The sequence below is a fragment of the Leuresthes tenuis genome, unplaced genomic scaffold (genome assembly GCF_036924035.1).
Source record: "Leuresthes tenuis unplaced genomic scaffold, fLeuTen1.0.hap1 SCAF_12, whole genome shotgun sequence".
Taxonomy (NCBI): domain Eukaryota; kingdom Metazoa; phylum Chordata; class Actinopteri; order Atheriniformes; family Atherinopsidae; genus Leuresthes; species Leuresthes tenuis.
The window spans coordinates 12,277,860-12,349,047 of NW_027325366.1; the positions used below are offsets into that span (position 1 = coordinate 12,277,860).

Sequence of the window (71,188 nt, forward strand, 5' to 3'; positions counted from 1 at the left end):
CCCACATTTGATAGTGTAAGTCGGGCATTCTCACCCTTTCTCATCAGCTTTTTGCAAATTATGAACTGATATTCACACCTACTTGCAGTCGAACAGCTCTGCTCCCGCTTTTGATTATGTTTGGTTGGATATTCGAACATTTTCTTAATGCTTTTTACAAACTTTGGTCGGACATTCACACCGTCTTGCAGCCGAACACCTCCGCTTCCGCTTTTGATGGTGTATAGTCGGGCATTCGAGCCTTTTCTTACCCACCTATTACTTACTATGGTTGGACATTCAAACCTTCTTGTAGCCGAACACATCCGCTCCTGCTTTTGATGATGTATGATTTGGCATTCGCACCTTTTCTTACCCATTTTTCAGTAATTTTTGGTCGGACATTCAGACCTTCTTGCACCTGAACACCTCTGCTCCCGCTTTTGATGGTGTATAGTCGGGCTTTCGAGCCTTTTCTTCCCCGATTTTTACAAATTGTGGTTGGACATTCAGACCTTGCAGCCGAAAACCTCCGCTCCCTCTTTTGATCATACATTGTCGGGCATTCGCCCCTTGTCTTACACGGTTTTTACAAACTTTAGTCAGACATTCACACCTTGCAGCTGAACCACCTCCATTCCCTGTTTTGATCATGTGTGGTCTGGAAATACTACCTTTTCTTCCCCCGTTTGTGAGTAATTATGGGTGGACATTCACACCTACTTGCAGCCGAAAAACCACCTCTCCCGCTTTTGATGATGTATTGTCCGGCATTCTAGTCTTTTCTATCACATTTTTCAGCAATTATGATCTGACATTCACACCTACTTGCAGTCGAACAGCTCTGCTCCCGCTTTTGATTATGTTCGGTTGGATATTCAAACCTTTTCTTAACTGCTTTTTACAAACTTTGGTCGGACGTTCACACCTTCTTGCAGCCGAACACCTCCGCTTCCGCTTTTGATGGTATATATTCGGGTATTCGAACCTTCTCTTACCCGCTTTTTACAAACCATGGTTGGACTTTCATACCTTCTTGTAGCTGAACAACTCCACTCCTGCTTTTGATGATTTATGGTTGGACATTCGCATCTTTTCCTACCCATTTTTCAGTAATTATGGGTGGATATTGACACCTACTTGCAGCCGAACACCACCTCTCCCGCTTTTGATGATGTATGGACCGGCATTTTTACCTTTTCTAACACATTTTTCAGCAATTATGGTTGGAGAATCACACCTACTCACAGCCGAACAACTCCGCTACCGCATTTGATGGTGTATAGTCGGGATTTCTCACCCTTTCTCATCAGCTTTTTGCAAATTATTCTCTGACATTCACACCTACTTGCAGTCGAACAGCTCCGCTCCCGCTTTTGATTATGTTTGGTTAGATATTCGAACCTTTTCTTAACTGCTTTTTCACAAACTTTGGTCGGACGTTCACACCTTCTTGCAGCCGAACACCTACGCTTCCGGTTTTGATAGTGTATATTCAGGCATACGAACCTTTTCTTACCCGCTTTTTACAAACCATGGTCGGACTTTCACACCTTCTCTTAGCTGAACAACTCCGCTCCCTCTTTTGATTGTGTACAGTCGGGTATTTTAACCTTTTCTTTCCCGCTTTTTACCAACTATGATCGGAAATTCACACCGTCTTACAGCGGAACACCTCCGCTACCTCTTTTGATGGTGTATGTTCGGGCATTCGAACCTTTTCTTACCCACTTTTTAAAACCAGGGTCGGACTTTCACACCTTTTAGTAGCCGAACAACTCCGCTCCCGCTATTGATTGTGTACAGTCGGGTATTTTAACCTTTTCTTACCCGCTTTTTACCAACTATGGTCGGACATTCACACCTTCTTACAGCGGAACACCTCCGCTCCCTCTTTTGATGGTGTATGTTTGGGCATTCGAACCTTTTCTTACCCGCTTTTTACAAACTATGGTTGGACATTCAAACCTTCTTGTAGCCGAACACATCCACTCGTGCATTTGATGATGTATGGTTGGGAATTCGCACCTTTTCTTACCCATTTTTCAGTAATTATGGGTGGACATTCACACCTTCTTGCAGCTGAACACCTCCTCTCCCGCTTATTATCATGTGCGGTTTGATATTTGAAAATTCTCTTTCATGTTTTCTAGCAATTACTGATGTACATTCAGACCTTCTTGCAGCTGAACACCTCCGCTCCAGCTTTTGATGGTGTATAGTCGGGCTTTCGAGCCTTTTCTTCCCCGGTTTTTACAAATTATGGTTGGACATTCAGACCTTCTTTCAGCCGAAAACCTCCGCTCCCTCTTTTGATCAAACATTGTCGGGCATTCGCACCTTTTCTTACCCGCTTTTTACAAACTTTAGTCGGACATTAACACCTTCTTGCAGCTTAACCACCTCCGCTCCCTGTTTTGATCATGTATGGTCTGGCAATACTACCTTTTCTTACCCATTTGTGAGTAATTATGGCTGGACATTCACACCTACTTGCAGCCGAACACCACCTCTCCCGCTTTTGATGATGTATGGACCGGCATTCTTACCTTTTCTAACACATTTTTCAGCAATTATGGTTGGAGATTCACACCTACTCACAGCCGAACACCTCCTCTCCCGCATTTGATGGTGTATATTCGGGCATACGAACGTGTTCTTACCCGCTTTTTACAAACCATGGTCGGACTTTCACACCTTCTTGTAGCTGAACAACTCCGCTCCCTCTTTTGATTGTGTACAGTCGGGCATACAAACCTGTTCTTACCCGCTTTTTACAAACTATGGTCGGACATTCAAACCTTCTTGTAGCCGAACACATCCACTCCTGCTTTTGATGATGTATGGTTGGGCATTCGCACCTTTTCTTACCCATTTTTCAGTAATTATGGGTGGATATTCACACCTTCTTGCAGCGGAACACCTCCTCTCCCGCTTATGATTATGTGCGGTTTGATATTCGAAAATTTTCTTTCATGTTTTATAGCAATTATTGATGGACATTCATACCTTCTTGAAGCCGAACACATCCACTCCTGCTTTTGATGATGTATGGTTGGGCATTCGAACCTACTTGTTGCCCGTTTTTCATTAATTATGGGTGGACATTCACACCTTGTCGCAGCCAAACACCTCCGCTCCCTGTTTTGATCATGTATGTTTTGACAATCACACCTTTTCTCACACAAAACCGCTCTCTCTTTTTTTTTTTGATTGTGTGCCAGGGCGTTGTCTCACGTATTAGATTATGCTTAAGATACGAATGGATTTATCAGTCACATCAGAATCCATACATACTGATCCTCCCGTAATAAAATGGTCGGATCTTATCAAACACACTTTGTTTCTTGTGACAATCAAGTCAGCGAAACAGCGTATACACGTCAAGACACTGAATCAAGTTTGCCACAAGAACTCATAAGTTTGGCAGTATTGCTCTGCCGTCAGCAATCATACACCCATTTTATTTTCGTGAGACGTGCAGGCACCTGTTCATCTACTGTTCTATCACTATGAATTAGTTTATCTATTATCAATAAGGATACTTCTACAACTACTATCAAAGTATGTCCAGACTTCTTATGTTGTCAGTTGCTATATATGAATAAGTGGGTAGCTACTGACAAGCATTAAGCATGTCACACAGCCCAAACATATAACATTTCAGGACACACCACACAGTTAACAACCACAGTGAAGTGTCAAAGCCCAAACATTCAACAGGACACTTACATAACACATTCAAATCAAACAGTCAGACAACATACAAGAACATATACCCCAGCCGGCATTGCTCCCTGCCTATTTTCCTACAGCTCACTATGTGTGCGCACACCTTTATTCACAAACTCTTCAACTTATACTCTTTTACCGAAGCTGCTACAGCTCGATTGGCCGAATACCGAATAATCCTAATTCGGTGAATTTGACATCTGCCTTACATGTAACAGATTAGCGGTTTAGCAGTTTTAATTTAGTTTGAGTGAAGGAATTCATTTTATAGCAAAATCCGAAATCGTGAAGAACTCATGAAAGTAAGCTTATTCTCGGATTCCTGAAACTTTAGATTTGCTCTTTCTTTTACTGCAAAGTACAACGTTGTTTTTTTTGTTTAAATCTTTCTAGACATGGTAAATATGAACGACAAAGCAGTTTTAACATAGTTTGAGTGAAGGAATTCATTTTATAGATAAAATCCCAAGAGTCTGCAGAGAAAAGAGAGTGAATGCGAAGTGGACTTTAACACGGCTATGGGAGCGAGCCGAGTGTCGGCTAACCGGGAGAATTGCTTGAAAGAAACGCGACACCGAATGAGCGGTCAGAACAAAGCCTCAATACGGGATTCTCGTGGTGTTTGTGGCTGCCTTGTCTTTTGCACAGAGTAAAAGACAAGGCAGCCATCGAATAGATTGTTTCTACTTGGTCAGCCGAGGAGCAGGGGGGGGGGGGGGGGCAAGCGTCTCAACCAAGCAAAGCTCACCAAGTAGGAACAATCGGGCCCTTTTCGGTGGCTTCAACACCTGAAAGAGATATTGATGCGAGACCCGATCAAATGCTTTTTCAAAGTCTAAATTTAAGATGACAAGCCGGGTGTTTCTGTCTCTAGCGTAATCAATGATGTCTCGAATCAGTACGAGGCTGTCGGTGAGTTGTCTCCCTGAGATGGCACAAGCTTGGTCTGGGTGAATTACCTCCTCTAAAACAGAGGACATCCGTGTCGCTAAAACCTTGCTAAAAAGTTTACAGTCAAAGTTTAAAAGTGTGATGGGCCTCCAATTCTTTAGGTCAGTCTTATCATTTTTTTTATAAAGTAGAGTCACTATTCCCACTCTAAAACTGTCAGGCAGTCGGTCGAGTTTTTCAAAATCTTTAAAAACATCTAAAATGTCTGATGATAAAAGGTCCCAATAGGTCAGATAGAATTCTGCAGGAAGCCCGTCTAAACCCGGAGCACGACTTCTCTTAAAACCTGTTAGGCATTTTTTTAACTCTAAAGCAGTAAAATTCTGTGTCAAGTGTGCATTCTCTTTTACGGTTTTGTCAACGAATTTTAAGATTTCTGCCGATGTTTCCAAGTGCACTGGTTTCTCTTTGTACATGTTACTATAAAAGGTATGTACAGTTTCAATCATCTCTTGTGTGGATTTTGTTAAAAACCCATCTTCTCTTTTTAGATTTTGAATACACTCCTTTTTATTTATAACTTTCTTTCTTTTTCACCTTCCTCAATTTCCTGCTCCCTGCTTCTTACAAAAATTCCTTTACTCTTTATTTCTGCTAAAACTGACATTTCCTTTTTGACATCTTTGATTTCTTCTTTAAAGTCTATGCCACACTGATTTAGTTTAAAGTAGCGCTGTAAGCGTTTATGTAGTCCCATCATACATCTATTCTCTTTCCTTTTTTTACGTTTACCTTGCTGTTTAAAAAAAGTCTGGGTCGTTTCCTTCACCATTTCCCACCATTGTGCATGTGTTTCGTAGAGGTCTTGAAGGGTCTGCCACTCTTTATAACATTCCCTGTACTGACTGACTATGATTTCATCCTCCAACAGGGAACAGTTGAGTTTCCACAGACCACTTCCTACCGTCACACCAGAATGGGGTGAAAGGGTGCAGTAGAGCATAAGGTGGTCTGAAAAGAAAACAGGGGTTAATCTAACATCAGTGGGTGGGCAATCTCTAGTAAAGAAATAATCAATGCGAGAGGCTCTGGTGCCATCATGACTAAACCAGGTGAAGCCCTCCTCTCTGGGATGCATGGTTTTAAAACAGTCAGTAAGCTTAAAATCCCTGCATATGCCCTGAAGTAAAATCGAAGTCTTATCCACTTTAAAATCTACCCCTGCTCTTTTTCTATCTTTCCTGCTCAAGATACAGTTAAAATCCCCTCCTACAACTAAAGGTACTTGCCCTAGCATGTAAAGCTGTATATCTTCTAAAAGGTCATACCTTTCATTTTTTCCATTGAAACCATAAATATTTAAGAGGTTAAAGTCTTGCCCCATAAAATTCAAGTGTGCTAAAAGTGCCCGTCCGTCTCTCACCGCTGTGCTACCTTTCACCAGAACATGCGGATTTTTAATTAGAATGGCCACACCATCATTTTTATTTTGATTTGAGCCACTCCATATCGATAAATGGGGCCACAATTCCTCCCACTGTCTATGGTTTTTTAAAAAAGGTAGTCCACATTCTTGTATTAAAAACACATCTGATTTTATGGAGTCTAAGAAGGATAAAATACTCTGGGCTCTTGTCTTTGATTTCACACTTCTCACATTTAGTGTTGAGAAGGTGAGAACCATTAAAAGCATAAAGGAAAGTAGGTATGTCATTTTCGTTTTTCTAAGTTATCAAAACAAATTACACACAGGTTATTTCTTGGGAAACTAGCTCTTCCTTCATTTCTTTAGGTGAAAAGTGAGTAGGGTGATCTATATTTCCTTTTCGGACTCTCGGTGTTGGCCTCTGACGCAATGTTGCATTTAACTTTGAGTCCCTGGGGGTTGATTGCAGAGCTTAAGTTAAAAAGGAGACCTCATTTGGTGAGTCGGAGGGGAAGACTCTTGGTTCTTCCACTGAAGAACTGTCTGAAAGGGACCTAACCCTTCCCCTCTTCTCTGATACCACTGGGGAATCAGAGGCTCAGATGCCGTCCTCTTCGGCTGTTGACCTTCGGGGAGGTGAGTATCTTCACTAGACTCACCTGTCTGCTCTTCCTCCTCATTTAGCGTAGCTCCACCCTCTGCCTGTGAATTCTCACAGACTTCAACACTGAGTGGTGAGGCCTCTACAGGCCCCTCCCCTTTTTGCTCCTCACTTCCAATCCAAGCTTTTGGCGGGAAGTTTGAATTTATTGGGTCAACCTCTTCACTTTGTTCACCAACTGCCACCTTTGGTCCTTCTCTTTGTTGGCTTGACTGTGGCTTTACCGTCTTTAATTTGTTGGCAAAAGATTTAGGGCAATCTCTGAAGAGGTGATTTAATTCTCCACAGAGATTACATTTCCTGCCATTTGGACACTCTCCAAAAGTTTGCCCAATTTCTCTGCTCTTCCCACATAACACCTTGGTACAAGCCTCAACCAGGTGCCCATGCTCACCACACTTGCGGCAGAACTTGGGCTGCCCCTGGTAGTGGATGTAACCTCGGTTTTCAAGGTGGCCAGAGTGTCGCCCACCCGCTGCACTGAGCACTCTTCAGCCCTTTTAAATGGTATAACTTTGCACTCCCGCACGCTCCAGCAAGCACCATTCAAGCAACAACTTTGCACTCCAGCTTCGAACATCGGCACAGTCGCAACAAGTAAGGCGACTCTACTCAGAGAAGTCACTCTGCACAGTAAGAAGATTTCTTTTGCACAGACAGAAAGGGCTTCACCCGCAAAGGTAAAGCCTGCCAAAAATAGAAACAACTCATTAGTGCTGCTCTCCACAGAAATCTTTAGTAAAAGGCGAAAGACTTGTACGTTATGAAGAGAAACCAGAGTACGATTATCCGTCACTGCGGGAGCAGGGCATCAGGCTAGTTGGCATAGCCACCTTCCCCATGGTGAGCTTTGCTTGGTTGAGACGCTTGCTCCCCCCCCCCCCTTGCTCCTCGGCTGACCAACTAGGAACAATCGGGCCCTATTCGATGGCTGCCTTGTCTTTTACTCTGTGCAAAAGACAAGGCAGCAACAAAAACACCACGAGAATCCCGTATTGAGGCTTTGTTCTGACCGCTCATTCGGTGTCGCGTTTCTTTCAAGCAATTCTCCCGGTTAGCAAACACTCGGCTCGCTCCCATAGCCGTGTTAAAGTCTACTTCGCATTCACTCTCTTTTCTCAGCAGACTCTTGGGATTTTATCTATAAAATGAATTCCTTCACTCAAACTATGGGAAAACTGCTTTGTCCTTAATATTTACCATGTCTAGAAAGATTTAAACAAAAAAAACAACGTTGTACTTTGCAGTAAAAGAAAGAGCAAATCTAAAGTTTCAGGAATCCGAGAATAAGCTTACTTTCATGAGTTCTTCACGATTTCGGATTTTGCTATAAAATGAATTCCTTCACTCAAACTAAATTAAAACTGCTAAACCGCTAATCTGTTATATGTAAGGCAGATGTCAAATTCACCGAAATAGGATCAAAGGGTATTCGGCCAATCGAGCTGTAGCAGCTTCGGTAAAAGAGTATAAGTTGAAGAGTTTGTGAATAAAGGTGTGCGCACACATAGTGTGCTGTACGAAAATAGGCAGGGAGCAATGCCGGCTGGGGTATATGTTCTTGTATGTTGTCTGACTGTTTGATTTGAATGTGTTGTGTAAGTGTCCTGTTGAATGTTACATGTTTGGGCTTTGACACGCTTCACTGTGGTTGTTAACTGTGTGGTGTGTCCTGAAATGTTATATGTTTGGGCTGTGTGACATGCTTAATGCTTGTCAGTAGCTACCCACTTATTCATATATAGCAACTGACAACATAAGAAGTCCGGACATACTTTGATAGTAGTTGTAGAAGTATCCTTATTGATAATAGATCACTAATTCATAGTGATAGAACAGTAGATGAACAGGTGCTTGCACATGTCTCACGAAAATAAAATGGGTGTATGATTGCTGACGGCAGAGCAATACTGCCAAACTTATGAGTTCTTGTGGCAAACTTGATTCAGTGTCTTGAAGTGTATACGCTGTTTCGCTGACTTGATTGTCACAAGAAACAAAGTGTGTTTGATAAGATCCGACCATTTTATTACGGGAGGATCAGTATGTATGGATTCTGATGTGACTGATAAACCCATTCGTATCTTAAGCATAATCTAATACGTGAGACAACGCCCTGGCACACGATAAAAAAAAAAAAGAGAGAGAGTGGTTTTGTGTCCCCACAGTCCATAATGTAGAAAAGAGAGAAAAAAGCCTTTCTGATTTGGTGTGTGTGCTCATAGTGCAGAGTGTAGAGAAAAGAAAGCCGTTTTGGTGTCACGGGTGTTGTGACTTACACACACACATTTCTAAATTGAGAAAGGAAATTATTTTAGAGGAAGCACTAGAGTTTAGATCCCACATTTGTTGATAGGCATTCATTTATTTCTTCACTTCTGATGAAGTTTCAACAATAAACAACAAACTTTGTATTATGAGAAAAAACCTGACTCATTCTTCAGGAATCCGAAAATAAGCTCTATTTTATGAGTTATGCACAAATTCGGATTCTCCTATAAAACGACTTCATTAACTCAAACCAAGTTAAGACTGCTTTGTCCTTCATATTTATTCATGTCTAATCAAGTTTCAACGATAAACAACGTTGTACTTTGTAGAATGAGAAAGAACTTCTTCAGCAATAAGCATCTCTCGACATATGACGAAATACAGATTTTGCTATAAAATTAATTCCTTCTATCAGCCTGACTTAAAACTGTTTGTCCTCCTTATTTATCCACTTCAAATCAAGTTTCAACAATTAAAAAAAATTTGTAGTTTGAGAAAAAACAACTTAATCTTAAGCAATCAGTAGGGTAAGAAAGGGTAAGAAAAGGTGCAAATGCCAACCATACATCACTAAAAGGTGGAGCGGAAGTATTCGGCTGCAAGTAGGTGCGAATGCCTGACAATGTATGATCAAAAGAGGGAGCGGAGGTTTTCGGCTGCAAGGTCTGAATGTCCAACCATAATTTGTAAAAACCGGGGAAGAAAAGGCTCGAAAGCCCGACTATACACCATCAAAAGCGGGAGCGGAGGTGTTCGGCTGCAAGTAGGTGTGAATGTTCGACCATAATTTGTAAAAAGCGGGTAAGAAAAGGTTCGAATGCCCGACTATATATTAACCAAAGCAGGAGGAGAGGTCTTCGGATAAGAGTGGGTGAGAATTTACAACCATAATCTATAAAATGCGTTGAAAAAAAAGGTGTGAATACCCCATAGAACACTAAAAGGTAGAGCGGAAGTGTTCGGCTGCAAGAAGGTGTGAATGTCTGACCATAGTTTGTAAAAAGCTGGTAAGAAAAGGTTCGAATGCCCGAATATACACCATCAAAGGAGGGAGCGGAGGTGTTCCGCTGTAAGAAGGTGTGAATGTCCGACCATAGTTGGCAAAAAGCAGGTAAGAAAAGGTTAAAATACCCGATTGTACACAATCAATAGCGGGAGCAGAGTTGTTCCGCTACTAAAAGGTGTGAAAGTCCGACCATGGTTTGTAAAAAGCGGGTAAGAAAAGGTGCGAATGCCCGACAATGTATGATCAAAAGAGGGAGTGGAGGTTTTCGGCTGCAAGAAGGTCTGAATGTCCAACCATAATTTGTAAAAACCGGGGAAGAAAAGGCTCGAAAGCCCGACTATACACCATCAAAAGTGGGAGCGGAGGTGTTCAGCTGCAAGACGGTCTGAATGTCCATCAATAATTGCTAGAAAAAATGAAAGAAAATTTTCGAATATCAAACTGCACATGATCATAAGCGGGAGAGGAGGTGTTCAGCTGCAAGAAGGTGTGAATGTCTACCCATAATTGCTGAAAAATGGGTAAGAAAAGGTGCGAATGCCTAACCATACATCATCAAAAGAGGGAGCGGAGGTGTTCCGCTGTAAGACGGTTTGAATGTCCGACCATAGATGGTAAAAAGCGGGTAAGAAAAGGTTAAATTACCCGACTGTACACAATCAAAAGAAGGAGCGGAGTTGTTCAGCTAAGAGAAGGTGTGAAAGTCCGACCTTGGTTTGTAAAAAGCGGGTAAGAAAAGGTTCGTATGCCCGAATATACACCATCAAAAGCGGAAGCGGAGGTGTTCGGCTGCAAGATATTGTGAACGTCCGACCAAAGTTTGTAAAAAGCAGTTAAGAAAAGGTTCGAATATCCAACCAAACATAATCAAAAGCGGGAGCAGAGCTGTTCGACTGCAAGTAGGTGTGAATGTCAGATCATAATTTGCAAAAAGCTGATGAGAAAGGGTGAGAATGCCCGACTATACATCATCAAATGCGGGAGCGGAGTTGTTCGGCTGTGAGTAGGTGTGAATCTCCGACCATAATTGCTGAAAAATGTGTTGGAAAAGGTAAAAATGCCGGTCCATACATCATCAAAAGCGAGAGAGGTTGTGTTCGGCTGCAAGTAGGTGTGAATGTCCAAGCCATAATTACTCACAAACGGGTAAGAAAAGGTAGTATTGCCAGACCATATATGATCAAAACAGGGAGCGGAGGTGGTTCAGCTGCAAGAAGGTTTGAATGTCCGACTAAAGTTCAAATATATTAACAAAAGCGGGAGGAGAAGTCTTCGGATGAAAGTGGTTGAAAATTTCCAACCATAATGTATAAAATGCAGTGAAAAAAAAGGTGTGATAGAACACTAAAAGGTGGAGCGGAAGTGTTCGGCTGCAAGAAGGTGTGAATGTCCCACTATATTTGGTGAAAAGCAGGTGAAGCAAGGTCTGAATGCCCAACCTTACATCATCAAAAGCAAGATCAGAGTTGTTTGGCTGCAAGAAGGCCATAGTTTGCCAAAAGCGGGTAAGGTGCGAATGTCCGACTAAATATCAACAAAATCTGGGGCGGAGGTTTTCGGATGCAAGTGGGTGTGAATATCCCACCATACAAGTATGGTGGAGAGGAAGCTGTGAATAGCCGACCATAGTTTGGAAAAAGTGGGTAAGAAAAGGTTTGAATGCCCGAACATACACCATCAAAAGAGGGAGCGGAGGTGTTCCGCTGTACGAAGGTGTGAATGTCCGACCATACTTGGTAAAAAGCGGGTAAGAAAAGGTTAAAATACCCGACTGTACACAATCAATAGCGGGAGCGGATGTGTTCGGCTACAAGAAGGTGTGACAGTCCGACCATGGTTTGTAAAAAGCGGGTAAGAAAAGGTGCGAATGTCCGACAATGTATGATCAAAAGAGAGAGCGGAGGTTTTCGGATACACGAAGGTTTGAATGTCCTACCATAGTTTGTAAATAGCGGGTAAGAAAAGGTTCAAATGCCCGACTATACACCATAAAAAGCGGGAGCGGAGGTGTTCCGCTGTAAGACGGTGTGAATGTCCGACCATAGTTGGTAAAAAGCGGGTAAGAAAAGGTTAAAATACCCGACTGTACACAATCAATAGCGGGAGCGGATGTGTTCGGCTACAAGAAGGTGTGACAGTCCGACCATGGTTTGTAAAAAGCGGGTAAGAAAAGGTGCGAATGTCCGACAATGTATGATCAAAAGAGAGAGCGGAGGTTTTCGGATACACGAAGGTTTGAATGTCCTACCATAGTTTGTAAATAGCGGGTAAGAAAAGGTTCAAATGCCCGACTATACACCATAAAAAGCGGGAGCGGAGGTGTTCCGCTGTAAGACGGTGTGAATGTCCGACCATAGTTGGTAAAAAGCGGGTAAGAAAAGGTTAAAATACCCGACTGTACACAATCAATAGCGGGAGCGGAGTTGTTCGGCTACAAGAAGGTGTGAAAGACCGACCATGGTTTGTAAAAAGCAGTTAAGAAAAGGTTCGAATATCCAACCAAACATAATCAAAAGCGGGAGCAGAGCTGTTCGACTGCAAGTAGGTGTGAATGTCCAGCCATAATTACTCACAAACGGGGGAAGAAAAGGTAGTATTGCCAGACCATACATGATCAAAACAGGGAGCGGAGGTTCAGCTGCAAGGTGTGAATGTCTGACTATAGTTTGTAAAAAGTGGGCAAGACAAGGTGCGAATGCCCAACAATGTATGATCAAAAGAGAGAGCGGAGGTGTTCGGCTGCAAGGTCTGAATGTCCAATCATAATTTGTAAAAACCGGGTAAGAAAAGGCTTGAAAGCCCGACTATACATCATCAAAAGCGGGAGCGGAGGTGTTCAGCTGCAAGAAGGTGTGAATGTTCGACTAAAGTTTGTAAAAAGCTGGTAAGACAAGGAGTGATGTCCCGACATTGTATGATCAAAAGCGGGAGCGGAGGTGTCCAGCTGTGAGTAGGTGTGAATGTCCGACCATAATTGCTGAAAAATGTGTTAGAAAAGGTAAGAATACTGGACCATACATCATCAAAAGCGGGAGAGGTGGTGTTCGGCTGCAAGAAGGTGTGAAAGTCCGACAATGGTTTGTAAAAAGCGGGTAAAAAAAGGTTCGAATGCCCGAATATACATCATCAAAAGCGGAAGCGGAGGTGTTCGGATGCAAGAAGGTGTGAACGTCCGACCAAAGTTTGTAAAAAGCAGTGAAAAGCGAGAAAAAGCATTTCGTGAGTTCTGCATGATTTGGGATTTTGCTTATAAAATGCATTACTTCACTCAAACTATGTTAAAACTGATTTGTCCTTCATATTTACTATGTCTAGAAATATTTAAACAAAAAAACAACGTTTTACTTTGCAGTAAAAGAAAGAGCAAATCTAAAGTTTCAGGAATCCGAGTATAAGCCTGCTTTCATGAGTTCTGCACGATTTCGGATTTTGCTATAAAATGAATTGCTTTGCTCAAACCAAGTTAAAACTGCTTTGTCCTTCCATATTCATCAATGTCTAGATCGACTTCAACAAAGAAAAACATTGGACTTTGCAGTAGAAGAAGTTGAAATCCATATACACATTGATAAATATGAAGGACAAAGCAGTTCCCACTTGCCCTTAAGAAAATAAGCTTATTCTCGGATTCCTGATCCTTCAGTTTTGCTCTTTCTTCTACTGCAAAATACAATGTTGTTCTTTGTTGAAGTCGATCTAGACATTGATAAATATGAAGGAAAAAGCAGTTTTTGAGTGAATGAATTCATTTTATACATAAAATCCGAAATCGTGCAGAACTCATGAAAATAAGCTTATTCTCGGATTCCTAAAACTTTTGATTTGCACTTTCTTTTACTGCAAAGTACAACGTTGTTTTTTGTTGAAATCTATCTAGACACTGATAAATATGAAGGTAAAAGCCGTTTTAACATAGTTTGAGTGAAGGAATTAATTTTATAGATAAAATCCCAAATCATGCAGAACTCCTCAAAAGGGAGGTATGGCTTAATCACAAGTGTGGCTCTTTCTCATTCAGGGTAATATGAGGAAGTTTATGCTTGAAATATATGTAGAAATGGGTACATATGAAGGACAAAGCAGTGTTAACTTAGTTTGCGTGAAGAAATTCATTTTATACATAAAATCCGAAATCGTGCAGAACTCATGAAAATAAGCTTATTCTCGGATTCCTTAAACTTTTGATTTGCACTTTCTTTTACTGCAAAGTACAACGTTGTTTTTTGTTGAAATCTATCTAGACACTGATAAATACCAGCCGAAACTCTGCTGCCGCTTTTGATAATTTATGGTTGGGCATTCTTACATTTTCTTACCCACTTTTTACAAATTATGATCTTACATTCACACCTACTTGCAGTCGAACACCTTCTCATCCACTTATGATCATGTGCGGTTGGGCTTTCGCACCTTTTCTTACCCATTTTTCAGTAATTATGGGTGGACATTCAGACCTTCTTGCAGCCGAAAACCTCCGCTCCTCTTTTGATCATACATTGTCGGGCATTCACACCTTGTCTTACCCGCTTTTTACAAACTTTAGTCGGGCATTCAAACCTTCTTGCAGCTGAACCACCTCCGCTCCCTGTTTTGATCATATATGGTCTGGCAATAGTACCTTTTCTTCCCCCGTTTGTGAGTAATTATGGCTGGACATTCACACCTACTTGCAGCCGAAAAACCACCTCTCCCGCTTTTGATGATGTATTGTCCGGCATTCTAGTCTTTTCTATCACATTTTTCAGCAATTATGATCTGACATTCACACCTACTTGCAGTCGAACAGCTCTGCTCCCGCTTTTGATTATGTTCGGTTGGATATTCAAACCTTTTCTTAACTGCTTTTTACAAACTTTGGTCGGACGTTCACACCTTCTTGCAGCCGAACACCCCCGCTTCCGCTTTTGATGGTATATATTCGGGTATTCGAACCTTCTCTTATCCGCTTTTTACAAACCGTGGTTGGACTTTCATACCTTCTTGTAGCTGAACAACTCCACTCCTGCTTTTGATGATTTATGGTTGGACATTCGCATCTTTTCCTACCCATTTTTCAGTAATTATGGGTGGATATTTACATCTTCTTGCAGCTGAACACCTCCTCTCCCGCTAATGATCATGTAAGGTTTGATATTCGAAAATTTTATTTCATGTTTTAAAGCAATTATTAATGGACATTCACACCCACTTGCATCCGAAGACCTCTGCCCCAAATTTTGTTGATATTTAGTCGGACATTCGCACCTTACCCACTTTTGGCAAACTATGGCCTTCTTGCAGCCAAACACCTCTGATCTCGCTTTTGATGATGTAAGGTTGGGCATTCAGACCTTGCTTCACCTGCTTTTCACCAAATATAGTCGGACATTCACACCTTCTTGCAGCCGAACACTTCCGCTCCACCTTTTAGTGTTCTATCACACCTTTTTTTCACCGCATTTTATACATTATGGTCGGAAATTTTCAACCACTCTCATCCGAAGACCTCTCCTCCCGCTTTCTTTAATATATTTGAACTTTAGTCGGACATTCAAACCTTCTTGCAGCTGAACCACCTCCGCTCCCTGTTTTGATCATATATGGTCTGGCAATACTACCTTTTCTTACCCGTTTGTGAGTAATTATTGCTGGACATTCACACCTACTTGCAGCCGAACACAACCTCTCTCGCTTTTGATGATGTATGGACCGGCATTTTTACCTTTTCTAACACATTTTTCAGCAATTATGGTCGGAGATTCACACCTACTCACAGCCGAACAACTCCGCTCCCGCATTTGATGATGTATAGTCGGGCATTCTCACCCTTTCTCATCAGCTTTTTGCAAATTATGATCTGATATTCACACCTACTTGCAGTCGAAAAGCTCTGCTCCCGCTTTTGATTATGTTTGGTTGGATATTCGAACCTTTTCTTAACTGCTTTTTACATATTTTGGTTTGACATTCACACCTTCATGTAGCCGAACACTTCCACTCCTGCTTTTGATGATGTATGGTTGGGCATTCACACCTTTTTTTTGCCCATTTTTCAGGAATTATGGGTGGACATTCACACCTTGCAGCTGAACACCTCCTATCCCACTTATGATCATGTGCGGTTTGATTTTCGAAAAGTTTCTTTCATGTTTTCTAGCAATTATTGATGGACATGTAGACCTTCTTGCAGCTGAACACCTCCGCTCCCGCTTTTGATCATACATTGTCAGGCATTCGCACCTTGTCTTACCCACTTTTTACAAACTTTAGTCGAACAGTCACACCTACTTGCAGCCGAACACAACCTCTCTCGCTTTTGATGATGTATGGACCGGCATTCTTACCTTTTCTAACACATTTTTCAGCAATTATGGTCGGAGATTCACACCTACTCACAGCCGAACAACTCCGCTCCCGCATTTGATGGTGTATAGTCGGGCATTCTCACCCTTTCTCATCAGCTTTTTGCAAATTATGATCTGACATTCACACCTACTTGCAGTCGAACAGCTCTGCTCCCGCTTTTGATTATGTTTGGTTGGATATTCGAACCTTTTCTTAACTGCTTTTTACAAACTTTGGTCGGACGTTCACACCTTCTTGTAGCCGAACACTTCCACTCCTGCTTTTGATGATGTATGGTTGGGCATTCCTACGTTTTTTTTACCCATTTTTCAGGTATTATGGGTGGACATTCACACTTTCTTGCAGCTGAACACCTCCTCTCCCATTTATGATCATGTGTGGTTTGATTTTCGAAAATTTTCTTTCATGTTTTCTAACAATTATTGATGGACATTTAGACCTTCTTGCAGCTGAACACCACCTCTCCCGATTTTGATGATGTATGGACCGGCATTTTTACCTTTTCTAACACATTTTTCAACAATTATGGTTGGAGATTCACACCTACTCACAGCCGAATAACTCCGCTACCGCATTTGATGGTGTATAGTCGGGCATTCTCACCCTTTCTCATCAGCTTTTTGCAAATTATGATCTGACATTCACACCTACTTCCAGTCGAACAGCTCTGCTCCCGCTTTTGATTATGTTTGGTTAGATATTCGAACCTTTTCTTAACTGCTTTTTACAAACTTTGGTCGGACGTTCACAATATCTTGCAGCCGAACACCTCCGCTTCCGCTTATGATCATGTGCGGTTGGGCTTTCGCACCTTTTCTTACCCATTTTTCAGTAATTATGGGTGGACATTCAGACCTTCTTGCAGCCGAAAACCTCCGCTCCCTCTTTTGATCATACATTGTCGGGCATTCGCACCTTTTCTTACCCGCTTTTTACAATTCATGGTCGGACTTTCACACCTTTTAGTAGCGGAACAACTCTGCTCCCGCTATTGATTGTGTACAATAGGGTATTTTAACCTTTTCTTACCTGCTTTTTGCCAATTATGGTTGGACATTCACACCTTCTTACAGCGGAACACCTCCGCTCCCTCCTTTGATGGTGTATGTTTGGGCTTTCGAACCTTTTCTTACCCGCTTTTTACAAACTATGGTCAGACATTCAAACCTTCTTGTAGCCGAACACATCCACTCCTGCTTTTGATGATGGGTATTCAAACCTACTTGTTGCCCGCTTTTCATTAATTATGGGTGGACATACACACCTCGTCGCAGCCAAACACCTCCGCTCCCTGTTAGGATCATGTATGGTTGGGCATTCGTACCTTTTCTTACCCATTTTGCAGTAATTATGGGTGGACATTCACACCTTCTTGCATTTGAACACCTCCTCTGCCGCTTATGATCATGTGCGGTTTGATATTCGAAAATTCTCTTCCATGTTTTCTAGCAATTATTGATGGACATTCAGACCTTCTTGCAGCTGAACACCTCCGCTCCAGCTGTTGATGGTGTATAGTCGGGCTTTCGAGCCTTTTCTTCCCAGATTTTTACAAAATATGGATGGACATTCAGACCTTGTTTCAGCCGAAAACCTCCGCTCCCTCTTTTGATCATACATTGTCGGGCATTCGCACCTTTTCTTACCCGCTTTTTACAAACCATGGTCGGACTTTCACACCTTTTAGTAGCGGAACAACTCTGCTCCCGCTATTGATTGTGTACAATCGGGTATTTTAACCTTTTCTTACCTGCTTTTTGCCAACTATGGTCGGACATTCACACCTTCTTGCAGCGGAACACCTCCGCTCCCTCCTTTGATGGTGTATGTTAGGGCATTCGAACCTTTTCTTACCCGCTTTTTACAAACTATGGTCAGACATTCACACCTTCTTGCAGCCGAACACTTCCGCTCTACCTTTTAGTGTTCTATGGGGTATTGACACCTTTTTTTTCACCGCATTTTATAGATTATGGTTGTAAATTCTCACCCACTCTTATCCGAAGACCTCTCCTCCTGCTTTGGTTAATATATAGTCGGGCATTCGAACCTTTTCTTACCCGCTTTTTACAAATTATGGTCGAACATTCACACCTACTTGCAGCCGAACACCTCCGCTCCCACTTTTGATGGTGTATAGTCAGGCTTTCTAGCCTTTTCTTCCCCGGTTTTTACAAATTATGGTTGGACATTCAGACCTTGCAGCCGAAAACCTCCGCTCCCTCTTTTGATCATACATTGTCAGGCATTCGCACCTACTTGCAGCCGAATACTTCCGCTCCACCTTTTAGTGATGTATGGTTGGCATTTGCACCTTTTCTTACCCTTTCTTACCCTACTGATTGCTTAAGATTAAGTTGTTTTTTCTCAAACTACAACATTTTTTTAATTGTTGAAACTTGATTTGAAGTGGATAAATAAGAAGGACAAACAGTTTTAAGTCAGGCTGATAGAAGGAATTAATTTTATAGCAAAATCTGTATTTCGTCATATGTCGAGAGATGCTTATTGCTGAAGAAGTTCTTTCTCATTCTACAAAGTACAACGTTGTTTATCGTTGAAACTTGATTAGACATGAATAAATATGAAGGACAAAGCAGTCTTAACTTGGTTAGAGTTAAGGAATTCGTTTTATAGGAGAATCCGAATTCGTGCATAACTCGTAAAATAGAGCTTATTTTCGGATTCCTGAAGAATGAGTCTGGTTCTTTCTCATAATACAAAGTTTGTTGTTTATTGTTGAAACTTCATCAGAAGTGAAGAAATAAATGAATGCCTATCAACAAATGTGGGATCTAAACTCTAGTGCTTCCTCTAAAATAATTTCCTTTCTCAATTCAGAAATGTGTGTGTCTAAGTCACAACACCCGTGACACCAAAATGGCTTTCTTTTCTCTCTTTTCTCTACACTCTGCACTGTGAGCACACACACCAAATCAGAAAGGCTTTTTTCTCTCTTTTCTACATTATGGACTGTGGGGACACAAAACCGCTCTCTCTTTTTTTTTTTTGATTGTGTGCCAGGGCGTTGTCTCACATATTAGATTATGCTTACGATACCAATGGGTTTATCAGTCACATCAGAATCCATACATACTGATCCTCCCGTAATAAAATGGTCGGATCTTATCAAACACACTTTGTTTCTTGTGACAATCAAGTCAGCGAAACAGCGTATACACGTCAAGACACTGAATCAAGTTTGCCACAAGAACTCATAAGTTTGGCAGTATTGTTCTGCCGTCAGCAATCATACACCCATTTTATTTTCGTGAGACATGTGCAGGCACCTGTTCATCTACTTTTCTATCACTATGAATTAGTTTATCTATTATCAATAAGGATACTTCTACAACTACTATCAAAGTATGTCCAGACTTCTTATGTTGTCAGTTGCTATATATGAATAAGTGGGTAGCTACTGACAAGCATTAAGCATGTCACACAGCCCAAACATATAACATTTCAGGACACACCACACAGTTAACAACCACAGTGAAGTGTCAAAGCCCAAACATGTAACATTCAACAGGACACTTACACAACACATTCAAATCAAACAGTCAGACAACATACAAGAACATATACCCCAGCCGGCATTGCTCCCTGCCTATTTTCCTACAGCTCACTATGTGTGCGCACACCTTTATTCACAAACTCTTCAACTTATACTCTTTTACCAAAGCTGCTACAGCTCGATTGGCCGAATACCCTTAGATCCTATTTCGGTGAATTTGACATCTGCCTTACATGTAACGGATTAGCGGTTTAGCAGTTTTAATTTAGTTTGAGTGAAGGAATTCATTTTATAGCAAAATCCGAAATCGTGAAGAACTCATGAAAGTAAGCTTATTCTCGGATTCCTGAAACTTTAGATTTGCTCTTTCTTTTACTGCAAAGTACAACGTTTTTTTTTTTGTTTAAATCTTTCTAGACATGGTAAATATGAAGGACAAAGCAGTTTTAACATAGTTTGAGTGAAGGAATTCATTTTATAGATAAAATCCCAAGAGTCTGCTGAGAAAAGAGAGTGAATGCGAAGTAGACTTTAACACGGCTCTGGGAGCGAGCCGAGTGCGGGGTAACCGGGAGAATTGCTTGAAAGAAACGCGACACCGAATGAGCGGTCAGAACAAAGCCTCAATACGGTGTTCCCGTGGTGTTTTTGTTGCTGCCTTGTCGATTGCATAGGGGCACGCGTTTCAACCAAGCAACGCTCACCATGGGGAAGGTGGCTATGGCAACTAGCCTGATGCCCTGCTCCCGCAGTGACGGATAATCGTACTCTGGTTTCTCTTCATAACATACAAGTCTTTCGCCTTTTACTAAAGACTTTCGTGGAGAGCAGCACTAATGAGTTGTTTCTATTTTTGGCAGGCTTTACCCTTGCGGGTGAAGCCCTTTCTGTCTGTGCAAAAGAAATCTTGTTACTGTGCAGAGTGACTTCTCTGAGTAGAGTCGCCTTACTTGTTGCGATTGTGCCGATGTTCGAAGCTGGAGTGCAAAGTTGTTGCTTGAATGGTGCTTGCTGGAGCATGCAGGAGTGCAAAGTTATACCATTTAAAAGGGCTGAAGAGTGCTCAGTGCAGCGGGTGGGCGGAGGTGCAACGTGACACTCTGGCCACCTATGGCCATAAAAAGAACACTGCTACAAGTGCGCATTGTGCCAGCAAGGGCCCTCGGACCTGAAACAGTGGACAGTTATCGCTTCTCGGCCTTTTGGCTAAGATCAAGTGTAGTATCTGTTCTCATCAGTTTAATATGTCCTCTATACAAGGACTACATATTAAATGGATTTTTAAGAATAGGAGTTGAAAAAGAAGCTTGCTCCGTTCACTCCAAGCATCGACCCAGTACTGCAGTGCCGCTGGGAACGGTGCGCTCTTCTCTGCTCTTGTGAAAAAGCAAACAGCGGTGCAGGATGGAAGTTTCAGGGAGCCCAAGATGAAACTTTCTTTTAATCTGCTGAGAAAAGAGAGTGAATGCAAAGTAGACTTTAACACAGCTCTGGGAGCGAGCCGAGTGTGGGCTAACCGGGAGAATTGCTTGAAAGAAACGCGACACCGAATGAGTGGTCAGAACAAAGCCTCAATACGGTATTCCCGTGGTGTTTGTGGCTGCCTTGTCTTTTGCACAGAGTAAAAGACAAGGCAGCCATCGAATAGGGCCCGATTGTTCCTACTTGGTCAGCCGAGGAGCAAGGGGGGGGAGCAAGCGTCTCAACCAAGCAAATCTCACCAAGTAGGAACAATCGGGCCCTATTCGATGGCTGCAACACCTGAAAGAGATATTGATGCGAGACCCGATCAAAAGCTTTTTCAAAGTCTAAATTTAAGATGACAAGCCGGGTGTTTCTGTCTCTAGCGTAATCAATGATGTCTCGAATCAGTACGAGGCTGTCGGTGAGTTGTCTCTCTGAGATGGCACAAGCCTGGTCTGGGTGAATTACCTCCTCTAAAACAAAGGACATCCGTGTCGTTAAAACCATGCTAAAAACTTTACAGTCAAAGTTTAAAAGTGTGATGGGCCTCCAATTCTTTAGGTCAGTCTTATCATTTTTATCAGAAGTGAAGAAATAAATGAATGCCTATCAACAAATGTGGGATCTAAACTCTAGTGCTTCCTCTAAAATAATTTCCTTTCTCAATTTAGAAATGTGTGTGTGTAAGTCACAACACCGTGACACCAAAACGGCTTTCTTTTCTCTACACTCTGCACTATGAGCACACACACCAAATCAGAAAGGCTTTTTTCTCTCTTTTCTACATTATGGACTGTGGGGACACAAAACCGCTCTCTCTTTTTTTTTTTATCGTGTGCCAGGGCGTTGTCTCACGTATTAGATTGTGCTTAAGATACGAATGGGTTTATCAGTCACATCAGAATCCATACATACTGATCCTCCCGTAATAAAATGGTCGGATCTTATCAAACACACTTTGTTTCTTGTGACAATCAAGTCAGCGAAACAGCGTATACACGTCAAGACACTGAATCAAGTTTGCCACAAGAACTCATAAGTTTGGCAGTATTGCTCTGCCGTCAGCAATCATACATCCATTTTATTTTCGTGAGACATGTGCAGGCACCTGTTCATCTACTGTTCTATCACTATGAATTAGTTTATCTCTTATCAATAAGGATACTTCTACAACTACTCTATCAAAGTATGCCCGGACTTCTTATGTTGTCAGTTGCTATATATGAATAAGTGGGTAGCTACTGACAAGCATTAAGCATGTCACACAGCCCAAACATAAAACATTTCAGGACACACCACACAGTTAACAACCACAGTGAAGCGTGTCAAAGCCCAAACATGTAACATTCAACAGGACACTTACACAACACATTCAAATCAAACAGTCAGACAACATACAAGAACATATACCCCAGCCGGCATTGCTCCCTGCCTATTTTCCTACAGCTCACTATGTGTGCGCACACCTTTATTCACAAACTCTTCAACTTATACTCTTTTACCGAAGCTGCTACAGCTCGATTGGCCGAATACCGAATAATCCTAATTCGGTGAATTTGACATCTGCCTTACATGTAACAGATTAGCGGTTTAGCAGTTTTAATTTAGTTTGAGTGAAGGAATTCATTTTATAGCAAAATCCGAAATCGTGAAGAACTCATGAAAGTAAGCTTATTCTCGGATTCCTGAAACTTTAGATTTGCTATTTCTTTTACTGCAAAGTACAACGTTGTTTTTTTTTGTTTAAATCTTTCAAGACATGGTAAATATGAAGGACAAAGCAGTTTTAACATAGTTTGAGTGAAGGAATTCATTTTATTGATAAAATCCCAAGAGTCTGCTGAGAAAAGAGAGTGAATGCGAAGTAGACTTTAACACGGCTCTGGGAGCGAGCCGAGTGCGGGCTAACCGGGAGAATTGCTTGAAAGAAACGCGACACCGAATGTGCGGTCAGAATAAAGCCTCAATACGGTTTTCCCGTGGTGTTTTTGTTGCTGCCTTGTCTTTTGCACAGAGTAAAAGACAAGGCAGCCATCGAATAGGGCCCGATTGTTCCTACTTGGTCAGCCGAGGAGCAAGGGGGGGGGGGGGGGGGGGGGGGGAGCAAGCGTCTCAACCAAGCAAAGCTCACCATGGGGCAGGTGGCTATGCCAACTAGCCTGATGCCCTGCTCCCGCAGTGACGGATAATCGTACTCTGGTTTCTCTTCATAACGTACAAGTCTTTCGCCTTTTACTAAAGACTTCTGTGGAGAGCAGCACTAATGAGTTGTTTATATTTTTGGCAGGCTTTACCTTTGCGGGTGAAGCCCTTTCTGTCTGTGCAAAAGAAATCTTGTTACTGTGCAGAGTGACTTCTCTGAGTAGAGTCGCCTTACTTGTTGCGACTGTGCCGATGTTCGAAGCTGGAGTGCAAAGTTGTTGCTTGAATGGTGCTTGCTGGAGCGTGCGGGAGTGCAAAGTTATACCATTTAAAAGGGCTGAAGAGTGCTCAGTGCAGCAGGCGGGCGGAGGAGCAAAGTGACACTCTGGCCACCTATGGCCATAAAAAGAACAGGGGTGTTAGCGGACAAGTGCGCATTGTGCCAGGAAGGGCCCTCGGACGTGAACCAGTGGACAGTTGTCGCTTCTCGGCCTTTTGGCTAAGATCAAGTGTAGTATCTGTTCTTATCAGTTTAATATCTGATATGTCCTCTATACGAGGACTACATATTAAATGGATTTTTAGCAATAGGAGTTGAAAAAGTAGCTTGCTCCGTTCACTCCAAGCATTGACCCCGTACTGCAGTGCCGCTGGGAACGGTGCGCTCTTCTCTACTCTTGTGAAAAAGCAAACAGCGGTGCAGGATGCAAGTTTCAGGGAGCCCAAGATGAAACTTTCTTTTAGTCTGCTGAGAAAAGAGAGTGAATGCGAAGTAGACTTTAACACGGCTCTGGGAGCGAGCCGAGTGCGGGCTAACCGGGAGAATTGCTTGAAAGAAACGCCATACCAAATGAGCGGTCAGAACAAAGCCTCAATACGGTGTTCCCGTTGTGTTTTTGTTGCTGCCGCTGTTTGCTTTTTCACAAGAGCGCACCTGTTGAGGGGGGGCCTGGGGGGGCCTGGGTGATGGTGGGTCTCAGGCCCGGGCTGCTGCGACTGGTGTGACCGGGTGGTTTGTTTGTTTGTTTTTTGTTGTTGTTTGTTTGTTTTTTGTAGAGGTCCTCCGGAGTGGGGTTGGGTTGAGTGGGGTGGGGCGGGATGGGTACCTTCTGGGGGTACAGTAGCTCCCAGAATATGGTCGCTGCAGGCCCCGAGCCTGGTGGACATCAGGCCCTCCTGTCCTGTGTTGGCTCCCTGGTAGCGGGGATGCCTATTGCAGCCAGTCTCTGGCTGCCCCCAGTGTATATCCCCATACCCCTCTCCCTTCTGGCTCCTGTACACAGCACACACTCACACATGAAGGGTTTTGGGGGCGTGTGTGTTCGGTGGGGTGTAGTGGACTCTGCAGTAGTTGCACTCTGCAGTTCCCACCCCTGTTTTAATTACACCTTAGACATTACTACTTATCAAACACACTCACACACACACATTAGGTCTTGGGGGGTGGTTACACTGAGTGGCATCTGGTGGGCGGGGCTCTTTGGGTATGTAGGCTGCCCAGAGGGCCACGCTCCCAGTTCTACAAGTTTGGCTGCCCCTCAATTTTAATTGCTCACTATTAGAAAATATTGAAGAGCCAGAAGGGTGAGGGGAGGGGTCTTCTTCGCACACCCCTGCTTCCTGGTTGCTGCTCGGGGCGGGAGGGGCCAGGAGGATTAATTAATTGTTCTGCTGGTTTGGGGTCTGTGGTGGCTGGGGGGCTGCTGGCCCCCTTGTGTGCCCGCTGCACTACACCCCAGCGGAGTCGAGGGAGGGAGGACGTGTGGATGTATGGGACATGAAAGTGTGTGTGGTAATGATTGGGCCTGGATCTTGGACTTGCTGTCGCCTGGCCTGCCTGTGCTTCTCCCGATGGGGGGGGGGCGGCGTGGCCTCTCTCCGCTGCTCGCGACTTCACCCACCTGTGGGCACGTCTTGACTCCCAGGGCACTTGGCCAGGGGTGCTGGGGCAGGCGCTGACCCACTGTGTGGCTGTCTGGGGCGCTTGACCCTCCTGGGTATTGGGTGGGGCCTCTGCCGGGGGGTTTGGGGGCGCTCGGGCTCCTGGGGCCCGGATCCAGTGCACGGCCCATGTCTGGGCGGCTGGGGCCTGACGACGTCGGTGGGCAGTTGCCCCTGGCTCCCGGAGGGCCTCTGCCCTATGCTTATGGGGGCTCTTTCCGGGGGCTTCCTCTGCAGTCTTCTGGGTGGATGCGTGGTTGCCCCTGCGGTGGGCTTCCTGGGTTCTGTGCTCTGTGGGGGCTGCTGGTGGCCTGGGTCTTGTGGCCCTCTCTGCCTGCTTCTGATTGCTTGGGGGGGCTGTGGATTGTGGCCCTGTACGCTTATACACTCATAACTAAGCACGGTTATCATGTAGGTCCTGTGCCATGGGTGTTGCATGTTCTCACACACACACAACCACATTCATTAGTCCAGTAGCATGGTCGCTAAGCAGTTGATGTATTATCATGTCGTCTCAGGTCATCTATATCCACAGCTGTGTTGTATGCGATGTATGTTCTGTTTTTCTCTTCTTTCCTCTTCTTCTTTCCTTGTCCCCCGGTCCGGTTCAGTTCTATTACATGTCATATATTGTAAACAGAAATAAATAAATGGGCATCAAGGGGAGCTGTACATTTATAAAACTTCCCTTGGCAAAGCAAATCTGTTTGGCATCAAAGGTATTCAGACTACAATTCTGCTGCCATAATGCTGAACACGATAAGGGGAAAAAAAAAAAAGTAAAGAAGACAGTTCTGCCGAAAGCCAGGGACTAGACCTGTTCTAAGTTCTGTACTTTTTAAAAGGGAGCCAACACAGGACAGGAGGGCCTGATGTCCACCAGGCTCGGGGCCTGCAGCGACCATATTCTGGGAGCTACTGTACCCCCAGAAGGTACCCATCCCGCCCCACCCCACTCAACCCAACCCCACTCCGGAGGACCTCTACAAAAAACAAACAAACAACAACAAAAAACAAACAAACAAACCACCCGGTCACACCAGTTGCAGCAGCCCGGGCCTGAGACCCACCATCACCCAGGCCCCCCCAAGCCCCCCTTCAACAGGTGCGCTCTTGTTAAAAAGCAAACAGCGGCAGCAACAAAAACACAACGGGAACACCGTATTGAGGCTTTGTTCTGACCGCTCATTTGGTATCGCGTTTCTTTCAAGCAATTCTCCCGGTTAGCCCGCACTCGGCTCGCTCCCAGAGCCGTGTTAAAGTCTACTTCGCATTCACTCTCTTTTCTCAGCAGACTAAAAGAAAGTTTCATCTTGGGCTCCCTGAAACTTGCATCCTGCACCGCTATTTGCTTTTTCACAAGAGTAGAGAAGAGCGCACCGTTCCCAGCGGCACTGCAGTACGGGGTCAATGCTTGGAGTGAACGGAGCAAGCTACTTTTTCAACTCCTATTGCTAAAAATCCATTTAATATGTAGTCCGCGTATAGAGGACATATCAGATATTAAACTGATAAGAACAGATACTACACTTGATCTTAGCCAAAAGGCCGAGAAGCGACAACTGTCCACTGGTTCACGTCCGAGGGCCCTTCCTGGCACAATGCGCACTTGTCCGCTAACACCCCTGTTCTTTTTATGGCCATAGGTGGCCAGAGTGTCACTTTGCACCTCCGCCCACCCGCTGCACTGAGCACTCTTCAGCCCTTTTAAATGGTATAACTTTGCACTCCCGCATGCTCCAGCAAGCACCATTCAAGCAACAACTTTGCACTCCAGCTTCGAACATCGGCACAATCGCAAAAAGTAAGGCGACTCTACTCAGAGAAGTCACTCTGCACAGTAACAAGATTTCTTTTGCACAGACAGAAAGGGCTTCACCCGCAAAGGTAAAGCCTGCCAAAAATAGAAACAACTCATTAGTGCTGCTCTCCACGAAAGTCTTTAGTAAAAGGCGAAAGACTTGTATGTTATGAAGAGAAACCAGAGTACGATTATCCGTCACTGCGGGAGCAGGGCATCAGGCTAGTTGCCATAGCCACCTTCCCCATGGTGAGCGTTGCTTGGTTGAAACGCTTGCCCCTGTGCAATCGACAAGGCAGCAACAAAAACACCACGGGAACACCGTATTGAGGCTTTGTTCTGACCGCTCATTCGGTGTCGCGTTTCTTTCAAGCAATTCTCCCGGTTAGCCCACACTCGGCTCGCTCCTAGAGCCGTGTTAAAGTCTACTTCGCATTCACTCTCTTTTCTCAGCAGACTCTTGGGATTTGATCTATAAAATGAATTCCTTCACTCAAACTATGTTAAAACTGCTTTGTCCTTCATATTTACCATGTCTAGAAAGATTTAAACAAAAAAAAACAACGTTGTACTTTGCAGTAAAAGAAAGAGCAAATCTAAAGTTTCAGGAATCCGAAAATAAGCTTACTCTCATGAGTTCTTCACGATTTCGGATTTTGCTATAAAATGAATTCCTTCACTCAAACTAAATTAAAACTGCTAAACCGCTAATCTGTTACATGTAAGGCAGATGTCAAATTCACCGAATTAGGATTATTCGGTATTCGGCCAATCGAGCTGTAGCAGCTTCGGTAAAAGAGTATAAGTTGAAGAGTTTGTGAATAAAGGTGTGCGCACACATAGTGAGCTGTAGGAAAATAGGCAGGGAGCAATGCCGGCTGGGGTATATGTTCTTGTATGTTGTCTGACTGTTTGATTTGAATGTGTTGTGTAAGTGTCCTGTTGAATGTTACATGTTTGGGCTTTGACACGCTTCACTGTGGTTGTTAACTGTGTGGTGTGTCCTGAAATGTTATATGTTTGGGCTGTGTGACATGCTTAATGCTTGTCAGTAGCTACCCACTTATTCATATATAGCAACTGACAACATAAGAAGTCTGGACATACTTTGATAGTAGTTGTAGAAGTATCCTTATTGATAATAGATAAACTAATTCATAGTGATAGAACAGTAGATGAACAGGTGCCTGCACATGTCTCACGAAAATAAAATGGGTGTATGATTGCTGACGGCAGAGCAATACTGCCAAACTTATGAGTTCTTGTGGCAAACTTGATTCAGTGTCTTGACGTGTATACGCTGTTTCGCTGACTTGATTGTCACAAGAAACAAAGTGTGTTTGATAAGATCCGACCATTTTATTACGGGAGGATCAGTATGTATGGATTCTGATGTGACTGATAAACCCATTCGTATCGTAAGCATAATCTAATACGTGAGACAACGCCCTGGCACACAATCAAAAAAAAAAAGAGAGAGCGGTTTTGTGTCCCCACAGTCCATAATGTAGAAAAGAGAGAAAAAAGCCTTTCTGATTTGGTGTGTGTGCTCACAGTGCAGAGTGTAGAGAAAAGAGAGAAAAGAAAGCCGTTTTGGTGTCACGGGTGTTGTGACTTACACACACACATTTCTGAATTGAGAAAGGAAATTATTTTAGAGGAAGCACTAGAGTTTAGATCCCACATTTGTTGATAGGCATTCATTTATTTCTTCACTTCTGATGAAGTTTCAACAATAAACAACAAACTTTGTATTATGAGAAAGAACCAGACTCATTCTTCAGGAATCCGAAAATAAGCTCTATTTTACGAGTTATGCACGAATTCGGATTCTCCTATAAAACGAATTCCTTAACTCTAACCAAGTTAAGACTGCTTTGTCCTTCATATTTATTCATGTCTAATCAAGTTTCAACGATAAACAACGTTGTACTTTGTAGAATGAGAAAGAACTTCTTCAGCAATAAGCATCTCTCGACATATGACGAAATACAGATTTTGCTATAAAATTAATTCCTTCTATCAGCCTGACTTAAAACTGTTTGTCCTCCTTATTTATCCACTTCAAATCAAGTTTCAACAATTAAAAAAATTTTGTAGTTTGAGAAAAAACAACTTAATCTTAAGCAATCAGTAGGGTAAGAAAGGGTAAGAAAAGGTGCAAATGCCAACCATACATCACTAAAAGGTGGAGCGGAAGTATTCAGCTGCAAGTAGGTGCGAATGCCTGACAATGTATGATCAAAAGAGGGAGCGGAGGTTTTCGGCTGCAAGGTCTGAATGTCCAACCATAATTTGTAAAAACCGGGGAAGAAAAGGCTCGAAAGCCCGACTATACACCATCAAAAGCGGGAGCGGAGGTGTTCGGCTGCAAGTAGGTGTGAATGTTCGACCATAATTTGTAAAAAGCGGGTAAGAAAAGGTTCGAATGCCCGACTATATATTAACCAAAGCAGGAGGAGAGGTCTTCGGATAAGAGTGGGTGAGAATTTACAACCATAATCTATAAAATGCGTTGAAAAAAAAGGTGTGAATACCCCATAGAACACTAAAAGGTAGAGCGGAAGTGTTCGGCTGCAAGAAGGTGTGAATGTCTGACCATAGTTTGTAAAAAGCTGGTAAGAAAAGGTTCGAATGCCCGAACATACACCATCAAAGGAGGGAGCGGAGGTGTTCCGCTGTAAGAAGGTGTGAATGTCCGACCATAGTTGGCAAAAAGCAGGTAAGAAAAGGTTAAAATACCCGATTGTACACAATCAATAGCGGGAGCAGAGTTGTTCCGCTACTAAAAGGTGTGAAAGTCCGACCATGGTTTGTAAAAAGCGGGTAAGAAAAGGTGCGAATGCCCGACAATGTATGATCAAAAGAGGGAGCGGAGGTTTTCGGCTGAAACAAGGTCTGAATGTCCATCCATATTTTGTAAAAATCTGGGAAGAAAAGGCTCGAAAGCCCGACTATACACCATCAACAGCTGGAGCGGAGGTGTTCAGCTGCAAGAAGGTCTGAATGTCCATCAATAATTGCTAGAAAACATGGAAGAGAATTTTTGAATATCAAACCGCACATGATCATAAGCGGGAGAGGAGGTGTTAAAATGCAAAAAGGTGTGAATGTCCACCCATAATTACTGCAAAATGGGTAAGAAAAGGTACGAATGCGCAACCATACATCATCAAAAGCAGGAGTGGATGTGTTCGGCTACAAGAAGGTTTTAATGTCCGACCACAGTTTGTAAAAAGCGGGTAAGAAAAGGTTCAAATGCCCGAACATACACCATCAAAAGAGGGAGCGGAGGTGTTCCACTGTAAGAAGGTGTGAATGTCTGACCATAGTTGGTAAAAAGCGAGTAAGAAAAGGTGAAAATACCCGACTGTACACAATCAATAGCGGGAGCGGAGTTGTTCGGCTACTAAGAGGTGTGAAAGTCCGACCCTGGTTTGTAAAAAGCGGGTAAGAGAAGGTGCGAATGCCCGACAATGTATGATCAAAAGAGGGAGCGGAGGTTTTCGGCTGCAAGAAGGTCTGAATGTCCAACAATAATTTTGTAAAAACCGGGGAAGTAAAGGCTCGAAAGCCCGACTATACATCATCAAAAGCGGGAGCGGAGGTGTTCAGCTGCAAGAAGGTCTGAATGTCAATCAATAATTGCTAGAAAACATGAAAGAAAATTTTCGAATATCAAACCACACATGATCATAAGTGGGAGAGGAGGTGTTCAGCTGCAAGAAGGTGTGAATGTCCAACAATAGTTGGTAAAAAGCGGGTAAGAAAAGGTTAAAATACCCGACTGTACACAATCAATAGCGGGAGCGGAGTTGTTCGGCTACAAGAAGGTGTGAAAGTCCGACCATGGTTTGTAAAAAGCGGGTAAGAAAAGGTTCGAATGCCCGAATATATACCATCAAAAGCGGAAGCGGAGGTGTTCGGCTGCAAGAAGGTGTGAACGTCCAACCAAAGTTTGTAAAAAGCAGTGAAGAAAAGTTTAGAATATCCAACCAAACATAATCAAAAGCGGGAGCAGAGCTGTTCGACTGCAAGTAGGTGTGAATGTCAGATCATAATTGCTGAAAAATGTGATAGAAAAGACTAGAATGCCGGACCATACATCATCAAAAGCGGGAAAAGTGGTGATCGGCTGCAAGTAGGTGTGTATGTCCACCCATAATTACTGAAAAGCGGGCAACAAGTAGGTTTGAATACCCATCATCAAAAGCAGGAGTGGATGTGTTCGGCTACAAGAAGGTTTGAATGTCTCACCATAGTTTGTAAAAAGCGGGTAAGAAAAGGTTCGAATATCTAACCAAACATAAGAATGAGTCTTTTCCGCTGTAGAATGCCCGACTATAGACCATCAAATGCGGGAGCGGAGGTGTTCGGCTCTGAGTAGGTGTGAATGTCCGACCATAATTGCTGAAGAATGTGTTAGAAAAGGTAAGAATGCTGGACCATACATCTTCAAAAGCGGTAGAGGTGGTGTTCGGCTGCAAAAAGGTGTGACTGTTCGACTAAAGTTTGTAAAAAGTGGGTAAGACAAGGTGCGAATGACTGACAATGTATGATCAAAAGCGGGAGCGGAGGTGTTCAGCTGCAAGAAGGTCTACATGTCCATCAATAATTGCTAGAAAACATGAAAGAAACTTTTCGAAAATCAAACCGCACATGATCATAAGTGGGATAGGAGGTGTTCAGCTGCAAGGTGTGAATGTCCACCCATAATTCCTGAAAAATGGGCAAAAAAAAGGTGTGAATGCCTAACCATACATCATCAAAAGAGGGAGCGGAGGTGTTCGACTGCAAGTAGGTGTGAATGTCAGATCATAATTTGCAAAAAGCTGATGAGAAAGGGTGAGAATGCCCGACTATACATCATCAAATGCGGGAGCGGAGTTGTTCGGCTGTGAGTAGGTGTGAATCTCCAACCATAATTGCTGAAAAATGTGTTAGAAAAGGTAAAAATGCCGGTCCATACATCATCAAAAGCGAGAGAGGTTGTGTTCGGCTGCAAGTAGGTGTGAATGTCCAGCCATAATTACTCACAAACGGGTAAGAAAAGGTAATATTGCCAGACCATATATGATCAAAACAGGGAGCGGAGGTGGTTCAGCTGCAAGAAGGTTTGAATGTCCGACTAAAGTTCAAATATATTAACAAAAGCGGGAGGAGAAGTCTTCGGATGAAAGTGGTTGAAAATTTCCAACCATAATGTATAAAATGCGGTGAAAAAAAAGGTGTAATAGAACACTAAAAGGTGGAGCGGAAGTGTTCGGCTGCAAGAAGGTGTGAATGTCCGACTATATTTGGTGAAAAGCAGGTGAAGCAAGGTCTGAATGCCCAACCTTACATCATCAAAAGCAAGATCAGAGTTGTTTGGCTGCAAGAAGGCCATAGTTTGCCAAAAGCGGGTAAGGTGCGAATGTCCGACTAAATATCAACAAAATTTGGGGCGGAGGTTTTCGGATGCAAGTGGGTGTGAATATCCCACCATACAAGTATGGTGGAGAGGAAGCTGTGAATAGCCGACCATAGTTTGGAAAAAGCGGGTAAGAAAAGGTTTGAATGCCCGAACATACACCATCAAAAGAGGGAGCGGAGGTGTTCCGCTGTACGAAGGTGTGAATGTCCGACCATACTTGGTAAAAAGCGGGTAAGAAAAGGTTAAAATACCCGACTGTACACAATCAATAGCGGGAGCGGATGTGTTCGGCTACAAGAAGGTGTGACAGTCCGACCATGGTTTGTAAAAAGCGGGTAAGAAAAGGTGCGAATGTCCGACAATGTATGATCAAAAGAGAGAGCGGAGGTACAATGTTGTTCTTTGTTGATGTCGATCTAGACATTGATAAATATGAAGGAAAAAGCAGTTTTAACTTGGTTTGAGTGAATGAATTCATTTTATACATAAAATCCGAAATCGTGCAGAACTCATGAAAATAAGCTTATTCTCGGATTCCTAAAACTTTTGATTGGCTCTTTCTTTTACTGCAAAGTACAACGTTGTTTTTTGTTTAAATCTATCGAGACATTGATAAATATGAAGGTAAAAGCCGTTTTAACATAGTTTGAGTGAAGGAATTGATTTTATAGATAAAATCCCAAATCATGCAGAACTCCTCAAAAGGGGCGTATGGCTTAATCACAAGTGTGGTTCTTTCTCATTCAGGGTAGTATGAGGAAGTTTATGCTTGAAATATATGTAGAAATGGGTACATATGAAGGACAAAGCAGTGTTAACTTAGTTTGAGTGAAGGAATTCATTTTATACATAAAATCCCAAATCATGCAGAACGTATGAAAAGAAGCTTATTCTCGGATTCCTGATCCTTCAGTTTTGCTCTTTCTTCTACTGCAAAATACAATGTTGTTCTTTGTTGAAGTCGATCTAGACATTGATAAATATGAAGGAAAAAGCAGTTTTAACTTGGTTTGAGTGAATGAATTCATTTTATACATAAAATCCGAAATCGTGCAGAACTCATGAAAATAAGCTTATTCTCGGATTCCTAAAACTTTTGATTTGCTCTTTCTTTTACTGCAAAGTACAACGTTGTTTTTTTGTTTAAATCTATCGAGACATTGATAAATATGAAGGTAAAAGCCGTTTTAACATAGTTTGAGTGAAGGAATTAATTTTATAGATAAAATCCCAAATCATGCAGAACTCCTCAAAAGGGAGGTATGGCTTAATCACAAGTGTGGCTCTTTCTCATTCAGGGTAATATGAGGAAGTTTATGCTTGAAATATATGTAGAAATGGGTACATATGAAGGACAAAGCAGTGTTAACTTAGTTTGCGTGAAGAAATTCATTTTATACATAAAATCCGAAATCGTGCAGAACTCATGAAAATAAGCTTATTCTCGGATTCCTTAAACTTTTGATTTGCACTTTCTTTTACTGCAAAGTACAACGTTGTTTTTTGTTGAAATCTATCTAGACACTGATAAATACCAGCCGAAACTCTGCTGCCGCTTTTGATAATTTATGGTTGGGCATTCTTACCTTTTCTTACCCACTTTTTACAAATTATGATCTTACATTCACACCTACTTGCAGTCGAACACCTTCTCATCCACTTATGATCATGTGCGGTTGGGCTTTCGCACCTTTTCTTACCCATTTTTCAGTAATTATGGGTGGACATTCAGACCTTCTTGCAGCCGAAAACCTCCGCTCCATTATATATCATATATCATACATTGTGGGGCATTCACACCTTGTCTTACCCGCTTTTTACAAACTTTAGTCGGACATTCAAACCTTCTTGCAGCTGAACCACCTCCTTTCCCTGTTTTGATCATATATGGTCTGGCAATAGTACCTTTTCTTACCCGTTTGTGAGTAATTATGGCTGGACATTCACACCTTCTAGCAGCCGAACACAACCTCTCCCGCTTTTGATGATATATGGTCCGGCATTCTTACCTTTTCTAACACATTTTTCAGCAATTATGGTCGGACATTCACACCTACTCACAGACGAACACCTCCGCTCCCACATTTGATAGTGTATAGTCGGGCATTCTCACCCTTTCTCATCAGCTTTTTGCAAATTATGATCTGATATTCACACCTACTTGCAGTCGAACAGCTCTGCTCCCGCTTTTGATTATGTTTGGTTGGATATTCGAACATTTTCTTAATGCTTTTTACAAACTTTGGTCGGACATTCACACCGTCTTGCAGCCGAACACCTCCGCTTCCGCTTTTGATGGTGTGTAGTCGGGCATTCGAGCCTTTTCTTACCCACCTATTACTTACTATGGTTGGCCATTCAAACCTTCTTGTAGCCGAACACATCCGCTCCTGCTTTTGATGATGTATGATTTGGCATTCGCACCTTTTCTTACCCATTTTTCAGTAATTATTATTGGTCGGACTTTTGATGATGTATGGACCGGCATTCTTACCTTTTCTAACACATTTTTCAGCAATTATGGTCGGACATTCAGACCTTCTTGCACCTGAACACCTCTGCTCCCGCTTTTGATGGTGTATAGTCGGGCTTTCGAGCCTTTTCTTCCCCGATTTTTACAAATTATGGTTGGACATTCAGACCTTGCAGCCGAAAACCTCCGCTCCCTCTTTTGATCATACATTGTCGGTCATTCGCCCCTTGTCTTACACGGTTTTTACAAACTTTAGTCAGACATTCACACCTTGCAGCTGAACCACCTCCATTCCCTGTTTTGATCATGTGTGGTCTGGAAATACTACCTTTTCTTCCCCCGTTTGTGAGTAATTATGGCTGGACATTCACACCTACTTGCAGCCGAAAAACCACCTCTCCCGCTTTTGATGATGTATTGTCCGGCATTCTAGTCTTTTCTATCACATTTTTCAGCAATTATGATCTGACATTCACACCTACTTGCAGTCGAACAGCTCTGCTCCCGCTTTTGATTATGTTCGGTTGGATATTCAAACCTTTTCTTAACTGCTTTTTACAAACTTTGGTCGGACGTTCACACCTTCTTGCAGCCGAACACCCCCGCTTCCGCTTTTGATGGTATATATTCGGGTATTCGAACCTTCTCTTACCCGCTTTTTACAAACCGTGGTTGGACTTTCATACCTTCTTGTAGCTGAACAACTCCACTCCTGCTTTTGATGATTTATGGTTGGACATTCGCATCTTTTCCTACCCATTTTTCAGTAATTATGGGTGGATATTCACATCTTCTTGCAGCTGAACACCTCCTCTCCCGCTAATGATCATGTAAGGTTTGATATTATTTGATATAATTTTATTTCATGTTTTAAAGCAATTATTAATGGACATTCACACCCACTTGCATCCGAAGACCTCTGCCCCAAATTTTGTTGATATTTAGTCGGACATTCGCACCTTACCCGCTTTTGGCAAACTATGGCCTTCTTGCAGCCAAACACCTCTGATCTCGCTTTTGATGATGTAAGGTTGGGCATTCAGACCTTGCTTCACCTGCTTTTCACCAAATATAGTCGGACATTCACACCTTCTTGCAGCCGAACACTTCCGCTCCACCTTTTAGTGTTCTATCACACCTTTTTTTCACCGCATTTTATACATTATGGTCGGAAATTTTCAACCACTCTCATCCGAAGACCTCTCCTCCCGCTTTCTTTAATATATTTGAACTTTAGTCGGACATTCAAACCTTCTTGCAGCTGAACCACCTCCGCTCCCTGTTTTGATCATATATGGTCTGGCAATACTACCTTTTCTTACCCGTTTGTGAGTAATTATGGCTGGACATTCACACCTACTTGCAGCCGAACACAACCTCTCTCGCTTTTGATGATGTATGGACCGGCATTCTTACCTTTTCTAACACATTTTTCAGCAATTATGGTCGGAGATTCACACCTACTCACAGCCGAACAACTCCGCTCCCGCATTTGATGGTGTATAGTCGGGCATTCTCACCCTTTCTCATCAGCTTTTTGCAAATTATGATCTGACATTCACACCTACTTGCAGTCGAACAGCTCTGCTCCCGCTTTTGATTATGTTTGGTTGGATATTCGAACCTTTTCTTAACTGCTTTTTACAAACTTTGGTTGGACGTTCACACCTTCTTGTAGCCGAACACATGCACTCCTGCTTTTGATGATGTATGGTTGGGCATTCGCACCTTTTTTTTACCCATTTTTCAGGTATTATGGGTGGACATTCACACTTTCTTGCAGCTGAACACCTCCTCTCCCATTTATGATCATGTGTGGTTTGATTTTCGAAAATTTTCTTTCATGTTTTCTAGCAATTATTGATGGACATTTAGACCTTCTTGCAGCTGAACACCACCTCTCCCGATTTTGATGATGTATGGACCGGCATTTTTACCTTTTCTAACACATTTTTCAGCAATTATGGTTGGAGATTCACACCTACTCACAGCCGAATAACTCCGCTACCGCATTTGATGGTGTATAGTCGGGCATTCTCACCCTTTCTCATCAGCTTTTTGCAAATTATGATCTGACATTCACACCTACTTCCAGTCGAACAGCTCTGCTCCCGCTTTTGATTATGTTTGGTTAGATATTCGAACCTTTTCTTAACTGCTTTTTACAAACTTTGGTCGGACGTTCACAATATCTTGCAGCCGAACACCTCCGCTTCCGCTTTTGATGGTGTATATTCGGGCATACGAACCTTTTCTTACCCGCTTTTTACAAACCAAGGTCGGACTTTCACACCTTCTCTTAGCTGAACAACTCCGCTCCTTCTTTTGATTGTGTACAGTCGGGTAATTTAACCTTTTCTTACCCGCTTTTTACCATCTATGGTCGGACATTCACACCGTCTTACAGCGGAACACCTCCGCTCCCTCTTTTGATGATGTATGGTTAGGCATTCGCACCTTTTCTTACCCATTTTTCAGTAATTATGGGTAGACATTCACACCTTCTTGCAGCTGAATACCTCCTCTCCCGCTTATGATCATGTGCAGTTTGATATTCGACAATTTTCTTTCATGTTTTCTAGCAATTATTGATGGACATTCAGACCGTCTTGCAGCTGAACACCTCCGCTCCCACTTTTGATGGTGTATAGTCGGGCTTTCGAGCCTTTTCTTCCCCGGTTTTTACAAATTATGGTTGGACATTCAGACCTTCTTGCAGCCGAAAACCTCCACTCCCTCTTTTGATCATACATTGTCGGGCATTCGCACCTTTTCTTACCCGCTTTTTACAAACCATGGTCGGACTTTCACACCTTTTAGTAGCCGAACAACTCCGCTCCCGCTATTGATTGTGTACAGTCGGGTATTTTAACCTTTTCTTACCCGCTTTTTACCAACTATGGTTGGACATTCACACCTTCTTACAGCAGAACACCTCCGCTCCCTGTTTTGATTATGTATGGTTTGACATTCGCACCTTCTCTCACCCGCCTTTTACTATGGTCGGCCATTCACAGCTTCCTCTCCACCATACTTGTATGGTGGGATATTCACACCCACCTGCATCCGAAGACCTCCGCCCCCACTTTTGTTGATATTTAGTCGGTCATTCGCACCTTACCCGCTTTTGGCCAACTATGGCCTTCTTGCAGCCAAACACCTCTGATCTCGCTTTTGATGATGTAAGGTTGGGCATTCAGACCTTGCTTCACCTGCTTTTCACCAAATATAGTCGGACATTCACACCCACTTGCATCCGAAGACCTCCGCCCCAAATTTTGTTGATATTTAGTCGGACATTCGCACCTTACCCGCTTTTGGCAAACTATGGCCATCTCTCAGCCAAACACCTCTGATCTCGCTTTTGATGATGTAAGGTTGGGCATTCAGACCTTGCTTCACCTGCTTTTCACCAAATATAGTCGGACATTCACTCCTTCTTGCAGCCGAACACTTCCGCTCCACCTTTTAGTGTTCTATCACACCTTTTTTTCACCGCATTTTATACATTATGGTTGGAAATTTTCAACCACTCTCATCCGAAGACCTCTCCTCCCGCTTTTGTTAATATATTTGAACTTTAGTCGGACATTCAAACCTTCTTGCAGCTGAACCACCTCCGCTCCCTGTTTTGATCATATATGGTCTGGCAATACTACCTTTTCTTACCCGTTTGTGAGTAATTATGGCTGGAAATTCACACCTACTTGCAGCCGAACACAACCTCTCTCGCTTTTGATGATGTATGGACCGGCATTCTTACCTTTTCTAACACATTTTTCAGCAATTATGCTCGGAGATTCACCCCTACTCACAGCCGAACAACTCCGCTCCCTGTTTTGATTATGTATGGTTTGACATTCGCACCTTCTCTCACCCGCCTTTTACTATGGTCGGCCATTCACAGCTTCCTCTCCACCATACTTGTATGGTGGGATATTCACACCCACTTGCATCCGAAGACCTCCGCCCCCACTTTTGTTGATATTTAGTCGGTCATTCGCACCTTACCCGCTTTTGGCAAACTATGGCCTTCTTGCAGCCAAACACCTCTGATCTCGCTTTTGATGATGTAAGGTTGGGCATTCAGACCTTGCTTCACCTGCTTTTCACCAAATATAGTCGGACATTCACACCCACTTGCATCCGAAGACCTCCGCCCCAAATTTTGTTGATATTTAGTCGGACATTCGCACCTTACCCGCTTTTGGCAAACTATGGCCATCTTGCAGCCAAACACCTCTGATCTCGCTTTTGATGATGTAAGGTTGGGCATTCAGACCTTGCTTCACCTGCTTTTCACCAAATATAGTCGGACATTCACACCTTCTTGCAGCCGAACACTTCCGCTCCACCTTTTAGTGTTCTATCACACCTTTTTTTCACCGCATTTTATACATTATGGTTGGAAATTTTCAACCACTCTCATCCGAAGACCTCTCCTCCCGCTTTTGTTAATATATTTGAACTTTAGTCGGACATTCAAACCTTCTTGCAGCTGAACCACCTCCGCTCCCTGTTTTGATCATATATGGTCTGGCAATACTACCTTTTCTTACCCGTTTGTGAGTAATTATGGCTGGACATTCACACCTACTTGCAGCCGAACACAACCTCTCTCGCTTTTGATGATGTATGGACCGGCATTCTTACCTTTTCTAACACATTTTTCAGCAATTATGGTTGGAGATTCACCCCTACTCACAGCCGAACAACTCCGCTCCCGCATTTGATGGTGTATAGTCGGGCATTCTCACCCTTTCTCATCAGCTTTTTGCAAATTATGATCTGACATTCACACCTACTTGCAGTCGAACATCTCTGCTCCCGCTTTTGATTATGTATGGTTGGATATTCGAACCTTTTCTTAACTGCTTTTTACAAACTTTGGTTAGACGTTCACACCTTCTTGTAGCCGAACACATGCACTCCTGCTTTTGATGATGTATGGTTGGGCATTCGCACCTTTTTTTTTTACCCATTTTTCAGGTATTATGGGTGGACATTCACACCTTCTTGCAGCTGAACACCTCCTCTCCCACTTATGATCATGTGTGGTTTGATTTTCGAAAATTTTCTTTCATGTTTTCTAGCAATTATTGATGGACATTTAGACCTTCTTGCAGCTGAACACCACCTCTCCCGATTTTGATGATGTATGGACCGGCATTTTTACCTTTTCTAACACATTTTTCAGCAATTATGGTTGGAGATTCACACCTACTCACAGCCGAACAACTCCGCTACCGCATTTGATGGTGTATAGTCGGGCATTCTCACCCTTTCTCATCAGCTTTTTGCAAATTATGATCTGACATTCACACCTACTTCCAGTCGAACAGCTCTGCTCCCGCTTTTGATTATGTTTGGTTAGATATTTGAACCTTTTCTTAACTGCTTTTTACAAACTTTGGTCGGACGTTCACAATATCTTGCAGCCGAACACCTCCGCTTCCGCTTTTGATGGTGTATATTCGGGCATACGAACCTTTTCTTACCCGCTTTTTACAAACCAAGGTCGGACTTTCACACCTTCTCTTAGCTGAACAACTCCGCTCCCTCTTTTGATTGTGTACAGTCGGGTAATTTAACCTTTTCTTACCCGCTTTTTACCATCTATGGTCGGACATTCACACCGTCTTACAGCGGAACACCTCCGCTCCCTCTTTTGATGATGTATGGTTAGGCATTCGCACCTTTTCTTACCCATTTTTCAGTAATTATGGGTAGACATTCACACCTTCTTGCAGCTGAACACCTACTCTCCTGCTTATGATCATGTGCAGTTTGATATTCGAAAATTTTCTTTCATGTTTTCTAGCAATTATTGATGGACATTCAGACCGTCTTGCAGCTGAACACCTCCGCTCCCACTTTTGATGGTGTATAGTTGGGCTTTCGAGCCTTTTCTTCCCCGGTTTTTACAAATTATGGTTGGACATTCAGACCTTCTTGCAGCCGAAAACCTCCACTCCCTCTTTTGATCATACATTGTCGGGCATTCGCACCTTTTCTTACCCGCTTTTTACAAACCATGGTCGGACTTTCACACCTTTTAGTAGCCGAACAACTCCACTCCCGCTATTGATTGTGTACAGTCGGGTATTTTAACCTTTTCTTACCCGCTTTTTACCAACTATGGTTGGACATTCACACCTTCTTACAGCAGAACACCTCCGCTCCCTGTTTTGATTATGTATGGTTTGACATTCGCACCTTCTCTCACCCGCCTTTTACTATGGTTGGCCATTCACAGCTTCCTCTCCACCATACTTGTATGGTGGGATATTCACACCCACTTGCATCCGAAGACCTCCGCCCCCACTTTTGTTGATATTTAGTCGGTCATTCGCACCTTACCCGCTTTTGGCAAACTATGGCCTTCTTGCAGCCAAACACCTCTGATCTCGCTTTTGATGATGTAAGGTTGGGCATTCAGACCTTGCTTCACCTGCTTTTCACCAAATATAGTCGGACATTCACACCTTCTTGCAGCCGAACACTTCCGCTTTTAGTGTTCTATGAGGCATTCACATATTTTTTTTCACCGTATTTTCTAGATTATGGTTGGAAATTCTCACCCACTCTCATCCGAAGACCTCTCCTCCCGCTTTTGTTAATATATAGTCGGGCATTCGAACCTTTTCTTACCCTCTTTTTACAAATTATGGTCGAACATTCACACCTACTTGCAGCTGAATACTTCCGCTCCACCTTTTAGGTATGTATGGTTGGCATTTGCACCTCTTTTTATACTGATTGCTGAAGATTAAGTTGTTCTTTCTCAAACTACAAATTTTTTTTAATTGTTGAAACTTGATTTGAAGTGGATAAATAAGGAGGACAAACAGTTTTAAGTCAGGCTGATAGAAGGAATTCATTTTATAGCAAAATCTGTATTTCGTCATATGTCGAGAGATGCTTATTGCTGAAGAAGTTCTTTCTCATTCTACAAAGTACAACGTTGTTTATCGTTGAAACTTGATTAGACATGAATAAATATGAAGGACAAAGCAGTCTTAACTTGGTTTGAGTTAATGAATTCGTTTTATAGGAGAATCCGAATTCGTGCATAACTCATAAAATAGAGCTTTTTTTCGGATTCCTGAAGAATGAGTCTGGTTCTTTCTCATAATACAAAGTTTGTTGTTTATTGTTGAAACTTCATCAGAAGTGAAGAAATAAATGAATGCCTATCAACAAATGTGGGATCTAAACTCTAGTGCTTCCTCTAAAATAATTTCCTTTCTCAATTTAGAAATGTGTGTGTGTAAGTCACAACACCCGTGACACCAAAACGGCTTTCTTTTCTCTACACTCTGCACTATGAGCACACACACCAAATCAGAAAGGCTTTTTTCTCTCTTTTCTACATTATGGACTGTGGGGACACAAAACCGCTCTCTCTCTTTTTTTTTGTTTATCGTATGCCAGGGCGTTGTCTCACGTATTAGATTATGCTTAAGATACGAATGGGTTTATCAGTCACATCAGAATCCATACATACTGATCCTCCCGTAATAAAATGGTCGGATCTTATCAAACACACTTTGTTTCTTGTGACAATCAAGTCAGCGAAACAGCGTATACACGTCAAGACACTGAATCAAGTTTGCCACAAGAACTCATAAGTTTGGCAGTATTGCTCTGCCGTCAGCAATCATACACCCATTTTATTTTCGTGAGACATGTGCAAGCACCTGTTCATCTACTGTTCTATCACTATGAATTAGTGATCTATTATCAATAAGGATACTTCTACAACTACTATCAAAGTATGTCCGGACTTCTTATGTTGTCAGTTGCTATATATGAATAAGTGGGTAGCTACTGACAAGCATTAAGCATGTCACACAGCCCAAACATATAACATTTCAGGACACACCACACAGTTAACAACCACAGTGAAGCGTGTCAAAGCCCAAACATGTAGAATTCAAAAGGACACTTACACAACACATTCAAATCAAACAGTCAGACAACATACAAGAACATATACCCCAGCCGGCATTGCTCCCTGCCTATTTTCGTACAGCACACTATGTGTGCGCACACCTTTATTCACAAACTCTTCAACTTATACTCTTTTACCGAAGCTGCTACAGCTCGATTGGCCGAATACCCTTTGATCCTATTTCGGTGAATTTGACATCTGCCTTACATATAACAGATTAGCGGTTTAGCAGTTTTAATTTAGTTTGAGTGAAGGAATTCATTTTATAGCAAAATCCGAAATCGTGAAGAACTCATGAAAGTAAGCTTATTCTCGGATTCCTGAAACTTTAGATTTGCTCTTTTTTTTACTGCAAAGTACAACGTTGTTTTTTTTTTTAAAATCTTTCTAGACATGGTAAATATTAAGGACAAAGCAGTTTTCACATAGTTTGAGTGAAGGAATTCATTTTATAGATAAAATCCCAAGAGTCTGCTTAGAAAAGAGAGTGAATGCGAAGTAGACTTTAACACGGCTATGGGAGCGAGCCGAGTGTGGGCTAACCGGGAGAATTGCTTGAAAGAAACGCGACACCGAATGAGCGATCAGAACAAAGCCTCAATACGGGATTCTCGTGGTGTTTTTGTTGCTGCCTTGTCTTTTGCACAGAGTAAAAGACAAGGCAGCCATCGAATAGGGCCCGATTGTTCCTAGTTGGAGCAAGCGTCTCAACCAAGCAAAGCTCACCATGGGGAAGGTGGCTATGCCAACTAGCCTGATGCCCTGCTCCCGCAGTGACGGATAATCGTACTCTGGTTTTTCTTCATAACGTACAAGTCTTTCGCCTTTTACTAAAGATTTCTGTGGAGAGCAGCACTAATGAGTTGTTTCTATTTTTGGCAGGCTTTACCTTTGCGGGTGAAGCCCTTTCTGTCTGTGCAAAAGAAATCTTCTTACTGTGCAGAGTGACTTCTCTGAGTAGAGTCGCCTTACTTGTTGCGACTGTGCCGATGTTCGAAGCTGGAGTGCAAAGTTGTTGCTTGAATGGTGCTTGCTGGAGCGTGCGGGAGTGCAAAGTTATACCATTTAAAAGGGCTGAAGAGTGCTCAGTGCAGCGGGTGGGCGACACTCTGGCCACCTTGAAAACCGAGGTTACATCCACTACCAGGGGCAGTCCAAGTTCTGCCGCAAGTGTGGTGAGCATGGGCACCTGGTTGAGGCTTGTACCAAGGTGTTATGTGGGAAGAGCAGAGAAATTGGGCAAACTTTTGGAGAGTGTCCAAATGGCAGGAAATGTAATCTCTGTGGAGAATTAAATCACCTCTTCAGAGATTGCCCTAAATCTTTTGCCAACAAATTAAAGACGGTAAAGCCACAGTCAAGCCAACAAAGAGAAGGACCAAAGGTGGCAGTTGGTGAACAAAGTGAAGAGGTTGACCCAATAAATTCAAACTTCCCGCCAAAAGCTTGGATTGGAAGTGAGGAGCAAAAAGGGGAGGGGCCTGTAGAGGCCTCACCACTCAGTGTTGAAGTCTGTGAGAATTCACAGGCAGAGGGTGGAGCTACGCTAAATGAGGAGGAAGAGCAGACAGGTGAGTCTAGTGAAGATACTCACCTCCCCGAAGGTCAACAGCCGAAGAGGACGGCATCTGAGCCTCTGATTCCCCAGTGGTATCAGAGAAGAGGGGAAGGGTTAGGTCCCTTTCAGACAGTTCTTCAGTGGAAGAACCTAGAGTCTTCCCCTCCGACTCACCAAATGAGGTCTCTTTTTTAACTTCAGCTCTGCAATCAACCCCCAGGGACTCAAAGTTAAATGCAACATTGCGTCAGAGGCCAACACCGAGAGTCCGAAAAGGAAATATAGATCACCCTACTCACTTTTCACCTAAAGAAATGAAGGAAGAGCTAGTTTCCCAAGAAATAACCTGTGTGTAATTTGTTTTGATAACTTAGAAAAACGAAAATGATATACCTACTTTCCTTTATGCTTTTAATGGTTCTCACCTTCTCAACACTAAATGTGAGAAGTGTGAAATCAAAGACAAGAGCCCAGAGTATTTTATCCTTCTTAGACTCCATAAAATCAGATGTGTTTTTAATACAAGAATGTGGACTACCTTTTTTAAAAAAACATAGACAATGGGAGGAAATGTGGCCCCATTTATCGATATGGAGTGGCTCAAATCAAAATAAAAATGATGGTGTGGCCATTCTAATTAAAAATCCGCATGTTCTGGTGAAAGGTAGCACAGTGGTGAGAGACGGACGGGCACTTTTAGCACACTTGAATTTTATGGGGCAAGACTTTAACCTCTTAAATATTTATGGTTTCAATGGAAAAAATGAAAGGTATGACCTTTTAGAAGATATACAGCTTTACATGCTAGGGCAAGTACCTTTAGTTGTAGGAGGGGATTTTAACTGTATCTTGAGCAGGAAAGATAGAAAAAGAGCAGGGGTAGATTTTAAAGTGGATAAGACTTTGATTTTACTTCAGGGCATATGCAGGGATTTTAAACTTACTGACTGTTTTAAAACCATGCATCCCAGAGAGGAGGGCTTCACCTGGTTTAGTCATGATGGCACTAGAGCCTCTCGCATTGATTATTTCTTTACTAGTGATTGCCCACCCACTGATGTTAGATTAACCCCTGTTTTCTTTTCAGACCACCTTATGCTCTCCTGCACCCTTTCACCCCCTTCTGGTGTGACGGTAGGAAGTGGTCTGTGGAAACTCAACTGTTCCCTGTTGGAGGATGAAATCATAGTCAGTCAGTACAGGGAATGTTATAAAGAGTGGCAGACCCTTCAAGACCTCTACGAAACACATGCACAATGGTGGGAAATGGTGAAGGAAACGACCCAGACTTTTTTTAAACAGCAAGGTAAACGTAAAAAAAGGAAAGAGAATAGATGTATGATGGGACTACATAAACGCTTACAGCGCTACTTTAAACTAAATCAGTGTGGCTTAGACTTTAAAGAAGAAATCAAAGATGTCAAAAAGGAAATGTCAGTTTTAGCAGAAATAAAGAGTAAAGGAATTTTTGTAAGAAGCAGGGAGCAGGAAATTGAGGAAGGTGAAAAAGAAAGAAAGTTATAAATAAAAAGGAGTGTATTCAAAATCTAAAAAGAGAAGATGGGTTTTTAACTAAATCCACACAAGAGATGATTGAAACTGTACATACCTTTTTTAGTAACATGTACAAAGAGAAACCAGTGCACTTGGAAACATCGGCAGAAATCTTAATATTCGTTGACAAAACCGTAAAAGAGAATGCACACTTGACACAGAATTTTACTGCTTTAGAGTTAAAAAAATGCCTAACAGGTTTTAAGAGAAGTCGAGCTCCGGGTTTAGACGGGCTTCCTGCAGAATTCTATCTGACCTATTGGGACCTTTTATCATCAGACATTTTAGATGTTTTTAAAGATTTTGAAAAACTCGACCGACTGCCTGACAGTTTTAGAGTGGGAATAGTGACTCTACTTTATAAAAAAAATGATAAGACTGACCTAAAGAATTGGAGGCCCATCACACTTTTAAACTTTGACTGTAAACTTTTTAGCAAGGTTTTAGCGACACGGATGTCCTCTGTTTTAGAGGAGGTAATTCACCCAGACCAAGCTTGTGCCATCTCAGGGAGACAACTCACCGACAGCCTCGTACTGATTCGAGACATCATTGATTACGCTAGAGACAGAAACACCCGGCTTGTCATCTTAAATTTAGACTTTGAAAAAGCATTTGATCGGGTCTCGCATCAATATCTCTTTCAGGTGTTGCAGCCATCGAAAAGGGCCCGATTGTTCCTACTTGGTGAGCTTTGCTTGGTTGAGACGCTTGCCCCCCCCCCCCCGCTCCTCGGCTGACCAAGTAGAAACAATCTATTCGATGGCTGCCTTGTCTTTTACTCTGTGCAAAAGACAAGGCAGCCACAAACACCACGGGAACACCGTATTGAGGCTTTGTTCTGACCACTCATTCGGTGTCGCGTTTCTTTCAAGCAATTCTCCCGGTTAGCCCGCACTCGGCTCGCTCCCAGAGCGGTGTTAGTCCACTTCGCATTCACTCTCTTTTCTCAGCAGATTAAAAGAAAGTTTCATCTTGGGCTCCCTGAAATTTCCATCCTGCACCGCTGTTTGCTTTTTCACAAGAGCAGAGGAGAGCGCTCCGTTCCCAGCGGCACTGCAGTACCGGGTCGAGGCTTGGAGTGAACGGAACAAGCTTCTTTTTCAACTCCTATTCTTAAAAATCCATTTAATATGTTAAACTGATAAGAACAGATACTACACTTGATCTTAGCCAAAAGGCCGAGAAGCGATAACTGTCCACTGTTTCAGGTCCGAGGGCCCTTGCTGGCACAATGCGCACTTGTAGCAGTGTTCTTTTTATGGCCATAGGTGGCCAGAGTGTCACGTTGCACCTCCGCCCACCCGCTGCACTGAGCACTCTTCAGCCCTTTTAAATGGTATAACTTTGCACTCCCGCATGCTCCAGCAAGCACCATTCAAGCAACAACTTTGCACTCCAGCTTCGAACATCGGCACAATCGCAACAAGTAAGGCGACTCTACTCAGAGAAGTCACTCTGCACAGTAACAAGATTTCTTTTGCACAGACAGAAAGGGCTTCACCCGCAAGGGTAAAGCCTGCCAAAAATAGAAACAACTCATTAGTGCTGCTCTCCACGAAAGTCTTTAGTAAAAGGCGAAAGACTTGTATGTTATGAAGAGAAACCAGAGTACGATTATCCGTCACTGCGGGAGCAGGGCATCAGGCTAGTTGCCATAGCCACCTTCCCCATGGTGAGCGTTGCTTGGTTGAAACGCGTGCCCCTGTGCAATCGACAAGGCAGCAACAAAAACACCACGGGAACACCCTATTGAGGCTTTGTTCTGACCGCTCATTCGGTGATTTTATCTATAAGACTTGTATGTTATGAAGAGAAACCAGAGTACGATTATCCGTCACTGCGGGAGCAGGGCATCAGGCTAGTTGGTATAGCCACCTTCCCCATGGTGAGCTTTGCTTGGTTGAGACGCTTGCCCCCCCCCCTTGCTCCTCAGCTGACCAAGTAGGAACAATCGGGCCCTATTCGATGGCTGCCTTGTCTTTTACTCTATGCAAAAGACAAGGCAGCAACAAAAACACCACGAGAATCCCGTATTGAGGCTTTGTTCGGACCGCTCATTCTGTGTCGCGTTTCTTTCAAGCAATTCTCCCGGTTAGCCGACACTCGGCTCGCTCCCATAGCCGTGTTAAAGTCTACTTCGCATTCACTCTCTTTTCTCTGCAGACTCTTGGGATTTTATCTATAAAATTAATTCCTTCACTCAAACTATGTTAAAACTGCTTTGTCGTTCATATTTACCATGTCTAGAAAGATTTAAACAAAAAAAACAACGTTGTACTTTGCAGTAAAAGAAAGAGCAAATCTAAAGTTTCAGGAATCCGAGAATAAGCTTACTTTCATGAGTGCTTCACGATTTCGGATTTTGCTATAAAATGAATTCCTTCACTCAAACTAAATTAAAACTGCTAAACCGCTAATCTGTTACATGTAAGGCAGATGTCAAATTCACAGAAATAGGATCTAAGGCTATTCGGCCAATCGAGCTGTAGCAGCTTCGGTAAAAGAGTATAAGTTGAAGAGTTTGTGAATAAAGGTGTGCGCACACATAGTGAGCTGTAGGAAAATAGGCAGGGAGCAATGCCGGCTGGGGTATATGTTCTTGTATGTTGTCTGACTGTTTGATTTGAATGTGTTGTGTAAGTGTCCTGAAATGTTATATGTTTGGGCTGTGTGACATGCTTAATGCTTGTCAGTAGCTACCCACTTATTCATATATAGCAACTGACAACATAAGAAGTCTGGACATACTTTGATAGTAGTTGTAGAAGTATCCTTATTGATAATAGATAAACTAATTCATAGTGATAGAACAGTAGATGAACAGGTGCCTGCACGTCTCACGAAAATAAAATGGGTGTATGATTGCTGACGGCAGAGCAATACTGCCAAACTTATGAGTTCTTGTGGCAAACTTGATTCAGTGTCTTGACGTGTATACGCTGTTTCGCTGACTTGATTGTCACAAGAAACAAAGTGTGTTTGATAAGATCCGATCATTTTATTACGGGAGGATCAGTATGTATGGATTCTGATGTGACTGATAAACCCATTCGTATCTTAAGCATAATCTAATACGTGAGACAACGTTCTGGCACACAATCAAAAAAAAAAAGAGAGAGCGGTTTTGTGTCCCCACAGTCCATAATGTAGAAAAGAGAGAAAAAAGCCTTTCTGATTTGGTGTGTGTGCTCATAGTGCAGAGTGTAGAGAAAAGAGAGAAAAGAAAGCCGTTTTGGTGTCACGGGTGTTGTGACTTACACACACACATTTCTGAATTGAGAAAAGAAATTATTTTAGAGGAAGCAGTAGAGTTTAGATCCCACATTTGTTGATAGGCATTCATTTATTTCTTCACTTCTGATGAAGTTTCAACAATAAACAACAAACTTTGTATTATGAGAAAGAACCAGACTCATTCTTCAGGAATCCGAAAATAAGCACGAATTCGGATTCTCCTATAAAACGAATTCATTAACTCAAACCAAGTTAAGACTGCTTTGTCCTTCATATTTATTCATGTCTAATCAAGTTTCTAGGATAAACAACGTTGTACTTTGTAGAATGAGAAAGAACTTCTTCAGCAATAAGCATCTCTCGACATATGACGAAATACAGATTTTGCTATAAAATTAATTCCTTCAATCAGCCTGACTTAAAACTGTTTGTCCTCCTTATTTATCCACTTCAAATCAAGTTTCAACAATTAAAAAAAATTGTAGTTTGAGAAAGAACAACTTAATCTTCAGCAATCAGTATAAAAAGAGGGTAACAAAAGGTGCAAATGCCAACCATACATCACTAAAAGGTGGAGCGGAAGTATTCAGCTGCAAGTAGGTGAAAAAGCGGGAGGAGAGGTCTTCGGATGAGAGTGGGTGAGAATTTCCTACCATAGAAGTATGGTGGAGAGGAAGCTGTGATTGGCCGACAATAGTAAAAAGCAGGTGAGAAAAGGTGCGAATGTCAAAACATACATGATCAAAACAGGGAGCGGAGGTGTTTGGCTGCGACAAGGTGTGAATGTCCACCCATAATTAATGAAAAACGGACAACAAGTAGGTTCGAATGCCCAACCATACATCATCAAAAGCAGGAGTGGATGTGTTCGGCTTCAAGAAGGTATGAATGTCCATCAATAATTACTGAAAAATGGGTAAGAAAAGGTGCGAATGCCCAACCATACATCATCAAAAGCAGGAGTGGATGTGTTCGGCTACAAGAAGGTTTGAATGTCTGACCATAGTTTGTAAAAAGCGGGTAAGAACAGGTTTGTATGCCCGACTGTACACAATCAAAAGAGGGAGCGGAGTTGTTCAGCTACAAGAAGGTGTGAAAGTCCGACCATGGTTTGTAAAAAGCGGGTAAGAACAGGTTCGTATGCCCGAATATACACCATCAAATGCGGGAGCGGAGGTGTTCGGCTGTGAGTAGGTGTGAATCTCCAACCATAATTGCTGAAAAATGTGTTAGAAAAGGTAAGAATGCCGGTCCATACATCATCAAAAGCGGGAGAGGTGGTGTTCGGCTGCAAGTAGGTGTGAATGTCCAGCCATAATTACTCACAAATGGGTAAGAAAAGGTAGTATTGCCAGACCATACATGATCAAAACAGGGAGCGGAGGTGGTTAAGCTGCAAGAAGGTGTTAATGTCCGACAAAAGTTTGTAAAAAGCGGGTAAGAAAAGGTGCGAATGCCCGACAATGTATGATCAAAAGAGGGAGCGGAGGTTTTCGGCTGAAAGAAGGTCTGAATGTCCAACCATAATTTGTAAAAACCGGGGAAGAAAAGGCTCGAAAGCCCGACTATACACCATCAAAAGCTGGAGCGGAGGTGTTCAGCTGCAAGAAGGTCTGAATGTCTATCAATAATTGCTAGAAAACATGAAAGAGAATTTTCGAATATCAAACCGCACATGATAATAAGCGGGAGAGGAGGTGTTCAGCTGCAAGAAGGTGTGAATGTCCACCCATAATTACTGAAAAATGGGTAAGAAAAGGTGCGAATGCCAAATCATACATCATCAAAAGCAGGAGCGGATGTGTTCGGCTACAAGAAGGTTTGAATGTCCAACCATAGTAAGTAATAGGCGGGTAAGAAAAGGCTCGAATGCCCGACTATATACCATCAAAAGCGGAAGCGGAGGTGTTCGGCTGCAAGACGGTGTGAACGTCCGACCAAAGTTTGTAAAAAGCAGTTAAGAAAAGGTTCGAATATCCAACCAAACATAATCAAAAGCGGGAGCAGAGCTGTTCGACTGCAAGTAGGTGTGAATGTCAGATCATAATTTGCAAAAAGCTGATGAGAAAGGGTGAGAATGCCCGACTATACATCATCAAATGCGGGAGCGGAGTTGTTCGGCTGTGAGTAGGTGTGAATCTCCGACCATAATTGCTGAAAAATGTGTTAGAAAAGGTAAAAATGCCGGTCCATACATCATCAAAAGCGAGAGAGGTTGTGTTCGACTGCAAGTAGGTGTGAATGTCCAGCCATAATTACTCACAAACGGGTAAGAAAAGGTAGTATTGCCAGACCATATATGATCAAAACAGGGAGCGGAGGTGGTTCAGCTGCAAGAAGGTTTGAATGTCAAACTAAAGTTCAAATATATTAACAAAAGCTGGAGGAGAGGTCTTCGGATGAGAGTGGTTGAAAATTTCCAACCATAATGTATAAAATGCGGTGAAAAAAAAGGTGTGATAGAACACTAAAAGGTGGAGCGGAAGTGTTCGGCTGCAAGAAGGTGTGAATGTCCGACTATATTTGGTGAAAAGCAGGTGAAGCAAGGTCTGAATGCCCAACCTTACATCATCAAAAGCAAGATCAGAGTTGTTTGGCTGCAAGAAGGCCATAGTTTGCCAAAAGCGGGTAAGGTGCGAATGTCCGACTAAATATCAACAAAATCTGGGGCGGAGGTCTTCGGATGCCTCCCCCCTGAGCTGTCACCTTATCGTGGTGGGGGAGTTTGCGTGCCCCAATGAGTCTGGGAGCTATGTTGCCCGGGGCTTTAAGCCCCTGGTAGGGTCACCCAAGGCAAACAGATCCTAGATGAGGGACCAGACAAAGAACAGCTCAAAAGACTCCTTATGATGAACAAAAAATTTGGACCTCGTGATCCCTTGCCCGGATATGGGACACCGGGGCCTCCCCCCGGAGCCAGGCCCGGGGGTGGGGCCCGGCAGCGGGCGCCTGGTGGCCGGGTCTGTGCCCATGGGGCTCGGTCGGGCATAGCCCGAAATGATGACGTCGGTCCCCCTTCCGACGGGCTCACCACCCGTGGGAGGGGCCAAGGGGGTCGGGTGCGATGTGAGCTGGGTAGCAGCCGAAGGCAGAGGCCTTGGCGGTCTGATCCTCGGCTACTGAAGCTAGCTCTTGGGACGTGGAATGTCACCTCTCTGTTGGGGAAGGAGCCGGAGCTGGTGCGCGAGGCTGAGCGGTTCCGGCTAGATATAGTCGGACTCACCTCGACGCACGGCTTGGGCTCTGGAACCAGTCCTCTTGAGAGGGGTTGGACTCTCTTCCACTCTGGAGTTGCCCGTGGTGAGAGGCGCAGAGCAGGTGTGGGCATACTTATTGCCCCCCGGCTGTGTGCCAGTACATTGGGGTTTACCCCAGTGAACGAGAGGGTAGCCTCCCTCCGCCTTCGGGTGGGGGGACGAGTCCTGACTGTTGTTTGTGCCTATGCGCCAAACAGCAGTTCAGAGTACCCACCCTTTTTGGAGTCTCTGGGGGAGGCACTGGAGAATGCTCCTACCGGAGACTCCCTCGTTCTGCTGGGGGACTTCAATGCTCACGTGGGCAATGACAGTGAGACCTGGAGGGGTGTGATTGGGAGGAACGGCCCCCCCGATCTGAACCAGAGTGGTGTTATGTTGTTGGACTTCTGTGCTGGTCATGGACTGTCCATAACGAACACCATGTTCAGACATAAGGGTGTCCATATGTGCACTTGGCACCAGGACACCCTTGGCCGCAGTTCGATGATCGACTTTGTGGTTGTATCATCGGACTTGCGGCCGTATGTCCTGGACACTCGGGTGAAGAGAGGGGCGGAGCTGTCAACTGATCACCACCTGGTGGTGAGTTGGCTCCGCTGGTGGGGGAGGATGCCGATCAGACCTGGCAGGCCCAAACGTATTGTGAGGGTCTGCTGGGAGCGTTTGTCAGAATCCCCCGTCAGAAGGAGCTTTAACTCCCACCTCCGGCAGAGCTTCAACCATATCCCGGGGGAGGTGGGGGACATTGAGTCCGAATGGGCCATGTTCCGTGACTCCATTGCCGAGGCAGCTGATCGGAGTTGTGACCGTAAGGTGGTCGGTGCCTGTCGTGGCGGCAACCCTCGAACCTGCTGGTGGACACCAGTGGTGAGGGAAGCCGTCAAGCTGAAGAAGGAGTCCTATCGGGCCTTTTTGGCCAGTGGGACCCTGGAAGCAGCTGATAGGTACCGACAGGCCAGACGGGCTGTGGCTTCGGCGGTTGCTGAGGCAAAAACTCGGGCCTGGGAGGAGTTCGGTGAGACCATGGAGAACGATTTCCGGACGGCCTCGAAGAGATTCTGGTCCACCATCCGGCGTCTCAGGGGGGGGAAGCGGCTCACAGTCAACACTGTTTACAGTGGGGACGGGGCTTTGCTGACCTCAACTAGGGATGTTGTGAGTCGGTGGGGGGAGTACTTCGAGGAACTCCTCAATCCTACCAACACGTGCTCGGAAGAGGCAGAGTCGGAGAGCTCGGAGACGGGGCCTCCCATTTCTGGGGCTGAGGTTGCCGAGGTGGTCAAAAAGCTCCTCAGTGGCAAGGCCCCGGGGGTGGATGAGGTCCGTCCTGAGTTTCTCAAGGCTCTGGATGTTGTAGGGCTGTCTTGGCTGACACGCCTCTGCAGCATCGCGTGGACATCGGGGACAGTGCCTCTGGACTGGCAGATTGGGGTGGTGGTCCCCCTCTTTAAAAAGGGGGACCGGAGGGTGTGTTCCAACTATAGGGGTATCACACTCCTCAGCCTCCCTGGTAAGGTCTATTCGGGGGTATTGGAGAGGAGGATCCGTCGGATAATCGAGCCTCGGATTCAGGAGATGCAGTGTGGCTTTCGTCCTGGCCGTGGAACAGTGGACCAGCTCTATACCCTCGGCAGGATCCTGGAGGGTGCATGGGAGTTCGCCCAACCAGTCTACATGTGTTTTGTGGACTTGGAGAAAGCGTTCGACCGTGTCCCTCGTGGAGTCCTGTGGGGGGTGCTCCGGGAATATGGAGTGCCGGACCCCTTGATAGGGTCCGTTCGGTCTCTGTATGACCGGTGCCAGAGTTTGGTCCGCATTGCCGGCAGTAAGTCGGATACGTTTCCGGTGAGAGTTGGACTCCGTCAGGGCTGCCCTTTGTCACCGATTCTGTTCCTAACTTTTATGGACAGAATTTCTAGGCGCATCCAGGGCGTTGAGGGTGTCCGATTTGGCGACATCAGAATCGGGTCGCTGCTTTTTGCAGATGATGTGGTTCTGTTAGCGTCGTCAGGCCGTGACCTTCAGCTCTCACTGGAGCGATTCGCAGCCGAGTGTGAAGCGGCTGGGATGAGAATCAGCACCTCCAAATCCGAGACTATGGTTCTCAGCCGGAAAAGGGTGGAATGCTCTCTCCGGGTCGGGAATGAGATCCTTCCCCAAGTGGAGGAGTTCAAGTATCTCGGGGTCTTGTTCACGAGTGAGGGACGAATGGAGCGGGAGATTGACAGGCGGATCGGTGCGGCGTCTGCAGTGTTGCGGGCTCTGCACCGACCCGTCGTTGTGAAGAGGGAGCTGAGCCAGAAGGCGAAGCTCTCTACTTACTGGTCAATCTACGTTCCCATCCTCACCTATGGTCACGAGTTGTGGGTAGTGACCGAAAGAACAAGATCGCGAATACAAGCGGCCGAAATGGGTTTCCTCCGCAGGGTGTCTGGGCTCTCCCTTAGAGATAGGGTGAGAAGCTCAGTCATCCGGGAGGGGCTCGGAGTAGAACCTCTGCTCCTCCGCATTGAGAGGAGTCAGATGAGGTGGCTCGGGCATCTGGTTAGGATGCCCCCTGGGCGCCTCCCTGGGGAGGTGTTCCGGGCACGTCCCACTGGGAGGAGACCCCGGGGGAGACCCAGGACACGTTGGAGAGACTATGTCTCTCGGCTGGCCTGGGAACGCCTCGGGGTCCCCCCGGAAGAGCTGGAGGAAGTGGCCGGGGACAGAGACGTCTGGGTTTCTCTGCTCAAGCTGCTGCCCCCGCGACCCGACCCCCGGATAAGCGGCAGATGATGGATGGATGGGTCTTCGGATGCAAGTGGGTGTGAATATCCCACCATACAAGTATGGTGGAGAGGAAGCTGTGAATAGCCGACCATAGTTTGGAAAAAGCGGGTAAGAAAAGGTTTGAATGCCCGAACATACACCATCAAAAGAGGGAGCGGAGGTGTTCCGCTGTACGAAGGTGTGAATGTCCAACCATACTTGGTAAAAAGCGGGTAAGAAAAGGTTAATATACCCGACTGTACACAATCAATAGCGGGAGCGGATGTGTTCGGCTACAAGAAGGTGTGACAGTCCGACCATGGTTTGTAAAAAGCGGGTAAGAAAAGGTGCGAATGTCCGACAATGTATGATCAAAAGAGAGAGCGGAGGTTTTCGGATACACGAAAGTTTGAATGTCCTACCATAGTTTGTAAATAGCGGGTAAGAAAAGGTTCGAATGCCCGACTATACACCATAAAAAGCGGGAGCGGAGGTGTTCCGCTGTAAGACGGTGTGAATGTCCGACCATAGTTGGTAAAAAGCGGGTAAGAAAAGGTTAAAATACCCGACTGTACAAAATCAATAGCGGGAGCGGAGTTGTTCGGCTACAAGAAGGTGTGAAAGTCCGACCATGGTTTGTAAAAAGCAGTTAAGAAAATTTTCGAATATCCAACCAAACATAATGAAAAGCGGGAGCAGAGCTGTTCGACTGCAAGTAGGCGTGAATGTCCAGCCATAATTACTCACAAACGGGGGAAGAAAAGGTAGTATTGCCAGACCATACATGATCAAAACAGGGAGCGGAGGTTCAGCTGCAAGGTGTGAATGTCTGACTATAGTTTGTAAAAAGCGGGTAAGACAAGGTGCGAATGCCCGACAATGTATGATCAAAAGAGAGAGCGGAGGTGTTCGGCTGCAAGGTCTGAATGTCCAACCATAATTTGTAAAAACCGGGTAAGAAAAGGCTCGAAAGCCCGACTATACATCATCAAAAGCGTGAGCGGAGGTGTTCAGCTGCAAGAAGGTGTGAATGTTCGACTAAAGTTTGTAAAAAGCTGGTAAGACAAGGAGCGATGTCCCGACATTGTATGATCAAAAGCAGGAGCGGAGGTGTCCAGCTGTGAGTAGGTGTGAATGTCCGACCATAATTGCTGAAAAATGTGTTAGAAAAGGTAAGAATACTGGACCATACATCATCAAAAGCGGGAGAGGTGGTGTTCGGCTGCAAGAAGGTGTGAAAGTCCGACAATGGTTTGTAAAAAGCGGGTAATAAAAGGTTCGAATGCCCGAATATACATCATCAAAAGCGAAAGTGGAGGTGTTCGGATGCAAGAAGGTGTGAACGTCCGACCAAAGTTTGTAAAAAGCAGTGAAAAGCGAGAAAAAGCTTTTCATGAGTTCTGCATGATTTGGGATTTTGCTTATAAAATGCATTACTTCACTCAAACTATGTTAAAACTGATTTGTCCTTCATATTTACCATGTCTAGAAAGATTTAAACAAAAAAACAACGTTGTACTTTGCAGTAAAAGAAAGAGCAAATCTAAAGTTTCAGGAATCCGAGTATAAGCCTGCTTTCATGAGTTCTGCACGATTTCGGATTTTGCTATAAAATGAATTGCTTTGCTCAAACCAAGTTAAAACTGCTTTGTCCTTCCATATTCATCAATGTCTAGATCAACTTCAACTTCAACAATCTACACATTGATAAATATGAAGGACAAAGCAGTTCCCACTTGCCCATAAGAAAATAAGCTTATTCTCGGATTCCTGATCCTTCAGTTTTGCTCTTTCTTCTACTGCAAAATACAATGTTGTTCTTTGTTGAAGTCGATCTAGACATTGATAAATATGAATGAAAAAGCAGTTTTAACTTGGTTTGAGTGAATTAATTCATTTTATACATAAAATCCGAAATCGTGCAGAACTCATGAAAATAAGCTTATTCTCGGATTCCTAAAACTTTTGATTGGCTCTTTCTTTTACTGCAAAGTACAACGTTGTTTTTTGTTTAAATCTATCGAGACATTGATAAATATGAAGGTAAGAGCCGTTTTAACATAGTTTGAGTGAAGGAATTGATTTTATAGATAAAATCCCAAATCATGCAGAACTCCTCAAAAGGGGCGTATGGCTTAATCACAAGTGTGGCTCTTTCTCATTCAGGGTAGTATGAGGAAGTTTATGCTTGAAATATATGTAGAAATGGGTACATATGAAGGACAAAATAGTGTTAACTTAGTTTGAGTGAAGGAATTCATTTTATACATAAAATCCCAAATCATGCAGAACGTATGAAAAGAAGCTTATTCTCGGATTCCTGATCCTTCAGTTTTGCTCTTTCTTCTACTGCAAAATACAATGTTGTTCTTTGTTGAAGTCGATCTAGACATTGATAAATATGAAGGAAAAAGCAGTTTTAACTTGGTTTGAGTGAATGAATTCATTTATACATAAAATCCGAAATCGTGCAGAACTCATGAAAATAAGCTTATTCTCGGATTCCTAAAACTTTTGATTGGCTCTTTCTTTTACTGCAAAGTACAACGTTGTTTTTTGTTTAAATCTATCGAGACATTGATAAATATGAAGGTAAGAGCCGTTTTAACATAGTTTGAGTGAAGGAATTGATTTTATAGATAAAATCCCAAATCATGCAGAACTCCTCAAAAGGGGCGTATGGCTTAATCACAAGTGTGGTTCTTTCTCATTCAGGGTAGTATGAGGAAGTTTTATGCTTGAAATATATGTAGAAATGGGTACATATGAAGGACAAAGCAGTGTTAACTTAGTTTGCGTGAAGGAATTCATTTTATACATAAAATCCGAAATCGTGCAGAACTCATGAAAATAAGCTTATTCTCGGATTCCTAAAACTTTTGATTTGCACTTTCTTTTACTGCAAAGTACAACGTTGTTTTTTGTTGAAATCTATCTAGACATTGATAAATACCAGCCAAAACTCTGCTGCCCGCTTTTGATAATTTATGGTTGGGCATTCTTACCTTTTCTTACCCGCTTTTTTACAATTATGATCTTACATTCACACCTACTTGCAGTCGAACACCTTCTCATCCACTTATGATCATGTGCGGTTGGGCTTTCGCACCTTTTCTTACCCATTTTTCAGTAATTATGGGTGGACATTCAGACCTCTTGCAGCCGAAAACCTCCGCTCCTCTTTTGATCATACATTGTCGGGCATTCACACCTTGTCTTACCCGCTTTTTACAAACTTTAGTCGGACATTCAAACCTTCTTGCAGCTGAACCACCTCCGCTCCCTGTTTTGATCAAATATGGTCTGGCAATACTACCTTTTCTTACCCGTTTGTAAGTAATTATGGCTGGACATTCACACCTACTTGCAGCCGAACACAACCTCTCCCGCTTTTGATGATATATGGTCCGGCATTCTTACCTTTTCTAACACATTTTTCAGCAATTATGGTCGGACATTCACACCTACTCACAGACGAACTTCTCCGCTCCCACATTTGATAGTGTATAGTCGGGCATTCTCACCCTTTCTCAACAGCTTTTTGCAAATTATGATCTGATATTCACACCTACTTGCAGTCGAACAGCTCTGCTCCCGCTTTTGATTATGTTTGGTTGGATATTCGAACATTTTCTTAACTGCTTTTTACAAACTTTGGTCGGACGTTCACAGCGTCTTGCAGCCGAACACCTCCGCTTCCGCTTTTGATGGTATATAGTCGGGCATTCGAGCCTTTTCTTACCCGCCTATTACTTACTATGGTTGGACATTCAAACCTTCTTGTAGCCGAACACATCCGCTCCTGCTTTTGATGATGTATGATTTGGCATTCGCACCTTTTCTTACCCATTTTTCAGTAATTTTTTGGTCGGACATTCAGACCTTCTTGCACCTGAACACCTCTGCTCCCGCTTTTGATGGTGTATAGTCGGGCTTTCGAGCCATTTCTTCCCCGATTTTTAAAAATTGTGGTTGGACATTCAGACCTTGCAGCCGGAAACCTCCGCTCCCTCTTTTGATCATACATTGTCGGGCATTCGCCCCTTGTCTTACACGGTTTTTACAAACTTTAGTCAGACATTCACACCTTGCAGCTGAATCACCTCCATTCCCTGTTTTGTTCATGTGTGGTCTGGAAATACTACCTTTCTTCCCCCGTTTGTGAGTAATTATGGCTGGACATTCACACCTACTTGCAGCCGAAAAAACACCTCTCCCGCTTTTGATGATGTATTGTCCGGCATTCTAGTATTTTCTATCACATTTTTCAGCAATTATGATCTGACATTCACACCTACTTGCAGTCGAACAGCTCTGCTCCCGCTTTTGATTATGTTCGGTTGGATATTCAAACCTTTTCTTAACTGCTTTTTACAAACTTTGGTCGGACGTTCACACCTTCTTGCAGCCGAACACCTCCGCTTCCGCTTTTGATGGTATATATTCGGGTATTCGAACCTTCTCTTACCCGCTTTTTACAAACCATGGCTGGACTTTCATACCTTCTTGTAGCTGAACAACTCCACTCCTGCTTTTGATGATTTATGGTTGGACATTCGCATCTTTTCCTACCCATTTTTCAGTAATTATGGGTGGATATTCACACCTTCTTGCAGCTGAACACCTCCTCTCCCACTAATGATCATGTAAGGTTTGATATTCGAAAATTTTCTTTCATGTTTTAAAGCAATTATTAATGGACATTCACACCTACTTGCAGCCGAACACCACCTCTCCCGCTTTTGATGATGTATGGACCGGCATTCTTACCTTTTCTAACACATTTTTCAGCAATTATGGTTGGAGAATCACACCTACTCACAGCCGAACAACTCCGCTACCGCATTTGATGGTGTATAGTCGGGATTTCTCACCCTTTCTCATCAGCTTTTTGCAAATTATTCTCTGACATTCACACCTACTTGCAGTCGAACAGCTCTGCTCCCGCTTTTGATTATGTATGGTTGGATATTCGAACCTTTTCTTAACTGCTTTTTACAAACTTTGGTTGGACGTTCACACCTTCTTGTAGCTGAACACATGCACTCCTGCTTTTGATGATGTATGGTTGGGCATTCGCACCTTTTTTTTACCCATTTTTCAGGTATTATGGGTGGACATTCACACCTTCTTGCAGCTGAACACCTCCTCTCCCACTTATGATCATGTGTGGTTTGATTTTCGAAAATTTTCTTTCATGTTTTCTAGCAATTATTGATGGACATTTAGACCTTCTTGCAGCTGAACACCACCTCTCCCGATTTTGATTATGTATGGACCGGCATTTTTACCTTTTCTAACACATTTTTCAGCAATTATGGTTGGAGATTCACACCTACTCACAGCCGAACAACTCCGCTACCGCATTTGATGGTGTATAGTCGGGCATTCTCACCCTTTCTCATCAGCTTTTTGCAAATTATGATCTGACATTCACACCTACTTGCAGTCGAACAGCTCTGCTCCCGCTTTTGATTATGTATGGTTGGATATTCAAACCTTTTCTTAACTGCTTTTTACAAACTTTGGTTGGACGTTCACACCTTCTTGCAGCCGAACACCTCCGCTTCCGCTTTTGATGGTGTATATTCGGGCATACGAACCTTTTCTTACCCGCTTTTTACAAACCAAGGTCGGACTTTCACACCTTCTCTTAGCTGAACAACTCCGCTCCCGCTATTGATTGTGTACAGTCGGGTATTTTAACCTTTTCTTACCCGCTTTTTACCAACTATGGTTGGACATTCACACCTTCTTACAGCAGAACACCTCTGCTCCCTGTTTTGATGATGTATGGTTAGGCATTCGCACCTTCTCTCACCCGCCTTTTACTATGGTCGGCCATTCACAGCTTCCCCTCCACCATACTTGTATGGTGGGATATTCACACCCACTTGCATCCGAAGACCTCCGCCCCCACTTTTGTTGATATTTAGTCGGTCATTCGCACCTTACCCGCTTTTGGCAAACTATGGCCTTCTTGCAGCCAAACACCTCTGATCTCGCTTTTGATGATGTAAGGTTGGGCATTCAGACCTTGCTTCACCTGCTTTTCACCAAATATAGTCGGACATTCACACCTTCTTGCAGCCGAACACTTCCGCTCCACCTTTTAGTGTTCTATCACACCTTTTTTTCACCCTAATTTATACATTATGGTTGGAAATTTTCAACCACTCTCATCCGAAGACCTCTCCTCCCGCTTTTGTTAATATATTTGAACTTTAGTCGGACATTCAAACCTTCTTGCAGCTGAACCACCTCCGCTCCCTGTTTTGATCATATATGGTCTGGCAATACTACCTTTTCTTACCCGTTTGTGAGTAATTATGGCTGGACATTCACACCTACTTGCAGCCGAACACAACCTCTCTCGCTTTTGATGATGTATGGACCGGCATTCTTACCTTTTCTAACACATTTTTAAGCAATTATGGTTGGAGATTCACACCTACTCACAGCCGAACAACTCCGCTACCGCATTTGATGGTGTATAGTCGGGCATTCTCACCCTTTCTCATCAGCTTTTTGCAAATTATGATCTGACATTCACACCTACTTGCAGTCGAACAGCTCTGCTCCCGCTTTTGATTATGTATGGTTGGATATTCGAACCTTTTCTTAACTGCTTTTTACAAACTTTGGTTGGACGTTCACACCTTCTTGTAGCCGAACACATGCACTCCTGCTTTTGATGATGTATGGTTGGGCATTCGCACCTTTTTTTTACCCATTTTTCAGGTATTATGGGTGGACATTCACACCTTCTTGCAGCTGAACACCTCCTCTCCCACTTATGATCATGTGGTTTGATTTTCGAAAATTTTCTTTCATGTTTTCTAGCAATTATTGATGGACATTTAGACCTTCTTGCAGCTGAACACCACCTCTCCCGATTTTGATTATGTATGGACCGGCATTTTTACCTTTTCTAACACATTTTTCAGCAATTATGGTTGGAGATTCACACCTACTCACAGCCGAACAACTCCGCTACCGCATTTGATGGTGTATAGTCGGGCATTCTCACCCTTTCTCATCAGCTTTTTGCAAATTATGATCTGACATTCACACCTACTTGCAGTCGAACAGCTCTGCTCCCGCTTTTGATTATGTATGGTTGGATATTCGAACCTTTTCTTAACTGCTTTTTACAAACTTTGGTTGGACGTTCACACCTTCTTGTAGCCGAACACATGCACTCCTGCTTTTGATGATGTATGGTTGGGCATTCGCACCTTTTTTTTACCCATTTTTCAGGTATTATGGGTGGACATTCACAGCTTCTTGCAGCTGAACACCTCCTCTCCCACTTATGATCATGTGTGGTTTGATTTTCGAAAATTTTCTTTCATGTTTTCTAGCAATTATTGATGGACATTTAGACCTTGCAGCTGAACACCACCTCTCCCGATTTTGATTATGTATGGACTGGCATTTTTACCTTTTCTAACACATTTTCAGCAATTATGGTTGGAGATTCACACCTACTCACAGCCGAACAACTCCGCTACCGCATTTGATGGTGTATAGTCGGGCATTCTCACCCTTTCTCATCAGCTTTTTGCAAATTATGATCTGACATTCACACCTACTTCCAGTCGAACAGCTCTGCTCCCGCTTTTGATTATGTTTGGTTAGATATTCGAACCTTTTCTTAACTGCTTTTTACAAACTTTGGTCGGACGTTCACAATATCTTGCAGCCGAACACCTCCGCTTCCGCTTTTGATGGTGTATATTCGGGCATACGAACCTTTTCTTACCCGCTTTTTACAAACCAAGGTCGGACTTTCACACCTTCTCTTAGCTGAACAACTCCGCTCCCTCTTTTGATTGTGTACAGTCGGGTAATTTAACCTTTTCCTACCCGCTTTTTACCATCTATGGTCGGACTTTCACACCTTTTAGTAGCCGAACAACTCCGCTCCCGCTATTGATTGTGTACAGTTGGGTATTTTAACCTTTTCTTACCCGCTTTTTACCAACTACGGTTGGACATTCACACCTTCTTACAGCAGAACACCTCCGCTCCCTGTTTTGATTATGTATGGTTTGACATTCGCACCTTCTCTCACCCGCCTTTTACTATGGTCGGCCATTCACAGCTTCCTCTCCACCATACTTGTATGGTGGGATATTCACACCCACTTGCATCCGAAGACCTCCGCCCCCACTTTTGTTGATATTTAGTCGGTCATTCGCACCTTACCCGCTTTTGGCAAACTATGGCCTTCTTGCAGCCAAACACCTCTGATCTCGCTTTTGATGATGTAAGGTTGGGCATTCAGACCTTGCTTCACCTGCTTTTCACCAAATATAGTCGGACATTCACACCTTCTTGCAGCCGAACACTTCCGCTTTTAGTGTTCTATGAGGCATTCACATATTTTTTTTCACCGTATTTTATAGATTATGGTTGGAAATTCTCACCCACTCTCATCCGAAGACCTCTCCTCCCGCTTTTGTTAATATATAGTCGGGCATTCGAACCTTTTCTTACCCGCTTTTTACAAATTATGGTCGAACATTCACACCTACTTGCAGCTGAATACTTCCGCTCCACCTTTTAGGTATGTATGGTTGGCATTTGCACCTCTTTTTATACTGATTGCTGAAGATTAAGTTGTTCTTTCTCAAACTACAATTTTTTTTTAATTGTTGAAACTTGATTTGAAGTGGATAAATAAGGAGGACAAACAGTTTTAAGTCAGGCTGATAGAAGGAATTAATTTTATAGCAAAATCTGTATTTCGTCATATGTCGAGAGATGCTTATTGCTGAAGAAGTTCTTTCTCATTCTACAAAGTACAACGTTGTTTATCGTTGAAACTTGATTAGACATGAATAAATATGAAGGACAAAGCAGTCTTAACTTGGTTTGAGTTAATGAATTCGTTTTATAGGAGAATCCGAATTCGTGCATAACTCATAAAATAGAGCTTATTTTCGGATTCCTGAAGAATGAGTCTGGTTCTTTCTCATAATACAAAGTTTGTTGTTTATTGTTGAAACTTCATCAGAAGTGAAGAAATAAATGAATGCCTATCAACAAATGTGGGATCTAAACTCTAGTGCTTCCTCTAAAATAATTTCCTTTCTCAATTTAGAAATGTGTGTGTGTAAGTCACAACACCCGTGACACCAAAACGGCTTTCTTTTCTCTACACTCTGCACTATGAGCACACACACCAAATCAGAAAGGCTTTTTTCTCTCTTTTCTACATTATGGACTGTGGGGACACAAAACCGCTCTCTCTCTTTTTTTTTGTTTATCGTGTGCCAGGGCGTTGTCTCACGTATTAGATTATGCTTAAGATACGAATGGGTTTATCAGTCGCATCAGAATCCATACATACTGATCCTCCCGTAATAAAATGGTCGGATCTTATCAAACACACTTTGTTTCTTGTGACAAGTCAGCGAAACAGCGTATACACGTCAAGACACTGAATCAAGTTTGCCACAAGAACTCATAAGTTTGGCAGTATTGCTCTGCCGTCAGCAATCATACACCCATTTTATTTTCGTGAGATATGTGCAAGCACCTGTTCATCTACTGTTCTATCACTATGAATTAGTGATCTATTATCAATAAGGATACTTCTACAACTACTATCAAAGTATGTCCGGACTTCTTATGTTGTCAGTTGCTATATATGAATAAGTGGGTAGCTACTGACAAGCATTAAGCATGTCACACAGCCCAAACATATAACATTTCAGGACACACCACACAGTTAACAACCACAGTGAAGTGTGTCAAAGCCCAAACATGTAACATTCAACAGGACACTTACACAACACATTCAAATCAAACAGTCAGACAACATACAAGAACATATACCCCAGCCGGCATTTCTCCCTGCCTATTTTCGTACAGCACACTATGTGTGCGCACACCTTTATTCACAAACTCTTCAACTTATACTCTTTTACCGAAGCTGCTACAGCTCGATTGGCCGAATACCCTTTGATCCTATTTCGGTGAATTTGACATCTGCCTTACATATAACAGATTAGCGGTTTAGCAGTTTTAATTTAGTTTGAGTGAAGGAATTAATTTTATAGCGAAATCCGAAATCGTGAAGAACTCATGAAAGTAAGCTTATTCTCGGATTCCTGAAACTTTAGATTTGCTCTTTCTTTTACTGCAAAGTACAACGTTGTTTTTTTTGTTTAAATCTTTCTAGACATGGTAAATATTAAGGACAAAGCAGTTTTCACATAGTTTGAGTGAAGGAATTCATTTTATAGATAAAATCCCAAGAGTCTGCTGAGAAAAGAGAGTGAATGCGAAGTAGACTTTAACACGGCTATGGGAGCGAGCCGAGTGTGGGCTAACCGGGAGAATTGCTTGAAAGAAACGCGACACCGAATGAGCGATCAGAACAAAGCCTCAATACGGGATTCTCGTGGTGTTTTTGTTGCTGCCTTGTCTTTTGCACAGAGTAAAAGACAAGGCAGCCATCGAATAGGGCCCAATTGTTCCTAGTTGGTCAGCCGAGGAGCAAGGGGGGGGGGGGGGGGGGGGGGGGGCAAGCGTCTCAACCAAGCAAAGCTCACCATGGGGAAGGTGGCTATGCCAACTAGCCTGATGCCCTCCTCCCGCAGTGACGGATAATCGTACTCTGGTTTCTCTTCATAACGTACAAGTCTTTCGCCTTTTACTAAAGATTTCTGTGGAGAGCAGCACTAATGAGTTGTTTCTATTTTTGGCAGGCTTTACCTTTGCGGGTGAAGCCCTTTCTGTCTGTGCAAAAGAAATCTTCTTACTGTGCAGAGTGACTTCTCTGAGTAGAGTCGCCTTACTTGTTGCGACTGTGCCGATGTTCGAAGCTGGAGTGCAAAGTTGTTGCTTGAATGGTGCTTGCTGGAGCGTGCGGGAGTGCAAAGTTATACCATTTGAAAGGGCTGAAGAGTGCTCAGTGCAGCGGGTGGGCGACACTCTGGCCACCTTGAAAACCGAGGTTACATCCACTACCAGGGGCAGCCCAAGTTCTGCCGCAAGTGTGGTGAGCATGGGCACCTGGTTGAGGCTTGTACCAAGGTGTTATGTGGGAAGAGCAGAGAAATTGGGCAAACTTTTGGAGAGTGTCCAAATGGCAGGAAATGTAATCTCTGTGGAGAATTAAATCACCTCTTCAGAGATTGCCCTAAATCTTTTGCCAACAAATTAAAGACGGTAAAGCCACAGTCAAGCCAACAAAGAGAAGGACCAAAGGTGGCAGTTGGTGAACAAAGTGAAGAGGTTGACCCAATAAATTCAAACTTCCCGCCAAAAGCTTGGATTGGAAGTGAGGAGCAAAAAGGGGAGGGGCCTGTAGAGGCCTCACCACTCAGTGTTGAAGTCTGTGAGAATTCACAGGCAGAGGGTGGAGCTACGCTAAATGAGGAGGAAGAGCAGACAGGTGAGTCTAGTGAAGATACTCACCTCCCCGAAGGTCAACAGCCGAAGAGGACGGCATCTGAGCCTCTGATTCCCCAGTGGTATCAGAGAAGAGGGGAAGGGTTAGGTCCCTTTCAGACAGTTCTTCAGTGGAAGAACCTAGAGTCTTCCCCTCCGACTCACCAAATGAGGTCTCCTTTTTAACTTCAGCTCTGCAATCAACCCCCAGGGACTCAAAGTTAAATGCAACATTGCGTCAGAGGCCAACACCGAGAGTCCGAAAAGGAAATATAGATCACCCTACTCACTTTTCACCTAAAGAAATGAAGGAAGAGCTAGTTTCCCAAGAAATAACCTGTGTGTAATTTGTTTTGATAACTTAGAAAAACGAAAATGACATACCTACTTTCCTTTATGGGAGGAAATGTGGCCCCATTTATCGATATGGAGTGGCTCAAATCAAAATAAAAATGATGGTGTGGCCATTCTAATTAAAAATCCGCATGTTCTGGTGAAAGGTAGCACAGTGGTGAGAGACGGACGGGCACTTTTAGCACACTTGAATTTTATGGGGCAAGACTTTAACCTCTTAAATATTTATGGTTTCAATGGAAAAAATTAAAGGTATGACCTTTTAGAAGATATACAGCTTTACATGCTAGGGCAAGTACCTTTAGTTGTAGGAGGGGATTTTAACTGTATCTTGAGCAGGAAAGATAGAAAAAGAGCAGGGGTAGATTTTAAAGTGGATAAGACTTCGATTTTACTTCAGGGCATATGCAGGGATTTTAAGCTTACTGACTGTTTTAAAACCATGCATCCCAGAGAGGAGGGCTTCACCTGGTTTAGTCATGATGGCACCAGAGCCGCTCGCATTGATTATTTCTTTACTAGAGATTGCCCACCCACTGATGTTAGATTAACCCCTGTTTTCTTTTCAGACCACCTTATGCTCTCCTGCACCCTTTCACCCCCTTCTGGTGTGACGGTAGGAAGTGGTCTGTGGAAACTCAACTGTTCCCTGTTGGAGGATGAAATCATAGTCAGTCAGTACAGGGAATGTTATAAAGAGTGGCAGACCCTTCAAGACCTCTACGAAACACATGCACAATGGTGGGAAATGGTGAAGGAAACGACCCAGACTTTTTTTAAACAGCAAGGTAAACGTAAAAAAAGGAAAGAGAATAGATGTATGATGGGACTACATAAACGCTTACAGCGCTACTTTAAACTAAATCAGTGTGGCATAGACTTTAAAGAAGATATCAAAGATGTCAAAAAGGAAATGTCAGTTTTAGCAGAAATAAAGATTAAAGGAATTTTTGTAAGAAGCAGGGAGCAGGAAATTGAGGAAGGTGAAAAAGAAAGAAAGTTATAAATAAAAAGGAGTGTATTCAAAATCTAAAAAGAGAAGATGGGTTTTTAACAAAATCCACACAAGAGATGATTGAAACTGTACATACCTTTTATAGTAACATGTATAAAGAGAAACCAGTGCACTTGGAAACATCGGCAGAAATCTTAAAATTCGTTGACAAAACCGTAAAAGAGAATGCACACTTGACACAGAATTTTACTGCTTTAGAGTTAAAAAAATGCCTAACAGGTTTTAAGAGAAGTCGAGCTCCGGGTTTAGACGGGCTTCCTGCAGAATTCTATCTGACCTATTGGGACCTTTTATCATCAGACATTTTAGATGTTTTTAAAGATTTTGAAAAACTCGACCGACTGCCTGACAGTTTTAGAGTGGGAATAGTGACTCTACTTTATAAAAAAAATGATAAGACTGACCTAAAGAATTGGAGGCCCATCACACTTTTAAACTTTGATTGTAAACTTTTTAGCAAGGTTTTAGCGACACGGATGTCCTCTGTTTTAGAGGAGGTAATTCACCCAGACCAAGCTTGTGCCATCTCAGGGAGACAACTCACCGACAGCCTCGTACTGATTCGAGACATCATTGATTACGCTAGAGACAGAAACACCCGGCTTGTCATCTTAAATTTAGACTTTGAAAAAGCATTTGATCGGGTCTCGCATCAATATCTCTTTCAGGTGTTGCAGCCATCGAAAAGGGCCCGATTGTTCCTACTTGGTGAGCTTTGCTTGGTTGAGACGTTTGCCCCCCCCCCGCCCCCCCCCCTGCTCCTCGGCTGACCAAGTAGAAACAATCTATTCGATGGCTGCCTTGTCTTTTACTCTGTGCAAAAGACAAGGCAGCCACAAACACCACGGGAACACCGTATTGAGGCTTTGTTCTGACCACTCATTCGGTGTCGCGTTTCTTTCAAGCAATTCTCCCGGTTAGCCCGCACTCGGCTCGCTCCCAGAGCCGTGTTAAAGTCTACTTCGCATTCACTCTCTTTTCTCTGCAGACTCTTGGGATTTTATCTATAAAATGAATTCCTTCACTCAAACTATGTTAAAACTGCTTTGTCGTTCATATTTACCATGTCTAGAAAGATTTAAACAAAAAAAACAACGTTGTACTTTGCAGTAAAAGAAAGAGCAAATCTAAAGTTTCAGGAATCCGAGAATAAGCTTACTTTCATGAGTTCTTCACGATTTCGGATTTTGCTATAAAATGAATTCCTTCACTCAAGCTAAATTAAAACTGCTAAACCGCTAATCTGTTACATGTAAGGCAGTTGTCAAATTCACCGAAATAGGATCTAAGGGTATTCGGCCAATTGAGCTGTAGCAGCTTCGGTAAAAGAGTATAAGTTGAAGAGTTTGTGAATAAAGGTGTGCGCACACATAGTGAGCTGTAGGAAAATAGGCAGGGAGCAATGCCGGCTGGGGTATATGTTCTTGTATGTTGTCTGACTGTTTGATTTGAATGTGTTGTGTAAGTGTCCTGTTGAATGTTTGGGCTTTGACACTTCACTGTGGTTGTTAACTGTGTGGTGTGTCCTGAAATGTTATATGTTTGGGCTGTGTGACATGCTTAATGCTTGTCAGTAGCTACCCACTTATTCATATATAGCAACTGACAACATAAGAAGTCTGGACATACTTTGATAGTAGTTGTAGAAGTATCCTTATTGATAATAGATAAACTAATTCATAGTGATAGAACAGTAGATGAACAGGTGCCTGCACGTCTCACGAAAATAAAATGGGTGTATGATTGCTGACGGCAGAGCAATACTGCCAAACTTATGAGTTCTTGTGGCAAACTTGATTCAGTGTCTTGACGTGTATACGCTGTTTCGCTGACTTGATTGTCACAAGAAACAAAGTGTGTTTGATAAGATCCGACCATTTTATTACGGGAGGATCAGTATGTATGGATTCTGATGTGACTGATAAACCCATTCGTATCTTAAGCATAATCTAATACGTGAGACAACGCCCTGGCACACAATCAAAAAAAAAAGAGAGAGCGGTTTTGTGTCCCCACAGTCCATAATGTAGAAAAGAGAGAAAAAAGCATTTCTGATTTGGTGTGTGTGCTCATAGTGCAGAGTGTAGAGAAAAGAGAGAAAAGAAAGCCGTTTTGGTGTCACGGGTGCTGTGACTTACACACACACATTTCTAAATTGAGAAAGGAAATTATTTTAGAGGAAGCACTAGAGTTTAGATCCCACATTTGTTGATAGGCATTCATTTATTTCTTCACTTCTGATGAAGTTTCAACAATAAACAACAAACTTTGTATTATGAGAAAGAACCAGACTCATTCTTCAGGAATCCGAAAATAAGCACGAATTCGGATTCTCCTATAAAACGAATTAATTAACTCAAACCAAGTTAAGACTGCTTTGTCCTTCATATTTATTCATGTCTAATCAAGTTTCAACGATAAACAACGTTGTACTTTGTAGAATGAGAAAGAACTTCTTCAGCAATAAAGCATCTCTCGACATATGACGAAATACAGATTTTTTTTACAGATAAAATTAATTTCTTCTATCAGCGTGACTTAAAACTGTTTGTCCTCCTTATTTATCCACTTCAAATCAAGTTTCAACAATTAAAAAAAAATTGTAGTTTGAGAAAGAACAACTTAATCTTCAGCAATCAGTATAAAAAGAGGGTAACAAAAGGTGCAAATGCCAACCATACATCACTAAAAGGTGGAGCGGAAGTATTCAGCTGCAAGTAGGTGTGAATGTTCGACCATAATTTGTAAAAAGTGGGTAAGAAAAGGTTCGAATGCCCGACTAAATATTAACAAAAGCGGGAGGAGAGTGGTGAGGGAAGCCGTCAAGCTGAAGAAGGAGTCCTATCGGGCCTTTTTGGCCAGTGGGACCCTGGAAGCAGCTGATAGGTACCGACAGGCCAGACGGGCTGCGGCTTCGGCGGTTGCTGAGGCAAAAACTCGGGCCTGGGAGGAGTTCGGTGAGACCATGGAGAACGATTTCCGGACGGCCTCGAAGAGATTCTGGTCCACCATCCGGCGTCTCAGGGGGGGGAAGCGGCTC

At 43.1% G+C, this 71,188-nt stretch overlaps 10 non-coding genes and 1 pseudogene across 10 annotated transcripts; 6 read left to right on the forward strand and 5 right to left on the reverse strand.

Annotated features, from left to right (window-relative positions):
- Positions 1–7,358: 7,358 nt before the first annotated feature.
- Positions 7,359–7,472, reverse strand: LOC140265948 (U5 spliceosomal RNA). Its single transcript, XR_011906628.1, has one exon. It is a non-coding gene; the product is annotated as a U5 spliceosomal RNA (small nuclear RNA).
- Positions 7,473–20,592: 13,120 nt separating this feature from the next.
- LOC140266009 (U5 spliceosomal RNA) lies at positions 20,593–20,708 on the forward strand. Its single transcript, XR_011906682.1, has one exon. It is a non-coding gene; the product is annotated as a U5 spliceosomal RNA (small nuclear RNA).
- A 306-nt stretch (positions 20,709–21,014) lies between these two features.
- LOC140320604 (U2 spliceosomal RNA) lies at positions 21,015–21,198 on the forward strand. The gene has a single exon (XR_011918436.1). It is a non-coding gene; the product is annotated as a U2 spliceosomal RNA (small nuclear RNA).
- Positions 21,199–23,483: 2,285 nt separating this feature from the next.
- On the forward strand, positions 23,484–23,597 carry LOC140265770 (U5 spliceosomal RNA). The gene has a single exon (XR_011906464.1). It is a non-coding gene; the product is annotated as a U5 spliceosomal RNA (small nuclear RNA).
- Positions 23,598–23,913: 316 nt separating this feature from the next.
- On the forward strand, positions 23,914–24,104 carry LOC140320407 (U2 spliceosomal RNA). Its single transcript, XR_011918259.1, has one exon. It is a non-coding gene; the product is annotated as a U2 spliceosomal RNA (small nuclear RNA).
- Positions 24,105–26,744: 2,640 nt separating this feature from the next.
- On the reverse strand, positions 26,745–26,935 carry LOC140320480 (U2 spliceosomal RNA). Its single transcript, XR_011918326.1, has one exon. It is a non-coding gene; the product is annotated as a U2 spliceosomal RNA (small nuclear RNA).
- Positions 26,936–27,251: 316 nt separating this feature from the next.
- LOC140265991 (U5 spliceosomal RNA) lies at positions 27,252–27,365 on the reverse strand. The gene has a single exon (XR_011906666.1). It is a non-coding gene; the product is annotated as a U5 spliceosomal RNA (small nuclear RNA).
- Positions 27,366–43,802: 16,437 nt separating this feature from the next.
- LOC140266027 (U5 spliceosomal RNA) lies at positions 43,803–43,916 on the forward strand. The gene has a single exon (XR_011906699.1). It is a non-coding gene; the product is annotated as a U5 spliceosomal RNA (small nuclear RNA).
- Positions 43,917–47,159: 3,243 nt separating this feature from the next.
- LOC140320637 (U2 spliceosomal RNA) lies at positions 47,160–47,321 on the reverse strand (annotated as a pseudogene).
- Positions 47,322–47,627: 306 nt separating this feature from the next.
- Positions 47,628–47,743, reverse strand: LOC140266010 (U5 spliceosomal RNA). Its single transcript, XR_011906683.1, has one exon. It is a non-coding gene; the product is annotated as a U5 spliceosomal RNA (small nuclear RNA).
- An 18,255-nt stretch (positions 47,744–65,998) lies between these two features.
- Positions 65,999–66,112, forward strand: LOC140265949 (U5 spliceosomal RNA). Its single transcript, XR_011906629.1, has one exon. It is a non-coding gene; the product is annotated as a U5 spliceosomal RNA (small nuclear RNA).
- Positions 66,113–71,188: the final 5,076 nt, after the last annotated feature.